Consider the following 71,919-nt stretch of genomic DNA (forward strand, 5'->3'; position numbering starts at 1 on the left):
TTTCTGGCCTGCAGAAGTGGTAGGGGTGGCCCCTCGTTTTCGACTCTGAAACAAAAGGAAAATAATCACAAAGATATATATATCGAATAAAGATCAAAGCTTCACAGGTTTTAGTATTACCTTAGGCATCTTGAGCTTATCAGCCAGAGCAACATCATCATCATCATCCTCAACTTCAATAGTAGAAGAAGTCACCCGATGAGAAGCTTGAGGGGTCGGTCGCGGAATCGGCTCAGCTACAAAAGAAAAACAAAGGAAAATTAAGCCATAAGTATCGCAAAGGTGCTAGGTCGAAATGAGTACCTTGACCAATAAGCGTTCTTATCGATATGTGGTTGAAGATTTCGACCGGCACATGGAGACGGAAATTCCATAGGTAACGCTTGGTCCAAGTCACCCGCTTCCGAGGGGGCAGTGCGCTATGGTAAAAGTTTTTGATACTTACATGATCAACCCACTTAGGAAGCACCACTGGAAAAGCCAAAGCATACTTACAAGTAGGCAGTGGTGGGAACCTAAAGCCTGTTTTTCGAGTAATGAAAGAAAGACCATCCTCATCAGAGGGAATGCTCAATCGAGTTTTCTTGGCTTTAGCTTCCCACATTCTCCTTAGAACTTGGGCTGCTTTGGCAACAGTTTCCTGAAGACGAGGACCCGAAAAGTATACTACACCGAAGAATTGTTGAAAAGAGTTGATCTCAGATGTATGCATACCTTTGGTCTTCTTTGGGGCCTGCTTCATTAAAAGAAAAATACTCGTTATGCGCTGGAAGCAATCTTCAATCGGCGTCGAAATATCATGCCAATAAGCAGACCACCACGCCTTAAACGCCTGGGTGACGTAAAAAGATGGGGTAAAATTGAAAGGACTAAGGCCAAGCAGCTCCTCCTCGTTGTAGTAGCTAATGGTAGTGTCGAAGGCACTACGTTTGGTGATGGTACCAGGATAGAGGACGAGGGATTTGTCGAACAAAGTATTGGGCAAATCTTGGCTCAGCCCAAATTGTCGAGACACGAGCTGAGGATTGTAACCACACAGAGTGAAGTCATTACTGGCAAAGTTGATAGTCAACACCCTAGGAGATAATATAGTCTGCCAAAGCTCGATTTGATGCTGAGAGAGGTTATCTGAGCCAGGAAGGTTAGGGAAAGAATTCCTTAGCCACCGAGGGCCATAGGAAGGTTTGTGATACAGCGCAAAGCCCGAGCGAAAACGTTTCAGCTCGAAAAACATGGTGAAATACTTCTTAAAGTCAACTTCAAAAGTGGAAGCGTCATAAGGAGGAGTAAGGGCTTCAAGCCTGAAAGCATCGACCCTTGTGTTAGACACCACAGGAGGAGAGTTCTTGGCTGGAAGAAATGATTCGAAGACCGCATTCATCCAAAGTTGAAGTAGCCAGAAAGGACCAGCTGCATTCAAAGACGCAACCTTAGGATCTCGAATGTCGGCTATCGCTTCATTGATCATTTGGTAAAGATTGTCAAGTACAAGCCTGGCCATAGCGATAATTCGACCCTCATGTAACAAATTGGCTAAAGGAAGAAGTTTAGCCGGAATCCACAAGGATTTGGTGCAGAACACATAGGCAGAAAGCCAATACAGCAGAAACGCGACATGCTCAGCGTCGGAGACTTCACCATTCTCGACATAGTGATCTTTAATAAATTTACTGAAAGAGATGTTATACGTCGGAATGGCGATGGGATTGGTGGGGGCAGCAGAGGAATGGTAATCATCACCCACCACCCAAAGGCCAGTAATGGCAGCAACATCAAGGAGAGTGGGAGAAAGCATCCCAAAGGGGACATGGAAGCTATTGGTAGACCGCTCCCAAAAGAAGAGAGAACTTAAAAGCATAGCAGGATTGTAAGAAATCGGCGACCTCGACAACTGAATGAGGTCGAAAATCCCAGTGACTCTCCAATGCCCAGACTTACTAGCCTCCACCCTGTCAAGCCATTTCAAATAGGCTCCCTCACCAGCAGTTGGGTTAGGCGGTGCAGACCTACAAGTCCTCTTGGGATCTTTCAGAAAGGGCAAGCGGTAAGAGGGTCGAAATGCAAGAACAAGCTCATCCCCACGAACACTGGGGTGAAACTGCTCGTAACCCTCAGGAAGAATGTTAGGCCTGCCCTTCTTCGCCTTCTTCAAAGGACCTAAAATGGCACGTAGATTGCCATTTACAGAAATAGGGATAAATACCTGGGATTTCCAGATAGCCCGTTTCTCCACTTCATATGGCGGGTCTGGAAGGGGAGTGCGTTTCGCCTCGTTCATCTCGCACGCAGCGGCCAGGGGAATGACGTCGTCAGTACTGGAAGCCATGAAAATATACAGAAGATGCACCAGAAAAGCAGAAATCAGACGATTGAAGATGATCACGAATGAAATCAGGCAAAGCTTGAATGTTTGAAAAAGCGTAAAGCTTGCAAAGGGCCAACAATGGCGTATTTATAGGCAAATGAAGAGTCGGACGTGAAGCTGCATTACAGGATGGAGCATGAAAAGTTTTGAAATCCAACGGTTATTTTATTATATAACCGCAAACCCTAGCATAAAGGCTAAAAAGGGGTCATGATTACCCTAGGGTAGAGACGGCAGATGACAGACGAAGTCAGACGCCAAAGACTCTGATTGGAGCAAAAGTCAAACGATAGGATCTCTGATGGGACTTGAAATCAGAAAGTTAAAAGTCGCGAACAGCCGACAAGCTCCATCGAAATTCACGAGCAAAAAATGCTTGATCCCTCCAAGATCTGGTAGTCGAGAATCAACATTTTTTGGGGGCATCTGTTGGCCCAATATTTTGGCCCAAGAAAGAAAAAACACATTCGGCCCAAAGCACACGAGGTAGTCGAATTTAGACTAAAGAAGGGAAAGGAAAAATGCACCAAGTTAAAGGAGCAGCCGAATTTGACAATAGGAGCTATTGCTACAAACGGGCACATTTAACATGTGCAGCATTGACCAAGTCAGATCCTCACCACGATGGTGAGACACGTGGCCAAGGAGCGGTTGAAGCAGTTGAGGCCCACGACCTCCACCACTGCACAAAGAACTCCCAGAACCAACTGCAGATCTTGGGAAGAAGGAATTAGACCCACTAACCCATCCAAGAAGAAGGAAAAACCGCCAAGGACATGCTCTATAAATGGGAGAATTCAAGTCAGAAAGGAGGTTCCGAACTCAACTCTGAAAGATTCACTAAAAGCTCTAATGTCCGCATCAATGAGACTCGAGGAGCAAGACGTGATGATGGAGGAGTATGTTGCAGAACCAAATGTTTATCTTTACTGCGTTTAAGCTTGTCGTGTTATTTGTTAATTTCCTGGGATTCACCAGTCCTGTTGTTTAATTTCTTGTCGAAATTTACATTCCTTGCAGTTTCCTTTTCACTTGGGTACACTTTGACCTTCATGTACTTGATCTTTATTCAATGAAATCCAGTTTCTTTTGAATCGATCCTTTGTTGTCGAAAACCATCAACTCACACACAACACTTTGGCAAGACGTTTTCCCAAAAGGACCCTGAATCTAAACTTCCTTTAGTCGAACTAAGAGGATATTTGTTTACCAAAAATCACCGTAAACACGGGGCGAAGAATATTCAAGGAGACGAGGCACCCGGTGTACAGAGGAGTGAGGAGGAGGAACAACGACAAGGGGGTTTGCGAGGCGTGTGTTCCCAACGAGAAGAACGGCAGGATTTGGCTCGGAACGTATCCGACCCCTGAGATGGCGGCGCGTGCTCATGACGTTGCGGCGCTCGCACTCCGTGGGAAGTCTGCTTGCCTCAACTTTGCGGACTCCGCGTGGCGGATTCCGCCTTTGCTGCCGGCGTCGAACTGTAAGAAGGAGATAAGGCGGGTGGCGGGGGAGGTTGCTGAGGCGTTTGCGGTTGAGGATAGTAATTGGCAGCAGGTAACTGATGGTGATGAGGTTTGTAGCAGCGACAGAATTAGTACTGACAGTGTCATGGAAGATGATGATAATGGAAAACCGTTGCAGTTGAAGGAATTGAGTTTGGAATTGGATGAAGCTCTTCCCGGTGGTGTGTCGTCGGAGTTGCAGGCGGAGCAGGAGCTGCATGATTGGCTTCGGAGAATGGCTGATGAGCCTTTACGATCTCCGCTGCATGAATTTGTAGGATCATATGGTTGGGATTGAAGTGATGTGGAGGGTGATGCTGAGGTTTCCTTGTGGAGTTTTGCTATTTAATGAAACATGAAGCACCCAATTTAGGCATTGACTAATTAGTAGTATTTGAATGATTTGACTTATTTTTGTCTTTGGTTTTCTTGTGATAGATCAACAAATGTGCAAACTGCAAAGGATTAAATGGATTATTTATGAATGCTGTTAATTTGGGTGACTTCAAAGGCTACAAGGTGGGTATGAGTGGTTCTTGTGTTGTTTCCCTCCTTCAGTTTGCTGATGACACTATTTTTATGGGGGAAGCAACGTTTCAGAATGTGGTGGTAATGAAGGGAATCCTTAGGTGCTTTGAACTGATTTCCGGTCTCAAAGTGAATTTCCACAAGAGTAAATTAGCTACTATTGCTCTTGATACAGGTCCTGCCCAATGCTTTGCTTCTTTTCTTCACTGCAAATTAATGAGCATCCCATTTGTGTATCTTGGGATCCCTATTGGTGCTAGAGCAGATCGTATTCGAACTTGGGAACCGGTTATTGCTAAATTCAGAAGTAGACTCTCAACATGGAGGCGTAAATCTGTATCTTTTGGTGGTCGCGTTTGCCTCATTCAGAGTGTCTTATCTGCTCTTCCATTATTTTATCTGTCATTTTTTAAAGTGTCTACCTGTGTGGTTAAAATCTGCAACAGGTTGATGAGAGACTTCCTTTGGGGTGGAAGTGAAGAAGAAAGGAAGATTGCTTGGGTTAGCTGGGCTACTATTTGTAAATCCAAAGATACGGGGGGTTTGGGGATCAAGGATTTAACACTTTTTAATAAAGCACTGCTCGGAAAATGGATGTGGAAGTGGCGCTCCGATCCCAGTTGCTTTTGGAGCCAGGTTCTTCAAGCAAAGTATTCAGTTGGTTCTTTCCCTCAGGAATCAGCATGGTGGCGGGATGTTCAAGGGGCATGTCTTGTTGATGAGGTGAGCTGGCTTGACGCAGGTACAAAAAAATCAGTACGGATGGGCAACAGTACAGATTTTTGGCATGAAGATTGGTCAGGATGTGGTTGCTTCCGTGCTAAATACTTCCGTTTATATCACTTGTCAAAATTAAAATGGGCTTCAATACACCAATGTGGAAACTGGATTAATGGTAAATGGCAGTGGGAGCTTTTGTGGAGAAGACCATTGGTGGGTCGAGAGCAAATCTGGGCAGCAAGCTTGATGTCTGATACCGCAGGAACTCGGTTGATAGAGGGGTCTCCTGACCACTGGACTTGGCTGGCCAGTGGTGATGGTCTTTATACAGTTAATTCTGCCTATCTTTTTTTGCAGGGATCTTTATCTTTGGAACCAGATCAGGCGCTTTCTGATGTGTGGCGGTCCTTGGCTCCTTCGAAGGTCAAAGCGTTCGCTTGGCGAGTCCTTCTCGATCGCATTGCCAGCAAGGAGAATCTAATTAAGAGGAAGGTACTGGATGATCAGGGGCAAGCACAATGTAGCCTCTGTAATGGTCATTTGGAGTCCACTTGGCACTTGTTATTTTCGTGCCCGGTTTCGACGCATCTCTGGCAGCGTGCGGCAGATTGGATTGGAGTGAACCTAGGCACGACATCTTCTCCAAGGGACCATCTCATGCAGTTTAAAATTGGTTGGAGCAACATCCAAAGGCGGGTTTCATTAACTGTGTGGCTGGCAATACTTTGGACACTTTGGTTAGGGAGGAATTCACTTGTGTTCAGAGGGAATCAATTTAATCACGAAGAGGCTCTAGATCAAATTAAAAGACATTCTTGGACTTGGATGAAAGCAAATGTCAAGGATTTCTGTTACTCTTTTTATGATTGGCACTCTATTCCACTATCATGCATTCAAGGCTTATGATGTGAGCTGGTTTGCTGGTCTGTTAATGGAATTGCATTATATGTTTTGTGGGGTGGTTGTCTACTTTCTTTGCTTGCACTCACGGGCTGTTTGGAAGGAACCTATTATGTCCTGTGACTTGTGCCTAGTGTGATGTTTTGGCTTGTGGAATGGCCTTTGGAACTGTGCGTGCTGTTTGGTGGTGATGCAGTATGATGGAATCTGGTTTTGTTAGCTGGAGAATAATACTTTAAGTGGGGTTGTGTTGGGTTTTTGTATTTCTCCTGGGAGTGCTGCTTAGTCTTTATAGTTAGTGTACTCTTTTTCCTTGCTAGGTTTTTCCCAAGGGGGTTTTCCTATCAAGGTTTTAATGAGGCATTCCTATAAAGACTTGCTCCCAGTGAGAGGGGGTTTTTTTGTTTTTGTTTTGAGCTGCTTTTCCGGTTAGTGTCTTTTCCTCTTTTGTTTCTATCTTTTCCTGTATTGGGTTGAAGTACCCCTTGTACTTCATTCAATAAATTTTAGCTTATCTAAAAAAAAAAAAAAGTTTACAAAAGCAGTTCTCATTTCAAATCACCAAATTATTGTGGTTTAAAGCATATTACTATATGATTGTTTATACTAAGGTGGAGGGAAAGGATAAATCACAATCTATTTTCTTTTTCTTTTGGAAGAATGAATTACAATGGTATAAATCAGAAAATTTGAGAAAACCCTTCTCAATTAGCCAATGCAATCGAGCCCTTATGCATCATCAATTACAGAACAAATTAAAGGACATCAGTCCTAGAAGATCTCTGTTTTGCAGCTACATCAGCGAAATTAAATGGTTTAATTCCCTATGTGTGAACCCCCTTCAAGTAAGTTTCTTCAAATCTTAAATAATCAATAGAGTTTAAGACATTGGGTAATTTTCATAGCCGATTGGAATTGTTGTTTACCCACCCCGCCGCTAATGAAAAATCAAGTATATTACTTCTTGGAGTTGAATTAATGACAGAATAATAGCGAATTAGCGATAATCGCTCTAATTTCTGCTTCAAATGCCCAAGCCTATATCAGCTTTGTTAATTCAATTCTGCTGACACCAGGATTCCCTTTAGAAGCTCCAAGCCTCCATTGTCACTAAATTTTAAAACAATCATAGGGGGTGGAGACCATTCTCCAAATTAAATCATTGAGATTTAGGTTCTGAATACATCTTAATTGAGCTGAAGTTATATATATAAAAGTCTATGAAGGTCTCATATTTGAGCATCAACAATGTTAATTTGTTTGAATATCAGGTCATTTCTACCGAGCCACATTGACCAGTATAAATAAAATGGAACCATGTCCCAGTAAAATGCAATCTGGGACTGCGCCATGTTCTCTCCTTCTAGACAGAAACCTGGATACACCCATTGAGTGCCTTCAGACTTAATCACCTCACACCATATTTTCCCCACTTAGTGAAGTGGAAATTAAAGAAGGTGCTCTGTCATTTCCGTTTCAGCACCACCAATTGAACACGTACACTCCATCTCCCTCAAGGACCACCCCTTTTGACCGTACATTCAGTTTGGAGGCTATCTTGTTGTGCCTAGCCATCCACAAGAATAAAGCTACCTTAATTTCGTGGAATAAGTAACTTTAGTAATTCTTTTTTGGATATGCCATCTCTTCCCTTTTCATAGTTGTTGTGCTTAAACTGGACCCGCAAATAAGAGCAAAATGCAAAATAAATACTTGGTTTCACATGATGAACTCATCGTTTAGACAATCAAAAGGTTGGTCGATATTTGTGATCATGTAAGAATTAAAGAAAGCAATGAAAATAAGGAAGAGTCTAAAGAGAAGAGAAGCTTCAAGGTTACGATAATAATAGAATTAGATTCCCAATTTATACCTTCTACTTATGATTCCTATAAAATTCAACTATACCTCTTAAAAAATTAACTCACCACCAAATTATTATTAATTGTCCTACCCAGATAAGTAACTTTCATGCATGCGCGACTAAACGGATAGGCATGAAGCACAAAGAGGCTACTTAAGATATGCTTGACAATCTAAGCATAGGTTTGTTGAATGCATACGAAACCAATCATTAAATCTCCATCACGAGCGAGTTATTATTAATGAAACACACTCGATTTCCTTCTCAGTTCAGTTGAAATAACCCTTCCTCCAATAGTGAATTAACCACTAAGATGTATACTGCGGTTGATCAAGTCGCAGTATAGTTAAAGCAAAGAAAAAATATCAATCATGTAGGGACACTTAGACAATAAAATATATAAACGGGATCACGTCATCAATTACATCGCAACATTCAAAAAGATGTATAACTAATCAAATTAACATAAAAACATAGAAATCATAATCATGGATATCATCCCAGATAAAAGAAGAAGAGATAAACCAATGAAGAGGGCTCTTAGTCTTCAACAGTCTGCCTGTGAAGTTTCTTTTCCTTGTTCTTGTGCCTCCACGGCACTCTAAGGTCTTCCTCCTTAGGTTTTAGAATGAAGTTCAATGTGTTAGAATGACATAGTAATTGCTCTTATACCCCTAAAACGCGTCTCGGCCTGCTTCTGACATTACAAGATTTTAACAAAGTCATGGTTGTGTGTCTAATGCCTCACGACCCTCCTCAATTAAATAACAGCAACATGAGTGTGCTAGAAATCCAACACGGTCATGCCCCTTGCTTGGGCACATTCTCTTAATGCATACATTTTCTTGACGGCTAGGCCGATCAAATTGAAGATATGTTTGTGGTGAACAAGATATTAAAATTTCAGTTCAATCCAATGGTGATTGAATCTACACGAGCCATTCTAGGAAAGAGCATACAACTTACTAAATTTACCAAGTGCTCCTTTTCCATGTTTTTCGTATCTTTTTCACTTTGAACATATCTATTGCGCATTTAGCATAAAATACTTGAGTTCTATAAACACATGAATCCATCTTAAATTTTGAGAGAGAAAATTTTTCGTCGTTTTATTAGCATGAAAGTCGCATATCAAATACTTATTTTAGTTAGTATTATAGACGTAATTTAAATTTTTTTTTGGACAGATAGAGACTAACTTTACATATTTCATTAATGTAGAGACTAAAAATTATAATGTTTTTTTAATTATAAAAATTCAATTTTCTCCTATTTTTATTTTAGTAGTATTAAAAAAGTATGTATGCCCATGAGGCCATGACAAAATCTAAAGACCAATTATAAATTAAGGGCCCAAAAGAAAAGCCCATGACAAAATCTTAATTGCATGGTGCTGAGGTGTAGTGAGCTTCCCCCGCCCCCTACATTGTACACAGTCCGCGCGTGCGCAAACCAACTGTTCCTAATTATTATCAACCTAAGATTCCGAATATACTTTCCTAAAGAGTTTCTCGGATCTAACTATTTTAAGCCACATTATATGTTTTTTGCTGAACCTAGTTTGGGATAATTATCCATAAATATCAAGTTATTTTAAGGAGAAAAAGATTACTCTATATAGTAGTAGCTAGAAAAGCACCAATAGCATGGTTTTGACTCCTATCTTGTGACGTGGGGCATCCTCATCTTCTTTGACGTCTTTTTCAATGGAGCTGTCCGATGAAAAAGTATCGCACTCTCTCCGCCAGGTGTCATTCTTTAGCGCCACAAGCTGAACTTGTGGAGGCAGTGAACGTTGGTCTCCTCATTCAACGACATCGTTTTTAAAAATTCTGTTCCTCCAATAGAAGCTCGCGTAAAGAACATCTCTCTCGTGGCACCTAAGCCTCCTTCTTCCTTCGCCGCAAATTTACTCCAGAAACTTCAGCTCAACAGCTTCCTCGAGCAAGAGGCTTCTATAGAAAGAACAACACCCACTTCATTAGAACTTAGAACTAGACTTCTTCACTTTCTCACTCTTTTAGCTATATGGAAGGGAAACAAATTTAAGGTTTATGAGAAATTCGATGTATATATTCAGAAAAAATTAAGAGAGTAATTGTACGTACAAGCTAACTAAAACCAAAATCCAAGAAAACAAGTGACAGACAATCATTCAAACACTGATTTATGACACTCTCAATCAAATTAAAAGCCTAATTAATCAGAAACCAAATTAAATGTGCGTATATCAGATTGTTCAGATGGAAAAACTCCACAAGGAAACCTCCACATCCACATCATCAATACTCAAGTTCTCCACACTGTAATTACCATATGATCCCTCAAATGGATGCTGTGGAGATCTTAAAGGCTCATCCTCCATGTTCCGAATCCAACCATGCAGGTCCTGTTCTTCCTCAATACCACCCTGAAGAAGTACTTCATCGAATTCAAAACACAACCTTTCCAAGTCATGCAATGTTTTATCACTATTATTACTGTTTTCCACAACTTCAACGCTGTCACCGGTGCTACAGAGCTGATCACCATTATAAGTTTGCTGCTGCTGCTGTTGCTGGCCATGGCAACGGTCCTCAGCCGCAAACGCATGTGCAACTTCCGTTGCCACTCTCCTAAGCTCCTTTGCACTGTTTGACGCCGGCAACAACGGCGGCACCCTCCACGCGGAGTCCGCGAAGTTGAGGCAAGCGGACTTCCCACGAAGCGCGAGCGCCGCAACGTCGTGCGCACGGGCCGCTATCTCAGGTGTCTGGTGGGTGCCGAGCCATATCCTGGTTGTTTTGTCATTGGGAACACGAACCTCGCACACCCACTTGTTGTTGTTCCTGCTCCTCACTCCTCGGTACACAGGGTGCCTTGTCTCCTTGAACACTCGACACCCTGCACACTTCTTTGGCCTAGCTGATGCTAGCATCATATCCGAGCAAGCTTCAGATGATGAACCTGCAGAGTACTGCTCTGTGTCAATCGAGTTCATTCGCTTCGTTGGTTAGTTGTAGGTAGTAGCTACTCTCTGCTTATGTGAAATGGTAAGTGTGCTGAAATTGAGTTGGTCTCTGAGTGAGTGAGTGAAGTGTGGGGTGCATATATAGCTTTTGGAAGTTTTGGATTACTTAGTGCACTTTATGGTGCAAGTGGGTATCCGATGTGGTCAAGGACACGGTAACAGCTGGCCCTATTTTCTAGATAGGGGAAACACACGTCGTGCTCTGATAGCTCTACAAAAAAGTGTTGATAAGTTTATTTATTTAAATAAAACGAAACGAAAACAAGATTTACGGTAGGGATTTATTTTTGAGTCTTTGCTTCGAAGCACTCTCCTGCAATGAATCATTGTATCCTTTGGAGATATTTCCTTCTTGAGTGGGCCAATGGACCCACAATTAACACCTGCTTTGCTCTTTCATTTTGTTGTCTACCCTACAATAGTAGTAGATAAGAATTGCTTGAAGGAGGACTAGAAAGTAAGCAATAATAGCTTTTAGAAATTTCTCCTCACTCACTCAAAATTGAAATGACACGCTTTTGGTATAGTTTTTTTTGGGTTATTTATGTTTTTAGTCCCTATAATTATGGTATTGTTAGGGTTTACTCCCCGTCAAAGTAAAGCTGCTCTTGGATCCCTACTATAGAAAAGTTCATATTTACTCCTTGCCTGATATAGGTTTAGGTGAAATTTGAGATTGTTATGTAAACTTAATGCTTTGGTTTTCCTTTTTCTCCTTTCCTACTTGTATTGGGTTGAAGTACCCCTTGTGCTTCATTTTAATATAATATATATAACTTATTAAAACAAAAAAAGCTAGGTGAAATATTTACGTGTCTGGTGAGTTCTTATTTAGTATCTTATGAGTACTTATTTTGTGTCCTTTGCGCCATTCAATTTAGCTTATTTGGATTCCACTACTATACGTATCTATTAATTACTTCTTTTGTTCCAAAACTATTATAGTTTTAGGTGTGTGCACAAAGTTTAAGAGCTCATTAATTGATGTTATAATTTGACTAAAAAACCCTTATTTAATATGAGTTATATGAAAGAGAGAGAATGAAAATCATTGGTCAACTAATTTGTGAGAATTGTGATTGGTGGAAATAAGAAGTGGTACTTGGGAGATACAATATTAAATGAGGGTATGAATGGAAGAGAATGATATAAAGTGCTTTGGATATGTAAAACTACAATGGTTTTGAAACAAAACAAAAAAACTAAAACTACAATAGTTTTGGAACGGAGGGAGTACACCTTAGCTAATTAATTTCATGATACCTAAATTAACCTAACAAATGTTATGGTTTCGGAATCAGCGGATACGTGTGGAGTTTGAAGGAATCCACGTGATCAGCGACCACTGTGGTTGTTATGGCCACCTATGCCGTAATTGTGAAGTGTCTCGTTTGCTGGACACGGTGAGAAAACCCCGCCCGAAAGAGCCGGAAACGGTGGCGGACGTGACTGGAAACCCTAGGGCTGGCAAGACGCAGGGGACCCATAAGAGTAATGATGACGGCTGGACAAAGGTTAAGAATAAAAAGTCAAGGGCAAATTTGATTTCAAAAATAAGCTACCAATCAGGGAAATCCACGTTGACAAGGGCGAGAAATAAGGAACAACATAAACCGCATGGGAGTGCGGGGCCTAAAGGCGAAAACGAAGGAATCTCCTTCCTTCATGGCGCGAGATTTGCACCTTCCTTTTTCGGCGGGGAATCACTCACTTGTCCTAACGCCTTCCAAGCGATGGCGCGGGAACACGGGTATCGTCTTCATGACCCCACCACCCAACCCGCCACCCTCTGGTGGAGGGGCAACTAGGAAACCACCTAAGAGTGCAGTGCCTCGCAAGCTCTTCCAAGCACAACCGACGTCAGGCATGGGACTAGCAGAGACAACCACAACTGCGTGCCTGCAGGAGACGCAACTAGCACAGGAAGGCCAGCATCTTGATGCCCCTCAGGCTGGTGTTTTGAATGGGGAGCCACCTGATGAAGATGCGAATATGGGAGGTCAATTGTAGTGCCTCTCCCCCTTTTTTTCCAGTGTTGTGATGATAGAACTCAACGATTTCTCCGTCCTAACATGGAATATAAGGGGAGTGTCGAATGCGTCTGCTAAGCGACACATTCAGGAGTTGGTAAGGGTCCATCACCCTACTGTTGTTTTTCTTTTTGAATATAAGGTTCAATTTTGTGCAGTGAAGAATTTTTGGAAGTCACATGGGTACGTTCCAGTGGCTGTGGAAGAAGCTAGAGGGCGTGCTGGAGGGATTTGGTGCCTAAAACAGGATGGCGCTCCCTTCAGCATCACTGTGGTGGAGACGATGTTGCATGCCATTACTATCAGGATAGACTCCCCCTCATCTTCTTGGTGTTGTACAAGGATCTATGTGAGCCCATCCACGACTGAGCGTGTTCGTGGCTGGGAGTATCTCAAGGTGCATCACTGTCGCATCATGCACCCCTGGATGATCGTGGGTGACTTTAATGAGACCTTATACCCTTATGATCAGAATCAGGGTGCGTTCATTGCGTCTAGAGATGAGAAATAGGCAAGCTTGGTGGAGGATTGCAACTTGCTTGACATCATGCCGAAAAGTTATCGCTTCACTTGGGCGCGGAAGAGGGAGGGGGAACCCCTTCTTCTTAAAAAACTTGATTGGTGTTTTGTTGATGTCCACTGGCATACAATGTTCCAGAAGGGGGGAGCAACTGCAATGTTGCCTCACCATTACTCTGATCATCATCCTCTGTTGGTTCGCTGTGCGGTTTTGCTTCGTGGTAGGGGCCCCAGACTTTTCTGATTCGAAGCTGCTTGGGTCTCACATCCTTCGTATAAGGTCGTTGTCTCCTCAGCCTGGGATCAGAGCCAACCGATTCACAACAATCTAGGTTATGTTCGTGATAATTCCTTGTTGTTTAATAAGTAAACATTTGGGAATATTTTTTAGAGGAAGCATTCTTTGGAGAACCGTTTGATGGGTGTGTTGCGTGAGCTTGAGCGGGTTGATTCTACTTCCCTTTTGCGGACCATGAATCAGATTCAACAGGAATTAGAGGAGACTTTGAAACAGGAGGAGATTCTTTGGTACCAGAAATCTAGAGAACGGGTTATCAAATTCGGCGATCGTAATACTTGCTTTTTCCACACCCAAACTGTTATCCGGCGGAAGAGGAACAAGGTGTATGCGCTCAACTTACCTTGTGGGGTTTGGTGTGAGGATGAGGAGATTCTTAAGAGGGAGGCCAGACTTTTCTTCCAGGCTCTGTTTTTCCCTCCTTCGGCGTCTCATGTGTCCCCTCTTGCTTCTTCTGTGGTGACGGGGCTTCCCCTTTCAGCTTCTCATGCGCTCTGTGCTCCGGTTACTAAGGAGGAGGTTTGGATGGCTTTATCTCGCATGGGGTCTTTCAAAGCGTCGGGTCCAGATGGTTTCCAGGCACTTTTCTTTAAGGAGTATTGACACATTGTTGGGGATGACGTTTGGCGCACCATCTGAGAGGCTTTTGTTGTGGGCTCTTTTGACCGAGCTCTATCCGACACCCTAGTTGTGTCCATCCCTAAAGTGGATGTGCCCACGACGTTCAAAGAGTTTCGCCCCATTAGCTTGTGTAACGTCACCTACAAGCTCATCACGAAGGTGTTAGTGAATAGGTTACGACCTTTTCTCAATGACCTTGTGGGTCCTTTGCAGAGCAGCTTCATTCCGGGGAAAGGGACCGTGGATAATGAGATTGTTTTACCGGAGATAGTCCATCATATATGCAAGAGCAAGAGTCGGAATCAGAATATTATTTTCAAACTTGACCTTGAGAAGGCTTATGATAGCATCAGTTGGGCTTTCCTTAGGGATACTCTTCACTTCTTTGCCTTCCCGGAAGTGATCATTGAGCTCATCATGTTCTGTGTGACTTCTTCCTCCCTCTCCCTTTTATGGAATGGGTTGAAGTTGGATCCTTTTGCCCCGTCTCGTGGTCTCTGTCAAGGTGACCCTTTGTCGCCGTATCTATTTGTTCTTTGCATGGAAAGACTTGCCATTATTATTCAGGATGCTGTGGATAGGGGGACTGGCTGTCGGTGCCTATCTCTAGGAATGGACCTGCCATATCTCATCTGTTCTTTGCGGACGACGTGCTCTTATTTGCCAAAGTAAAGGTCTCCCAGATGCACCTTTTGCATACCTTCTTAGTAGTTTCTGCCTTGCCTCAGGGTTAAGAATTAATGTGGCTAAATCCTGGGCTTTTGTTGGTGATGGGGTTAATCGTGCTCGACAAGCAAGGATTTTTAGTGTCACTTCCATCCCTTTCACCTCTCATCTTGATAAGTACTTGGGCTTCCCCATCCAGAGAGGGAGACAAAAAGTGAGGGATTTTGATTTTGTGATTGACAGGGTGAAACGCAGGTTAGCGTCTTGGAAGGGGAAACTCTTGAACAAAGCAGGTAGAGTTACCTTGGCGAAGGCGGTGTTGAATGGGATCCCCGTCTACCCTATGCAACTCTTGTGGTTTCCACAATCTGTGTAAGATTGGTTGGATAGCTTGACCCGCAATTTTATTTGGTCTCGGGGAGAGCGTCGTGGTATGCATATGGTCTCGTGGCGAACTGTTTCTATGGCCAAGCGGAAAGGTGGACTTGGGATGCGGCAAGCTAGGCTGACCAATGTCTCTATGCTTGGAAAACTTGTGTGGGAGCTTGCTCACAATAGCGATAAACTCTGGGCCCGTATTTCAATGAGTTATTATTGTCACGATGAGCCCTTCCTCCATTCCGCTTCGAGACGTGGCTCTCCCCTCGGGAATGCTTTGGTGAAGGCTAGGAATTTGATTCAGCCTGGTTTTGTTTGCCGGGTTGGAGAATGTGAGCTATCTTTCTGGTTTGATCATTGGTGTGAGGGGGGTCCTTTATGCAGTTTGGTTCCGTATGTTCATGTTTCCGACACCGCTCTCAGGATCAAGGATGTGTTTCGTGATGGAGAGTGTGATCTCTGTTGCCTCTCAACACCGCTTATACCGGACGTGCGTCAACGACTTCTTTCCATGTGCGTGCCCACGAGTACTGGTCAAACTGATTGTATGGCTTGGTCAAAGAGCCTGGATGGTGCTTATATAGTAGCTAGCTGTTATAACTGGCTATAGACGCATGATACGGTTTACCCGCTTGCTTCGTAGGCTTGGGTGTGGAGAGTTAAGATGCCTGAGAAGATGCGTGTGTTTTCTTGGCAAGCTCTTCATAATTCTCTCCCTGTGGCAGAAGTGCTTGGCCACCGTGGCATCCCCATCTCCTATACTTGTCGTCTTTCAGCGTACATGATGAAACCCAAATGCACTGTTTGCGTGATTGCTTGGCTGCTCGGAATGTTTGGAACAATTTAGCCTTGTTTGTTGCACCGGGGTTCTTTCCTGCGGATTCTATGGAGGCCTGGCTTGATTCGGTGTCTCGTTTGGATGTGGTAACGTTGCTGGTTCATGCATGGTATATCTGGTGTAGTCGTTGTGACTATGTGTTTAATCACGTTCAAATGCCTTGGTAGATTGTGCTACAACAAGCTGTTGTTGTTTTGTGTGTCCTACGCGGACCAAGCGAGTGCCCATCCTGCTGTTTAGCCTCGGTGGGTGGCTTGGCGAGCTCCGCCGGACGGATGGGTGGCGCTGAATGTGGATGGCTCGTCGCTAGAGAATCCGGGGAGGGCAGGATCGGGGGGCGTGGTGCGTGACTCTGCTGGGGTGTGGTGTTTCGGTTTCTCAGCGTATGTTGGGGTCTCGGAATTCCTTAAGGCAGAGCTCCCGACAATCTTGTATGGCCTCCGCCTATGTTGGGAACGTGGGTATAAGCAGATAGTTGTTTTCTCAGACTCCAAGCTTGCTTTGTCTTTGTTGGAGCATGGTTGTGGGACAGGGTCCTCTTTTCAATTGTGATTTCATGATGATCCAATGGTTTTCTTCGTAGTTTGGGCATTTTCTCCTCTCTTTCTGTCTTCTTTTGTGTCGCGACCACCGTAGACAAGCTAACCCTTGCCTTTCTTGTGTGTCGTTCATGATCGTGACCCTTGTTGGTGTGGAGAATGCAATGTTGTACGTTTATGGGACCCTTGTTGGTGTTGATCATTGTTTGTGTCTTGTGGTTCGAGATGCTCTTATTACATTAATCTTGGTCGACTTTATGCAATGTGGTTTATAATGTGATACCTTCAATCTAATTTTTTGGTTTTCTAGTTTTAGGGTTGCAGTTGCGGTTACGCTGGCCCACTCTCTAGTTTTTTAGAGTTATCGGTGTCATAGTTTACACAATTGTTTGTCTCAAACGCCGTGAATCGATCGACCTCAAGTGTTTTTTGTGTGAGGTTGTTGTTGGTTAGTTGTTGCTTCAGCCTTATTTTACTATGCAGTGTATTATTGTTGTTTTTTTGCCCTAGTTTATTGGCTCAACTGACCTTACAATAGTCCAGAAGAATTAGATTTTGAGTTGCATCAATCTCAGTCATATCAAGTATGAGAAGTTGTCTTTTTCCTTCACATGAATTAAGAAAAACTTTGAAATGTTGATCTATTCAATTCAGATATTCCTCAAGACCGTCATTATTAAGCGATAGATATTATGATATATCTTTTTGGGATACATTTATTACAAGTTTAAAGCTAAGTAAGCTTTTTCTTGAGGGAGAATGTTGAATATCTCTTATTAAGATTGAGTTTGTTATTAGTCTTATCTCATAGAAATTGAGATAAGGTTTGGATATAGTTTTCTCTATTATAGATTAGTATCTAGTTTCTCTATTTTAGATTGTTATCAATTAAGATAGAGATAGATTTAGATAAATTTAGTTCCACTAGCAGCATTTGCAACCGAATTTTTGCAGTGCAAATTGGGGGAGAAGGTAGTTGGGTTTCTTGTTGATTGGGTTTGCAATGGTATTTCATTACAAATGACACTGGTATATAATGGGTATATATGTTGATACGAGTTAGAATTTAGAAGTCTGCTTTTAGAATATACAAGTTTTATTGGCAAAATTTTGAAATACAAATAAGATGAAGGACTATTCTATAATTTAAAAGAAAATGGGTCCAATACTTACTTAATCTCAACCATGAAATAAAGTAATAGTATATGTATCCTATGGTGCGAAAGGTGGTATTGTGGTACGTACACCAATAATTAGGTGCTTTGATGCTAACACCACCCACTCTTTGTGGGTCAAAATTTAATTTGTTGTCTCTAGTATCTTTTAAGAAGTCTCCCTTCTCGGATCTGACTAGGTTAATTCACTTTTTGTGTTTCTTTCTGAAACTAATTTGGGAAAATACAATCCACAAAACCATGATGTTTTAAAGAGAAAAAAGATACTATAAGTAGAAATTTTGATACCTTGTACTATCAAGTGAGGTGGCGCATCCTATTTGACCTATCACTCTCAACACCAGCTGTGATTAATTATTCAATTATTAGCTAGGACCACAACCTGAACTCGTGGTGGTTATGATATACTTGGGCCAGAGAACGTACGTCGTTGTGATGGTCCCATTAACGACACCGTTTTATAGAAAATCCTGTTCCTCCAATAGGAGCTCGCAGAAAGGACATCTCCCTCGTGGCACCAAACCTTCCCTCTTTCCTACCTTGCCGCTTTACTCCAAAAGCTTCGATGTGCTCAATTCAGCAACACCCTTTTCAGCAGAACTCTAGCTTTCTTCACTTTCTCACTCTTTTGCTTCAACTACCTTGGAGCCATATGTGTGTTCTCCAACATGTGTGTTTACTGTTTAGTGTTTACTTTGGAAGGGAAGCAAATTTAATGTAACTCCGAATGAATTAATGAATTAATATATTGAGGAAAAATTTAGAGAGTAATACAAGCTAAGTAAAACCAAATCAAGACGAAAATAAGTGACAGAAAATCATTGAAACACTGATTTGTCACAGTCTCAAGCAGATTAAAAGCCTAACTGCCTAACTAAAACTAAATGTGCTTATATGCGCATGATCATTAGATTCTTCAGAGGGAAAAACTCCACAAGGACACCTCATGTTCCACATCCACATCATCAATACTCCAGCACTCCGTACCATATGATGGTCCCTCGAATGGGTGCTGCGGAGATCTTAAAGGCTCATCCTCCATGTTCCGAAGCCAATCCTGCAAGTCCTGCTCCTGAAACCCCGACGACACACCCTGAAGAACTTCATCGAATTCCAAACACAACCCTTCTAAGTGCAAAGGGTTTCCATTATTGTTATTATCATTATTATTATTATTATTGTTATTGTTATTATTATTATTATCTTCCATGACAAATTCCCCGACTCCAAAGTTGTCGCCGCTGCTACAAACATTATTATAAGTTTGCTGCTGCTGCTGGCCATGACAACGGTCCTCAGCCGCAAACGCATGAGCAACTTCTATTGCCACTCTCCTAAGCTCCTTCGCACTGTTTGACGCCGGCAACAACGGCGGCACCCTCCACGCGGAGTCCGCGAAGTTGAGGCAAGCGGACTTCCCACGAAGCGCCAGCGCCGCTACATCGTGCGCACGCGCCGCCATCTCTGGGGTAGGGTGTGTTCCGAGCCATATCCTGGTGGTCTTGTCATTCGGAACACGCACCTCGCACACCCATTTGTTGTTGTTCCTGCTCCTCACTCCTCGGTACACAGGGTGCCTCGTCTCCTTGAATACTCGACGCCCTGCACATTTCTTTGGTCTCCCTGATGCTAGCTCGTGTAGGTTAGAGGAACCTGCTTCCGATGATGAACCTCCAGAGTACTGCTCTGTGTCAATTGAGTTCATTTCCTTTGCGGTGCGTGTTGGTTTCTTGTGTGATGAAATGGTAAGTGTGCTGAAATTTAGTAAGTGCTTGAAGTGAGTGAGTGTGTGGTGTGCGTATATATAGCTTTTGGAACTTTAGGATTACTTAATGCACTTTATGGTTCAAGTGGGGATACGATGTGGTCACGCACACGCTAATAGCTGGCTATATTTTCTAGATGACGGGTCTACCACCATTGATTTGAGAGAGGAAACACACGTCGTGTTCTTGATACCTCTTCAAAAAGTGTTTGTAAGTTAAGAGATTTAAATAATACAAAACTGAAATAATATTTACGGTAGCGATTCATTCTTGTGTGTTTGCTTCGTAGCACTCTCCTGCAATGAATCATTCATTCCTTAGTAGACAATTCATTGTTGAGTGGGCCAATGGACCCTCTCGGTTAACACCTGCTTTGCTCTTTCATTTTGTTGTCTATCTTACTACAATAGTAGCTAAGAATTGGAATTGCTTGAAGGAGGACAAGCTAGTAAGTAACAATAGCTTTTGGAATTTTCTCCCCACTCACTCAAAATTCAAATGACACGCTTTTTGGTATTTAGTTTTAGGGTTAATTATCGTTGTAGTCCTCTAAATTTGGTAATGCTTGAGTTATGTCTCTCGTAAAAGTAATGATGCATTTAAACCCCTACAATTAAAGAAAAGTTTAGATTTGGTCCTTGCGATACTCCAAACTAACGTGAAACACATACGTGTCCGGTAAGTGCTTATGTGGCGTACTCCACATCACTTACTAAATCATAATATATGGCGTCTACTGTTTTTATCAATTTCACATCAACTAATTAAGTTTCTAAAGTTTTAATTAATTTGGCCAACCCTAATCTAACTTGATTTCCCCTAAGAAAACAACTCTTCCATCTCTTCAGTCTCCCCCTTCACATTCTCTCATTTAAAGCATTTAGTTTCGTTCATCTCTCCCTTCAATGTTTCATCGTCTAAACTCCATTACTCTCCACTTTCTCATTCGAAGCATTTGGTTGGACTTGAGGCACTGCTTCATTCGGTAGTGGTGTTATGGTAGCTTTTGTCATCACCATTCATTTGTTGTCATCAACAACAAATTAAAGATTTGAATTACATATGTCTAATCTCCAAAGTGAAAAGAATGTTGAGCCCAACACCACATGCAAAAGGTGTGAGCACGACAAGATTAGGGGGTGGATGATGAGCTGGACGTGCAACATGTTAGCACGCTTGAAAGTAGGTTGTTCTTCTACTGCAGAGCTTACTGCACTCACTACTACAAATTTGACATTTTACCACGCTTCTGTTACAACTGTTCAACACAGAATTGTAGTAAATGTATGTGTAGAGCTCAGTTACCACGGTTCCATCTCCAATTGTTGTGATTGAGCACAACTGTTAAATTAATATTTTTTTGTGAAAAATATATCCATTACTTAGATTGTAAAGTGGACCGTGGTATTAGAGTCCCTAAAAAAAAACCTTTTTCATTAGGCCCTCTAATTTTCCCAAATCCCAAACTCAAATTTTCATATTCGCGCTCTTATATATCCTCAGTTCCTCACGTTGTCGTCCTCACGTTGTCCTCTTCACGCTCTCATCCTCCATGGCCGAACTTGCTAGTGCTCTCGCACTCAACCAACTCCTTCTTCCCTAGTTTCTTCTTCTTCCCGCAGGACTTGCTCTCGCGCTCTCATCTTCGTCACGCTCGGGATATGCTGCTTGTTGCTCCTTTTGGACTCTCTCATGAAGAAGAATCCAAGTTGTTGAGTTGAAATGTCTGTCAAAGTCGTCATTCTCTGTCACACTGTTCTTTGTGGCTAGGGTTCTCTATCGCACCGCTCTCTTCTGTGTCGTTACTGTGCTGTATCGTTCAGTCATTTTAGGTATGCATCTTCGCACTCTATCTCTCACACACTTACCTCGTTGGAAGCTTGGTTGTGGCTAAGAGCAAAGAGTTTGTGTTGAAACTCCTCAGCAAAACTCAGTTGTCGAACGCAAACATCAGCACTTGTTAAATGTCACTACGTCTCTCCTATTTCAAGTCCATTTTCCCAAAGTTCTCATGTTGTGGCTCATGCCACTTTTCTCATTAACAGATTACCTACACCTTTTTTGAATAACAAAACTCCTTATGAACTTTTGTACACTAAACTTCCTGATTTTACTTTTCTTAAAACCTTTGGTTCTTTGTGCTATGCTTCTACTTTTTCACGCCATCGTACTAAACTTGATCCTCGAGCTCGTCGATGTGTGTTTATTGGTTATAGACATGGTACAAAGGGCTATTTGTTGTTTGACACCAAGTTTAGGGAAGTACTCCTTTCAAGGCATGTGGTGTTTCATGAGATAGAATTTCCTTTTAAATCCATGAACCACAATTTAGACCCCTGTGTAATTCCCTCGTTACCTACTTCTCTGGGAACCGAGGACTTTGATCTTACCCCTTTGACCCCAGGACCAAATGTTGAAGCTCCACCAGGATCCCCTGAGGAATTGCCAGTTTCACAGCCTGTTACACGCCACGCAACTCTTGTTCGTCGTGCTCCTGCTCACCTTAGTGATTATCAAGTGACAATTCCTCCTTCTCTAGCTGCAATCAATTCCTCCTCGCAGGCTTCAAGCACATGTATCATGCATCCCTTATACTCTGTTGTTTCTTATGCTTCTTTATCCCCCAAACATTGTGCTTTTACTGCTAACATCTCTAGTACCGTAGAGCCTAAAACTTATGCTCAAGCAGCTTAGCACAAAGAGTGGAAGGATGCCATGGATAAGGAGCTTGAGGCTATTGCTCGAAACAACACATGGACCATTGTCGATCTTCCACCCACAAAGAAACCAATTGGTTGCAAGTGGGTTTATCGCATCAAGCACAAACAGGATGGTACCATTGATCGCTACAAAGCGAGACTGGTAGCCAAAGGCTACACTCAGGTGGAGGGTCTTGATTACCTTGACACTTTCTCCCAGGTTGCCAAGATGACCACTCTTCGCTTGTTGTTGGCCCTCGCTGCATCTCAGAATTGGTTTCTTCATCAGCTTGACTTTGACAACGCCTTTCTAGCTCCATGGTTCTCTTGATGATGAGATTTAAATGCGCTTACCTCCTGGTGTTTCCTCAACTCGTCCAAATCAAGTTTGTTATCTCCAGAAATCCCTCTATGGGCTCAAGCAAGCGAGTTCGCAGTGGTATCATACCTTGGTCACTGCTCTAAAATCCTTGGGCTATGAGCAGTGTCGTCATGATCATACGTTGCTTCTTAAGCGCACTTCTACTTCAGTAACGACTTTGCTGTTATATGTTGATGATGTTTTACTTATTGGCAATAGTTTGGAGGACATTCAAGCAGTCAAGTCATTTCTTCATAGCCAGTTTCGTATCAAGGATCTTGGTGAACTCAAGTTCTTCCTTGGCTTAGAAGTGGCTCACTCAACTAAGGGAATTTGCCTTACAAAACGCAAATATGCTCTTGAACTCCTCCCAGATGCAGGTTTTCTTGGTTGTAAGCCGGTTAAGACTCCTATGGATTCCACACTTCATCTTTCCCAAAATGGTGGTACACCACTTGGTGATCCCACAAGTTATCGCTGCCTCGTGGGCCGATTATTTTACCTCACAACCACAAGGCCTGACTTGAGCTATGTTATTCAACAACTCAGTCAATACCTTTCCTCTCCTACAGATCTTCATCAGCAAGCAGCTAGTCGTATTCTTCGATATGTCAAAGGAGCTCCAGGACAAGGTCTCTTTTTCTCATCAACTGCTTCGATGAAACTCCAAGCTTATAGTGATTCCGATTGGGCTGTTTGCCCTGATACTCGATGCTTCATCACTGGTTATTCCATTTTTCTTGGTACATAACTGATTTCTTGGCGCATGAAGAAGCAAACCACGATGTCCCGTTCTTCATCAGAGGAAGAGTATCGAGCACTGGCTGCGACTGTGTGTGAAGTCCAGTGGCTCTCATATTTATTCCAATTCCTGGGCATTGATGTTCCTTTACCAATGCCTCTGTTTTGCGACAATCAATCTGCCATTCACACTGCTCAAAACCCGACATTTCATGAGCGGACCAAGCACATCGAATTGGATTGTCATGTCGTGCGCACGAAGCTTCAGGATGGGTTGATTCGTCTTTTACCTGTTTCCACACACAATCAATTAGCTGATATCTTTACGAAGCCCCTTCCTCCATCTTTGTTTCCTGGTTTTGTTCTCAGGCTGGGCCTGTACAATCTCCATGCTCCAGCTTGGGGAGGGGGTAATATAGAGTAACACCTAGTTTGTTAGGCGGTTAGTTCAGTAACATCTAGTTTGTTAGTTTGTTAGACTAGTCAGCTAGAGTAGTTAGACTAATTAGATTAGTATTTAAGCTCAAAGCTAAGATTGATGTAATCACCAATTAATTTTTCACTTTATTGAATAACAAATCATCAATTCTCTCAATTCTCAATATTCAGTTTGAACCCTTTGTCTTGGAGGGGAGTTGGCTTTTATTGATTTTTTGGATCTGGTTCGAATCATCATTTTTGTTGATTGAGACTCTCAATTTAAAAAGCAGTGTCTAAAATCTAATCTCACTTAGTTTATGTGCTAAATTTGTTCACTTTTATACAGTGTTCTAAAAGGATTTTGTTTCATGTGGCTCCCTTTGCTACACTATTTTTCTTTTCCTTTCTCTTGTGTGGGTCCAATAGGTATTCTTTGTGTGCTCACATCTTCCTCTTTAAACCAGAATATATTGCATAAAAATAAAATTAGAATAATGATTATGTCACTACATTACAATTTACAAGTAGGTTCCATTGAAGCTGTACCCAATTATGCAGGGTTTCATATTATCTTGACTTAAGGGCCCGTTTGGTGACCAGGACAGGATATGATAGGACAGGATAATAATCATATCCTGTTGTTATCTGTTGTTTGTTGCGCCAGCAGGATATGATAACACTATCCTGTCTCCTATCCTATCCTGTCAATCATGTGTAAAAGTTATCCTGAGGGGGGAGCTAGGATAGAGCAGGATAGGATACCAGTTATATATTTCCTTTCAGTATCTTAACTCCAAATTAATTTATTTTAATATTATATAATTTATAATTTATAATTTATAATTTATAATTTATAATAATATTAATTAATAAATATAAAAATATTAATTTAACTAAAATAAAAAATAAATAAAATTATTATTCATAAATAGTAAAATAGACTACTCACTTACAAATATTGATTTATTAATAATAATAGACTAATTCAATATTTTCATCTCCTATTATTTAAAAATTATTTATCTACTTATATAATAATTTAAATATAAAGTATTTTTGAAATAATAATATTTTTAATTTAGTTAATTTTTATTGTTTATCACGTGTCACAACTAAGTGAAAAACATTGATTACAAATATTGATTTTTTTAATAGTAATAGATTAATTTTTTATTTTCATCTCCTATTATTTAAAACTACTTATCTACTTATATAATAATTTATAATTCAAATATAAAGTACTTTTGAAATAATAATATTCTTAATTTAGTTAACTTTTATTGTTAATTATCACGTGTCACAACTAAGTGAAAACCAATCGGTTAACTGCATAGTTTTATTTAAAATATAGGGCATCTTCAAAACAATAAAATAGACTAATTAATAAAATTTAAATTAATTTATTTATTTTAAAATATAGACTCATTCATGAAAATGTAAAGAAATTAAATTTAAAAGAATGATCAATTTTAAATGTATTTTTTATTCAAATATAAATCTGATACATTTTTCCTTATCATATCCTGTCCTTATCATGTGCACCTCAAACACAGGATATGATAAGAGTCTATCCTGCTCTTATCATATCCTGTTGATATCATGTTCACATATCATATCCTATCCTGACCACCAAACGAGCCCTAAATAACAAAATATAACAAACATGAGCAATAAAAGACCAACTATAACTTCTTCTAAGAAACAAAGTACAAAAGCAATTCTAGTTGAGACCTAGTTTGTCTGAGAGCCTGCAACATAATGTCTACCTTCAAGTTTGGAGCTGCAAAAGTAGCACTACAAAAAATTCGTTATTTAGCGGGGGTTAGTTTTAATAACCCCCGCAAATTTCATTAAATTTATATTAATTAGGGATCTTTTAATAACCCCGCAGATTTAGTTAAGTGACTCCTGGTTTTCAGTGTTTGAATCTCACTCACTTTTTCTCTCACTCACGTTAATTTCGTTTTCAATCTCTCGCTCTCTCGTTTCACACTCTCCAGATCCATACTATTGATTCCTTTTCCTTCTCACCATCAAGAACTCTCACTCTCAACTCTAAACCCTTGATTTTCATCTCTGAACCCTCGATCTCAATCTCTCTCAGCCATGGATTCTCGATCCTCATCTCTCTGAAATCTCACTCTCCATTCTCGTTGTTGAAGGTCTCAATCTCAGTTTCTCTGGATTCAACGATTCCTCAAGCTTCACTGATCGGATTGCACAAGCTCCACTTTAACCAAAGGTCTCAATCTCTCTGGATTCGGCGATTCCTCAAGCTTCGACCATGGATTGAAAGACTCAATCTCTCTCAGCCACGGATTGAAGGTAACCAACTCCCTCTCATTATGCGATCTCCTTCTCAGCCATGGATTGAAGTTAGGAACTCTCTCCATCTGTAAATCCATATGATTGTCAATCCTAATCTCATCTCTAGTTCAATTTCAAAATGTATATGATTGTCAATGTGTTCTGTTCATGTTTCAGATTTTCATGAACATAATTTAAATGTGTTCTGTTTATGTTTCTGATTTTCCTGAACTTGGGTATTTCCAGCCATTGATTTTCTATACTTTGCTTATGATATCTGTGAAGTGTTGAAATATAATTAGGAAAATTGTGTGAAATAGAAAACCTGGGTTTTTCATGTGCTCTATAGCCTTGCCTTTCTATTTGATGAAGTTAGAAGAAACCTATCCTGAGACTTGAACTAGCTAATTTTTTTACTCCATTTTGTTCTCCTTTATTGGTATGACTAGTTGATTGGGTGCATTAAGTTAATATAATATAAAATTGTATGACTGAGGTTGAGTAAAATGGTGGAGTGGTTTTACTAATGTTGTCTGTTGTATGTCAGGAATTTCTATGTGAAGAAAAAAAGAGAAAGATGTTGATGGTCTTATTATGTAGAGACCTTTGTCAATTCAATTGTATTCAACTCTGTAACAAGATCAACATAGATACCCTGAATATTGAACAATGATTCTGTTTTTTGTGTGTGGTTGAATCCCAACACTGATGTTGGTGCATGTGTGTCCTACTTTGGTGATGAATGTGTGTTGCATAGCAGGTGGTGTGCTTAAATCAAGTTATATTCTACATGGTTGGAAAGTTAGTCCATATGGCCAATTGCTTCTTTTTATTCATGAAATTAAGATAATATAAACCAGTTGCTTCTGCAATATGTAATTCAAGGAGGATTGAGTAGGGAATGCTACAACTTATCTGATATATCTGTTTGTATGAATCTTCAGATTTAGCTCCAGCTTCACCTTCGCATAGTCTTTCATCTGGTTACAACTTATTGTCCTTCATCGCCAATGTCTCGTTGCTTCTCGTTGTGATTTTGTTCTTACTTGCCAAAACTGCTAACATTCTCAACAAGTATCTCTACTTACCTGATTATGATTATGCATTCATTTACTTAGTTTTATCTTGTATTTTTTTCTTTCTGTTTTTACTATTGGGTTACTCCATAACACTTTGTTAGTGTTATTTTAGATACTAAGTTGTGTATGAATTCATGATTTCATAAGCTGGAGTTTTTGTTATTTTGGATGGTTGTCCCATTAATGGATATGGCAAAGACATGTTATTTAAGTAGATTAGTATTTCAAGTAAAATATAGTATCTTATAGGAAACCCGGTAGGTGTGGACTTTGCTCTATCTCTTTGTGCTTTTTGGATCTTAACTCCACAGCAGAAAAGTTTTTCAATGAATTAATGTTTCCTTCAGAAGTTTGCATATAATCCTTGGAGATTATTCATTATATTGTGAGAAAAAATGTTGCTTAAAATTTTAATTCTTTGATCTGTTTGAGGTAATTGTAAGAAAGTTGTTTGATATGTGTTTTTCAAACAAAAAAACAATTTGTGGTCGTTTGAAAATCCTGCTAAAAAACCGCCGCTAAATAATTCCATGTTCGAGGGGTTGTATAAAACTGCCGCGGTATGAGCGTGGCGAGTCTATTAGGAGGGGTTTTCAAAACCCCTTCTAAATGACCCGTCGGGGTCATAAACCGCCGCTAAATGTGGAAAAAAAACCTGCTAATAAACAACGATTTTTTTGTAGTGTAGCCTCATTTATTATGCTTTAGTTAAATGATTGAAGAAATTCCAAAATATTTTTACTTCAGCATCTCATCCTTATATATACAACAAATAATTCATTCATAACCCTCTTAGCTTTTTAAATTATCTTAGGTATATCTTATAATGCAGATTTTTACTTCAAATCTTGAGCAGTACACACACCTGATTTGAATTTGATCATCTTCTGTACTAGTTAGTCATATATAGTTGTAATTTTGTGACTTTTTTTGTTTCATGAAAATTAAAATTTTCAAAATGGAAAGAATGGGTGATCCTTTTGCAAAACTAAAATTTATATTTTTTCTTGTTTATTGTGCAAGTCTGTTTTGCCTCTAAGCTTTGGTTCCTTTCTTGTATTTCCTCTTCTCTTGTTCTATTCTATTCTGTTGTTACTTTTGGTTGTCTGCATTTTTTCAAAAACAACCTGATGTCGAAGCAGATGTTGTAACACCGTGCTGTGACATTTGTCCCTGCGGATCTACTGTGTGTTTGACTGGTTTTTCTAAAAGCTTTGGATTGATTTCGTGATAATCAAGTTAGGGTTATTGAAGAAGCTTATATTTGTTATCTGGAATATAATATAGTGGAATCAAATCTGCTGAAGAGGATTTGATTTGGTTTAAATTGTGAAAGTTGTTATCTTTTGTTCAAATCTTATTTGATAAGATTTGTTACTGGTTTAAAAGATTTGTTCCAGATCTGTTTTATAGACTCTATTTTCGTGCAAGCCCATTGAAGATCAAGACCAGAAGAACGACTATTTAAGGAGGCTTAACCCTAGTTGCAAAGTGTGCCTTGGGCACCCAAGGATTGGGTTTTAGGATTGTATTTTGTGAGTCCTTGTTCTGTTATTTTGTACACCACTCTACTGCCTCCATTGATCTTCATATGACATAGAGTTGGTTTGTTTTAGTTGAGTTGTAATCTCTTCAAACATGTGTTGATTGTTGTTACCAATCACTGTGGCAGTGATTGAGAGAAAGTGAGAGGGGCTCTCATACTTAGGTCGATATACTAAGTAGAAAAACACTGGGTAGATTAGGAAACGAACTATGAACTGAGGTGTTCATGAGTGTCTGTAGTTCCTAAATCTTGATATAGTGGATTTCCTTTCTTTGGGCGAAGCCCTCCAGATGTAGGTGATGTTGCACCGAATTGGGTTAACAATTCTCTGTGTTCTTTATTGTTTTTGTTGATTTAATATTGTGCTGCACATCAGTTGTTACTGTTAGTCAGTTGTCGAACCGGTTATCATAGCATCGCGTTCGACATCTGTCCTGTGCGAGAACCAGAATTTCATATTCCATCCTTCAAAGTAGACAACTCAGTTTGAATTAGGAACAATTAATTATATTTTGATGGAGCTAATGTTTAGACTAAACATTCTCATGTGGTCATGTAAGTCAAGGACTCATCACCTTCCTTTTCGCCCCCTCTCTTGGACTTTGCTACCTATGTCGTTTGCTGCTCCTTGGTTTGCTTTTGTTGTGCTTGTTTTGGTTTGTTGTGTAATCCTTGGGCTGCTCTAAATGTTTTAGCTAGGCATTTGATTGAAATTAATGTTCTCATAAAGGAGCTTTATCTTCCTCTTTTTTAGAAATTTATATCAATTATTTTGGATTGTAACTGATTTCCTAAATATTATACTATATGATTAACAGTGTGATCGTATTGAGACTAAGGATTTTTACAACTTGTGTGTTTGGTTCATCAATTACCTCTAGCTCTTTATTTTAGGTATATCTCTTGTCCTCAATTGATTTGTATTTTCTTATTTTACAATATTTGATAAAGTATGACCTTCTCCCTCTATAAGATGGTTTTTTACTTTAAGCATATGTTAATTGCATGTAGTCATTAACCTCTAATTTTCAGGCAAGTACGAATCAGAAATTGATGTCTACTAACCTCTTATCTGATGAATATGTGAATGGAGTGAAAGAGTTGTTACTTTTGCGGTTAAGCATGCAAGGAACCAAAATAGTATCTTATGCCCTTGATTAGATTGTTGTCATGGAATTCGAGTTAATCCAGTTGAATTAGAAGAACATCTAATTTGTAATGGAATCAACGTATATACGGTGAAAAAATCATTGTGGATAAAGAATTGTTTCCAGCGAAGCAGGGGCTAGTGTGAGATTTCCCTCATCGTTCATGGAGACAGATACATTCGAGGTTGACCATGTTGATGAAATTGTAGAGGCGGTTGAAGAGGATCTTCGGGTTTTTCCTGAAATGTTTGACAGGTTGAAAAGTGATGTAGAGAAACCTCTTTATGATGGATGCTCTAAATTCACAAAATTGTTTGCAGTTTTAAAATTGTACAACTTGAAAGCTGGCAATGGATAGACTGTTAAGAGCCTCACCGACCTACTTATTCTATTGAAAGATATGGTTTCAGAGGAGGAAAATGTTCTTCCGGGTCAAACATATGAGGCTAAACAAATGCTATGCTCTATTGGAATGAGTTATGAGAAGTTACATGCGTCCCCCAACGGTTGCATTTTATTTCAAAATGAATATGCATCGCTTAAAACGTGTCTTAAATGTAAAGCTTGACGATAAAAGAAGGAAGAATCAAGTCCTTAAAGAGTACTATGGTATTTTCTCAATATCCCCAGGTTTTGACGCATGTACCGCAGTGCAGAAGTTGTGAAACTATTGATATGACATGATACATGGTAGAAGACAGATGAAAAGCACCGGCAACCAGCAAATTCTCCTCAATGGATCAAAATTAATGATAACTATCCTAAATTTGGCGAAGAGGTGAGAAACCTACGACTTGCTTTGTCTAGTGATGGAATAAATCCTCATAACCATCAAAGTAGCACCTACAATACATGGCAAGTGATACTTGTGATCTACAACCTACCTCCATTGTTGTGTATGAAGCGCAAGTATATGAAGTTATCTATGTTAATTTATGGACTTCAACGACCCATAAATGATCTGACATATACTTGGCTCCTTTAATTGGGATATAGATTCGAAGGTGTATGATGGGTCAAGGGAAGAGACTTTCAAATTGAGGGAAAATGTTTCGGTACCAATAATGATTTTCCGATATATGGTAATTTGTTGGGATATAGTGTAAAATGACAACTTGCATGCCCTACATGTGAAGATGGTACAACTTCAATGCGATTAAAGCATTATAAAAAAATGTTTTCCTCAGACATCGTAGATTTTTGTATACAAAACATCGTTATCGAGGGTGGTAACAGACGTTCAATGGAAATATAGAAGAAGGTAAAGCTCCAAAGCCATTAAGTGGTATTGTTCTATTCAAGAAGGAAAAGAACTTAAATTATAAATTTGGCAAGCCTTTTACCAAAGAGATTCCTACAGGTGAATTGAAGAAAAAGTCAATTTTCTTTTATTTTCCATATTGGGTGTGTCACTATATGTGAGACATTTTCTTGATGTGATGTATATTGAGAAGAATGTTTTTTGAAGTGTTATTGATACTTTACTAAATGTGCTAGGAACGACTAAAGATAGCATCAATGCAAGATTTAATATAGTTAGCCTGGCATAAGAAAATAATTAAGACCAGTGAAGAAGGGAAAACATATGTTTCTACCTCCGACGACATATACTTTATGTCGAAAGAAAAATTGCTTTATGCAAGTTTCTTAGTGGTGTTAAAGTTCCACAAGGGTACTCATTAAACATTAAGAACTTTGTATCAATGAAAGACCTCAAGTTAAAGGAACTAAAGTCATGATTGTCATGTTTTTATGGAGAATTCGCTACCAGTGGCTATACGCTATATTTTGCTCGAAAAGGTTAGAGGATGCTTAACAAGATTGTGTTTCTTTTTCAATGCAATTTGCAGCAAGGTGATTGACCCTTCTAAGCTGCCAGCATTGCAACTACTTTTTGTGAGCTTGAGATGTACTTTCCACCTTCATTTTTTGATATAATGGTTCATGTAACCATTCACTTGGTGAGAGAAACACAAATGTGCGGGCCAGCTTATATGTGATGGATGTACCCTTTTGAACGTTACATGAATATTTTAAAAGGTTATGTAAAAAACCGAAGACCAGAGGGTTGTATTGTTGAGCGGTACATAAGAAGCTATTGAATTATGTACTGAATACCTATTCACTGTTGAATTCCATAGGGCTTCCAAAGTCTCGTCACACGGGAAGAATGGAAGGGGAAGTTAGATAGTAATCATACAATCCAAAGAATGGGAGAAAGCACACATGTATGTTTTGAACAATGTCGTTGAAGTTGTGTCATATGTTGACAAGCGAAAGGGCGAATTGAAGAGGTTGAACCCTAGTCGGTCTGAAAAATGGATAACAAGAGAACACAACTGGACTATTATAAAATGGTTAAAGGATTACATTTATGAGCAATGGAAAGAAAATCTTACCTCTGTTTCAGAAATATTGAAATGGTTGTCGAAGGGTCCATGTATACACGTCTTTTCTTACATCGACTATGTAATTAATGGTTAAACATTTTATACGAAAGCACAAGATGATCGAAGCACAATGCAAAACAGTGGCGTGACTCTTGTTGCTCGATCTATGCATGTCTCTAGTGCCAAAGACAGAAACCCCATATATGCAGATATGTCATATTCCACGGTAATTCAACACATGTGAGTTGGACTACGCTACATTTCAGGTTCCCGTGTTAGGTTGTACATGAGTTGGACTGCGAAAAACTTGAATTGGCCTTTCATATTTCCACCCAAAACACAATGGAAGTCAGGTATTAAGTTTCACTAAATGACGTGGATGACGCCACACAAACACACTGAACACGTAAACATTTCACCCGAGTTTATATTCAGTGAGGACCAAATCCAAAATTTTCTATAATCATAGGGATTCATAAACAAAATTACTCTAATGAAGGACTAACTCAAATTTTACCATATTTACAGGGTCCATAAACATAATTAACACAAAATAACTAGACCAAAAGCGTGTCATTTGAATTTTGAGTGAGCGAGAAGATATTTCCGAAAGCTACTATTACTTACTTACTAAAGTCCTCCTTCTTGCAATTCTTATCTACTGATAGTAGCTAGATGACAAAATGAAAGGGCAAAGCAGGTGTTAACCAAGGGTCCACTACTGGCCCACTCAACATGGAAATATCTACAAAGGATACCATGATTCCTTGCAGGAGAGTGCTTCGTAGGAAACACACATAAATGAATCGCAACCGTAAATGTTATCTTCGTTTTATTTTAGTTAAATCAATAAACTTATCTACACTTTTTGTTGAGCAATCACAGCACGACGTGTGTTTCCACTCTCAAATCAATGGTAGTTTTAATCGTCATTTAGAAAATAGGGCCAGCTGTTACCGTGTCCATGACCACATCGTATTCCCACTTGCACAATAAAGTACACTAAGCCAAAGCTTTATATACGCAGTCCACACATTCACTAACTTGAAGCACTCACTCAATTTCAGCACACTTACCATTTCATCACACAAGAAACAAGAGCAGCTACTACATACATACAACTTACTCACACCGCAAAGGAATGAACTCAATTTACACTGAGCAGTACTCTCCAGGTTCATCATCATCAGAAGCAAGTTCCTCTAACTGTCACGAGCTAGCATCAGCGAGACCAAAGAAGAGTGCAGGGCGTAGAGTTTTCAAGGAGACGAGGCACCCTGTGTACCGAGGAGTAAGGAGCAGGAACAACAACAAATGGGTCTGCGAGGTGCGTGTTCCCAATGACAAGACCACAAGGATATGGCTCGGAACACACACGACGCCTGAGATGGCGGCGCGTGCACACGACGTTGCGGCGCTCGCTCTTCGTGGGAAGTCCGCTTGCCTTAACTTCGCGGACTCCGCGTGGAGGGTTCCGCCGTTGTTGCCAGCATCAAACAGTGCGAAGGAGCTTAGGAGAGTGGCAATAGAAGTTGCTCATGCGTTTGCGGCTGAGGACCGTTGTCATGATCAGGTCTGTAGCAGCGGCGACAGCGTATCGGAAGGTTTGTTTTTGGAATTCGATGAAGTTGTGTCTTCGGAGTTTCAGGAGCAGGATTTGCAAGATTGGCTTCGGAGCATGGAGGATGAGCCTTTGAGATCACCGGCGCACCCGTTTGAGGGATCATCATACGGTACGGAGAATTGGACTATTGAAGATGTGGATGTGGAACATGAGGTTTCCTTGTGGAGTTTTTCCATCTGAACAATCTCATCATCATGCCCATATATATACGCACAATATTTAGTTTTAGTTAGGCTTTAGATTTGCTTGAGACTGTGACAAATCAGTGTTTCAATGATTTTCTGTCACTTGTTTAGCTTGTATTACTCTCTCAATATTTTCTCAATCTATACATTTGGATTTCTCAATTCTAATTCCATTAAATTTTTTTCCCTTCCAATACAAACATACATGTATATATATATGGCTCCAAGGTAGTTGAAGCAAAAAGGTGAGAAGCAAGTGAAGAAAGCTAGTTATTTATGCTGAAAAGGGTGTTCCTAGCTCTTTCTAGAAGCCTCTGAAGTAAAGCGGTGAGTAAGGAAGAGGGAAGCGAAGGTGCCAAGAGGCAAGAGGGAGATGTTCTTTCTCCGAGCTCCTATTGGAGGAACAAGATTTTCATAAAACGATGCGTTGAATGACCACGAGTTCAGGTTGTACGTGGAAGTAACTAAGACATCCCGTGGGGAGAGCGATAGGTCAAATAGAATATTACAATTTCTACTTATAGTATATTTTTCTCTTTAAACCATATGATTATTTTGTGGACTTTTTTCCCAAATACAGAAACGGAAAATAATGCAAAAGAGGTCACGTCAGAAATACAAGGTATCACAAACGTTTAATTTCTACTAATAGTATATTTTCCTCTTTAAAATAAAAAATCTTGATTTTATGGACTTTTTTGTCCCAAACTTGGCTTCATCAACCCAGTCAGTTCCGAGAAACTATTTACAAAAGGGAGACATCTTAAGGCACTAAAGGACAAACAAGCAAAGTAGCTAGTATTTCTCCTTTTCTTTCCACTTGAGGGAACCAATTTTCAGAGTGGGACATCCAATACTTTCATTCATTTAGGGTCGTATTTAGGGAGGGGCTGACCGGGCCAGGATTCCTGCAAAAAAATTTATATTTTTCACCGAGTGTAGGTATTTTTATGTAGTTTTGTTTGTGGTCCTATTACGACCGTACCCGTGCAAAGTTTTGTGATTGTAGAATTTTAGTCTCATCCCTCAAATATCACAAATTGATACTTTACAATGTATAATTACTGAAACTATGGAGTTCTCATTTTAAATTAATAACAAGTTTGATAAACTTATTTGGTGAAATTGCTAAGGTTCTTGAAAATATAAATGAGAATGTATTTAATTCTTCTCAACGAAGAGATACGAGTGCAACTCTAGAAAAATTTTGAATTTTGAATTTGCTTTTATGTTAAATGTGATGAATGAAATATTGGGAGTCAATGATACCCTTTATCAGTCCTTACAACTATGAAATAATTTTATCATTTCAGCTAAGACATTATCATTCAGATGTTTCCCGAGATCTTAATTTATGAAAAATGTCTACTTCATAACGATCTTTTTGTCTTTCAGCTAGATTGATATGTCTTGTTTTGGAACTTCCTCTTTTCAATAGTATTTATATAACGATCTTTATCTGCAACGAAATTTATTAAGACTCGAGTTCGCAACAAGATTGAAGATGATCTTCTCATAAATGTATTAGTTGTATATATTAAGCGAGAAATTGCTGAAAAATCATAGTTGATACAATATTAAATAAATTTAGATGAGGTTGAATTGATTGAGGCCAGAAACAAGGCAATAAGAGGTGGAGGTGAGGCACCTGAAAACATATTCGAGAGGGCTTCAAGAGTTTGGCGAATGAATAAGTCTTTCAGTTCGGCCCCCGCAACGAATAAATCCTGGATACACTCCTGCATTCATTGCCCTTTTGTGGGGTTGCTAAAGGAGAGAAGAGATTTTGGTAATTGTATTTTTTTAATCGCCAGTGCAATGAGAAGGCATAAAAAGGGAGCGGCTCCTAGAAATATTTCTGGACGAAGGGACACATGAATGAACCAATCTTGCATCTAAATGAGGTATTCCATAAGAATGAGACTTTACATGTGATGAGGGTATAAAAGATTTGATTGACACTACTCATAACAACAAGTGCATGTATCTTCTTTTCGGGAGCACAACTCATAAAAACACCAAGGTTAAGTGTGCTTGCCTAGAAATATTAGGAAATGTGACCTCTTGGGAAAGAAGTTTACCCATAAAACGCGTGAGTGAGAACAAAGCGTGCCGAAAAGACTCATGTTAGGCGCGTCATTAGATTTTGATGTAACAAATACCACAAAGAGAAAATACCATCTCAAGCTGCCACTTGAACCCATGTTTAAGCATATTCCAAACTTTAACAATAATTTTTAGCTTGTTTTGAATCTTGCTGTATTTTGTTGAAGTACCCCCTTATACTTCCTATTCAATGCATTGTTGCTTATAAAAAAATGAACTATTTTGATCCACCATAAAGAGATTGGGGCCTTGGTTCCTCATATGCTTAACTCTCATAATATTAGTCCAAAAGCAATTATGAAATTAATTTCCAATTTAACTTGTCAATAATAGATATATTTTGCAGACTTGGGTCCTTAATGCTAAGACCTCCTGAAGCTCTAGGAAAAGTAAGGACTTTCCCAATTAACCATATGTAAACCACAAGAGACTCCATCTTTAGACCATACAAAAGAACTAATAGTGCGGTCGATCTCAGCACAAAATTCTGAGGAAGCTAAAAATCTGCATAGGACAATGGAATTGAAAAGAGCACCGATTTTGCCAAGCACACACAACTTGCCTTATTTAGAAGACTTGCCTTCCCTGAAATCAATCGTCGTTGGATAGATTCTACCACGGAACTCAGTCTCTTTAGTAACCCTCCTTGGATGATAAGAGGGAACCCCAAGTATTTATGAAGGCCATTGACAAAAGGAATAGCTTAAATATCTTAGAATCACACCTCAACTATCTACGTATCCCCTTAGAACAAAAACAATAGATTTCTACAAATTAACAGTCACGTTAGAGGACACACAGAAAAATTAATAGTCTTCTAAGCACTTGTACATGCGAAGTCTTTCCCTTGTAAAATAAAAGCACATCATTTGCAAGATGATATAAATTATGTTTTCTTTTCACATGTACTCTTTCTTTTATTTTTCTGCGCCATCAAACAAAGCCGAAGTGTAGGTAGAGTAAAGTAAAACAAGAAATGATAATCAAAATTTAGTAGGGTAAAATAAAGAAACTCTCCTCTTTAAAATACTAAGCTTCATTTTTTTAAAATATACACTTCACTTGAAAAAATTGGCTAGTTTCATAATCGGTATGAAACGGTCAAGAATTGATTAATAAGATCCAGAAAATGTCAAAATCGATCTAGGACCGGTGCTGGAAACCGGGTTAAACCATCTAGTATTTATTTTTTATTTAAAAAATATTTTTCAACCTTTCGTTATTTACTTTTTATCATATTAATTATATATATCAATAATTTATAATAAAGTGAAATCTAATTACGCTAAAATTTTCAATATCTTACTAACATATTACATATTATAGTAAATAATATTAAAAATATTATTTAATTACTATAGGTTCAATCCTAATTAGACCTTTAATTTGAACCTTAAACCGATGAATAGACCGATTCAGTGACCAGTTCGATATTTTAAACTTTGATATTTAGTCATTATTGGTGCTTCATTACAAGTTTATTTGAGGTATGTACCGCATGCACACTTGAAAAAAAAAGGAAATAAAGTATTAGAAAAAGTAAGAGCATGGAGGATTGGAAGTATTTACAACACCATTATGATTCGCAATTGCTTCATGCACTGGGTGAGCTTTCCATACAAAGGATGGTCACCCATCCTGGCCTGGTGAGGAGTTAGAGCAAGTAGTTTGGATCAAAACAAGGCAACATCATCAACACTTATTGAGTCCTAGCCTTGGAGGACTATGGAGTGATAGTGTGAGCAGAATGACTTACTCAAGATAACGAAGCCCATGAACACTTACCCATCAACGCGTTGACCAAGCAGTTGACTTATACATAGTGTTGGGCTGGATTACCTACTTTCGACAACGAAGCCCACAAAAGCTTACTCATCAACCTGTTGACCAAGTCGTTCCTGACGAACCAGACCAGGTGCCTCCAGGATATTCTACCGACAATATTAATGTGGTTTTCCTTATTTTCCTCCCATTTATGATTGATTGAGTAATCCCCTCGCCTTGGATAAGTGTGGTTGATTGGTCTTCCTTCCCACATTCCTGTGATTAATTGATTTTAATTGACTAGACTCGTTATTTTTATTTGAGGCTTTTGGTGATATAAAGGAGTCCTCCCCTCATGTACTTGCATGTTCATTTGACAAGAGAATCCTAATACATTTTTGTTGACTTACTTATTTGTGTGCCAGGTTTTTCGTGCAAACTTCGGTACATGCCTTGTCTACCAAATGTATGAAAAGAGAGAATGGTCCTAAATTAAAGACAAATAATACAACGAATTGCTTAGGTTTGAATAAAAAATAGTTTAGGATGACATATCCAGGAATTCAACTTTTTAGTCTTTTGTGCCCCATTCTTTCATACTCCTCCCTTGCATTATGTAACACCCCATTTTCTGTTATTAGGTTATTTATTATTTTATTTTAATTAGTATTATGGTATATGGTAATTAAGTGATTTTATTAGATAATTAAGTGATTATGTGATATAGATATATAAGGTTTTAGGGTTTAGTGTGAGTAATTGAGAGTGGGGCCCATTGTATGGCTATTTAAGGGTTAGGAGTGAAATAGAAAGAAAGAAAAGAAAAAAAAATAAGGATTAGAAGAGAAGCAGAACAAGAAACACGTGAAAACAGAGAAGGAGAAAGCGTGAAAACAGAGAAGAAGGAGACGAGAAAAGAGCAGAAAACTTAGAATTGATCTACAAGAGGTAAGGGTTTGAATTCATGTTTTATGGATTGGTATGATAGTGGATAATGATAGAAAGCATGATTTAGGAACCCTAGGTTGCAAAAATTCCCAAATTGAAATAGTTAGGGTTTGGCTTTTAGATGATTTTGGGGGTAGATGATAGGCTTGCATGATGCGCAGAAATTTACGTTCTCTTGTACCCTTTTTCGTGCTATGTTAATGGCCGAATTTGAAGAAGTAGTCTTCATAAAAGTTGTAGGTTTTTCTGTTACGAAACTTTTGCCACTGGTTTCACGTCATTCCGACGTCTGTAGCTCGAGTTATGTGTATTTTAGTGAGTATAGGTTAAGCTGTCCAGTTTCTTACGAACTGCGGTTAGTGTACGATTTTCCTGATTTTTGTACTTCGAATTGTGACTTGAAAATTTATAGAGGTTTACAAAACGTGTATACGGAACCATGATAAAAATATTAGATTTTTCTGAGTATATTTGATAATTTACATCTGTTTAATAGTTCATTAGATGTGTGGTGCGCGCACATGGCGAGTTGTGCAGGAAGATGTCGCAAGATGTCGCAACATGGCGAGTTGCGTAGGGAGATGTCGTGAGATGTCGCGACATGGCGAGTTATTCAGCGACATGACGAGTTGCGTAGGGAGATGTCGTGAGATGTCGCGACATGGCGAGTTGTGCAGTGAGATGTCGCGAGATGGCGAGCATGAGCATGTCGCGAGTTTTTGGGAAAATTTAGAGAGAAATCCAGTCTTTAGGAAATAGTTGCAGAACCTGTTATATATGAATTATATTTAATTTACATCTATTTTTAATAATCATTATATGATGTTGTTTCTGAATTGATGTTATGTTTGAGATGCTAAGTTGTTGTGATTGCAAGTTGTATAATTGATAACATGTAATATGTGTTTTGTGCAACTGGTGATGAATATGCTAAAATAATTAGGACTTGGAGATGGTCTGAATATGCATATGTTAGTTGAGTTTTGCACAGTACACTGCATAGTTGTCAAGAGGCAATGTTTGCTAGTTCTCGTGGAGGCTAGTGACTTGTCCCAAAACTGGAGTGGTTTTGAAGCCTAGAGCGAGGGCTTTATTGGTGGTTATCTGTCTGGAGTGGACACGGTGATACCGCTAAGGATAACAACTTTGGTACCAAAGGCATTTGCACGGGTCTCACTTGAGTCATATGTGTTATGGTGATATTTTTGGAGAGATTTGATGTGGTGGTAATTAGAGACTATTATATATGTTCTAATTGAGCTATAATTTATGGAGTATTTGCCATAACTGTGAACTTGATTAATTATGTTAAAATTACATAATTTATTATTTGTTAGTGAATGTGAGTAATTTATGTGGAGCATAGATAAGCTTTTACATTATTTATTATTATGCTTATCCATATGATATGAGTTCTCACCCTTCTGTTGGAATGATGTTCTATGCGACATCGCTCAGGTACCGAAGATAGTGGAGCTTCTCGCGAGGGTTAGTTGGAGGAGCTAGTCTTTCATTTACGGTTTAGTTAGTGGAGTCATGCTCTGTTATGTAACACCGGGAAACGTTTAGTTTTGTACCTTGATGTTAAGAGTTACCTATGAACTCTCTTTATGTTAAATTTTGGAGTTGAAATAAATCCACTGTGCTATGCATATGATGTTGCGACATTAAAGTTGGAAAATTTATATATTTATTATGAGCATGACAGGTGTTTTGATTTATGTTTCTGGAGAATAAGTGTGACACCCTCTGTGTTATGCATTTTACTCTGATTTATGATATATTATTATGCGGGGTTTAGAGGGTGTTACACATTACACCATAAACCACATGCATTACAACCTTTATGGTCTCTTTTTTTTGTGTGGTGTTGATTCACTTGATTTTGAGTTGATTGATACACATGCCTAAGGTAATGCATTTTCATGGATTGAGTGAATCTTTTCTTTGCACTTATAAGTGAAAGAGAGGTGTATGACCAGAGTTAAAGGGAATGGAATCTTGAGGAGGTTAATTAAGGCAAGCACGACTGTGGTAGAATTTGGCATGGCCATGGTTATGAATGAAGAGGAACACACCCATCACTGAAGGAAGCATGACCACTTAAGAAAGACAGTGGTGCTTGTTATCCATGGGCGTGTGACGTTGCAGCCCGCTTAAATATTCAATAAGAAGTTACAAAAGGATACGTGAACTAGAAAATAAGTGGAGGACTTGGACACACATAAACCAGGAATAGTGAAAAGTCAGACGGAAGGAAATCTTTATACGGGCATTTGATTTTTCAATTAAAGCACGTTAGCGGGATTGAAGATACCAAACTATTTTTGGATTTCACCAGCATTCAACTTTTCTGCACATTTAGAAATGGCTACCTACTCCTTTATATCGGCAGCCCGCTGGTTCCTACCACTTCAAATTGAGCGGCAAGCACAATCTTTTCACTTTGGAGATTAGACAGTCGTTTCAAATGATTGTTATTGCACTCTTTTTGTTTGATGCTTGACTTCAAGTACAATGAAAACGACGAAGGAATGTTGAGGACGAAAGCTACACTAACACCACCAACCAGCAAACGAACCAGTGCCTGGAGACCAACCAAATGCTTTGAATGAGAAAGTGGGGAGCAATGGAGTATGACACGATCAAACAGTGAAAGGAGAGAAGGATAAAATTAATGGTTAAAATGAGAGAATGTGAAGGGGAGGAAAGGGACAAGATGGAAGAGAGTTGGTTTTTTAGTTTGGGGGAAAATTAGGTCAGATTAGCATTTGCTAGGCGTTAATTTAGGTATTAAGAAATTAATTAGTTGGTGTGTAATCGATCAAAAAGAATGAAAGTCATATATTAAGATTCATTAAGTGACGTGGAAGACGCCACATAATCACTCACTTGATACGTATGCGTTTCATGTTAGTTTGGAGTCACATAGGGACGAGATGCAACATTACTTTGAGGAGGGACTAAACTCAAATATTACCATTTTTGTAGGGACTAAAAACATAATTAACCCAAAAAAAAATACCAAAAGCGTGTAATTTGAATTTTGAGTGAGTGAGGAGAAATATCTAAAACGTACTATTACTTACTTACTATAGTCCTCCTTCTAGCAATTCTTATCTACTGAGAGTAGCTAGATGACAAAATGAAAGAGCATAAGCAGGTGTTAGCCGAGGGTCCATTGGCCACCTCAACAATGAAATATCTACAAAGGACATAATTATTCATTGTAGGAGAGTGCTTCGAAGGAAACACACAAAATTAAATCGCTACCGTGAATATTATTTTATTGAAATTTTTTTACACATCTGTACGTTTTGCTAAACTATCGGAGCACGACGTGTGTTTCCTCTCTCAAATCAATGGTGGTAGCACCTGTCCCCTAGAAAATAGAGCTAGCTGTTAGCGTGTCCTTGACCACATCGTATACCCACTTGCACAATAAACAGCATTAAGTAATCATAAACTTCCAAAAGCTATATATATGCAGTCCACACATTCACTCACATCAGGCACTCACTTATTTCAGCACACTTACCATTTCACAACTAACTAACTAAGCTTAAAGAAAACCAACACACACCGCAAAGGACATGAACTCATTTGACACAGAGCAGTACTCTCCAGGTTCATCATCGGAAGCAGGTTCCTCTAGCTGTCACGAGCTAGCATCAGGGACACCAAAGAAGTGTGCAGGGCGTAGAGTATTCAAGGAGACAAGGCACCCTGTGTACCGAGGAGTGAGGAGCAGGAACAACAACAAGTGGGTGTGCGAGGTGCGTGTTCCGAATGACAAGACAACCAGGATATGGCTCGGCACCCACCAGACACCTGAGATAGCAGCGCGTGCACACGACGTTGCGGCGCTTGCGCTTCGGGGCAAGTCTGCTTGCCTCAACTTCGCTGACTCCGCATGGCGTGTGCCGCCGTTGTTGCCTTCGTCGAACAGTGCGAAGGAGCTTAGGAGAGTGGCAACGGAAGTTGCACATGCGTTTGCGGCTGAGGACCGTTGCCATGGCCAGCAGCAGCAGCAGCAGCAGCAAACTTATAATGGTGATGAGCTCTGTAGCACCGGTGACAGCGTTGAAGTTGTGGAAAACAGTAATAATAGTGATAAAACATTGCATGAGTTGGAAAGGTTGTGTTTTGAATTCGATGAAGTACTTCTTCAGGGTGGTATTGAGGAAGAACAGGACCTGCATGGTTGGCTTCGGAACATGGAGGATGAGCCTTTAAGATCTCCGCAGCATCCATTTGAGGGATCATCATATGATAATTATGGTACGGATAACTGGAGTGTTGATGATGTGGATGTGGAAAATGAGGTTTCCTTGTGGAGTTTTTCCATCTGAACAATCTCAATTCTCATCATCATACGCAGTACCCATCTCAATTTTTGTTGGGCTTTTAATTTGCACTTGAGAGTGTTACAAATCAGTGTGATAGCATCGGGCCTCTGAAGCCAATCAGCCCACGACCAAAGAGGGCCAAAGCTAGGCCCAAGTGGGCAAATGATTTCATCTTGGGAGATTTTTAATGTTCATGATTAGAGTAATTGCTAGCTTTTATTATTAAGTAATTGTTGCTATTTATTTCATTTCCCTAAAGGCCACTGGCCCATGCCATGAGGCCCAATTAGGAGCTAGGTCTTTCACCCAGCTACAGTATTTAAGCTTTATTGACTGTACTCAGCAGCTATCTGAAAATTGAATGAACATTCATTTCCTTTATTGTTCTCACTAATTGCTCCTAACATTCTCTAACCCCAGATCTGACACTTGGTGGGAAATTGAGCCCATCAATTGGTGCTTTCACTGTTCCTTCTCATGCCTTCCGATGAGATTTCCCTTTCCACCAACATGCTCCACTCGTTGGTGGAGGAGCTAGCGTCACTGTCCCGCAAGCAGGAGCAAATGCAGCTGAACATGGACTCTTCTCAGACATCCCTCGCCGCTGCTCTCTCCGGGCTGGTTGAGAAGGTAAACTCGATTTCCCTTCAACCCAGCTCAACTCCCACACCCTTTCATGCTGCATCCTCTTCTTCACGTCCTCCTGGTCAACCTGTTCCTCCTGGGTTTCACCATTCCCGCAACCCCCCTCACCAATACCCTCACCACCATCAACACCCACACCACCCAACTACCCCCAAACCACCAAAATTGACCTTGCAAAGCTTCGAAGGTCCTGAACCTCTCGATTGGTTGTTCACAGCAGAGCAATTTTTCCAATTTTACCAAACTCCTGCAGAACAAAAGCTTGATTATGTGTCTTTTTACATGAAGGGTGAGGCACTGAGTTGGTTTAAATGGATGTATAACAACAACCAACTCACCTCCTGGGAAGCATTCACAAGGGCCCTCACTATCAGATTCGGTCCTTCCTCTTATGAAAACCACAACCAAGAGCTTTTCAAGTTGAAGCAACTCACCACGGTTGCAGAGTTCCAGGGACGATTCGAAAAACTCTCGAATCAAGTTGTGGGTCTCTCTCCTGAGGTCATGCTCGATTGTTTCCTCTCCGGCTTGAAACCTGAAATCAACAAAGAGCTCAAGATCTGGAAACCCAATACCGTGTCTCAAGCTATTTGGCTGGCCAAAATGATCGAGGACAAACTCCGGGATACCCGTATTACACCTTTCAGACCCTCCAAACCCGGCGGAACACCTTACTCAGGCCCTTCACCGGCGCCCCCTAAACCCACCGCTGCCACGACTGCTCAGTCACCGTCAACGCCGCCTCCGACACACGCTCAAGGCCTTCCCGTTCGCAAATTAACCTCCGCTCAGATGCAGGAACGCCGCACCCAGGGTTTATGCTACAATTGCGACGAGAAGTACGTTTTCGGACACAAGTGCCAATCCAAGCAATTCTTGTTACTCTTAATTGAGGATTCCGATGCCCCTTCACCAGAAACACCAGAACTCCCCACCATCCCACCCGTCGTAGCTGAGGAACCGGCAATAGAACACATCCATTTCCAGCTCTCTACACAAGCGTTTAAGGGCACGCCTTCCCCCAAAACCTTCAAATTTCCGGGTTCCATCTACGGAAATTCCGTCATCATTCTCATCGACACCGGAAGCACTCACAATGTGCTACCCCCTCGCATGGCTCACTTCTTACGGGTTACTGTTCAGCCCGTCCCCAGCTTTCATGTCATGGTCGGAAATGGAGCTCGAATTTACTGCTCTGGTTTTTGCCCTTCGGTTCCAGTCCAACTAGCCAACCACACATTTTCGGTGCCTTTCTATATCATGGATATTCAGGGAGCTGATGTCGTTCTAGGTCTCGATTGGTTGCAGACACTTGGTTCAGTGGTCTCCGATTACTCTGTTCCCTTCATGTCCTTCGTGCACCAAGGCGTGCCGTGCACACTCATCGCCGAGCAACAACACCCACCCACACCTGCCACGTTTAACTCCCTCAAGCGCTGCCTTCACATGCACTCTATTGCTAATGCTCTTATGGTCACCTGGGTGACTGCGGCGGGCACATTAGCGGGACCTGCCACTTCTCTTCAGCTGGAAACTGTGGCTGACTCCTTTCCTACATTGGACCCCCAGGTTCAGGACGTGCTGCAGAAATTTGCCCACGTTTTCTCTACACCTAAGGGTCTTCCTCCATCGCGACCCCACGACCACCATATTCCCCTACTTCCGCAGGCTGCCCCGGTCAACGTCAAACCATATCGCTACCCGCATTCCCAGAAGGAAGCCATGGCAACGATACTCGCGGACATGCTCCAGGATGGTATTGTGGCCCCAAGCACCAGCCCCTTCTCTTCGCCGGTCTTGCTAATCCGCAAGAAAGACGGGACTTGGCGCTTTTGCGTCGACTACCGTGGTCTCAACTCGATCACCATCAAAGACCGCTTTCCAATACCCACCATCGATGAGCTTATCGACGAATTGGGTGGTTCAACTGTCTTCACTAAGATAGACCTGTGCTCGGGTTTCCATCAGATTCGAGTAGCAGCCTCGGATACACACAAAACCGCCTTCCGCACCGTTGACGGGCATTACGAATTTCTCGTGATGCCATTCGGGTTGTCTAACGCCCCGTCCACCTTTCAATCTGCAATGAACGACCTCCTTCGGCCCCATCTCCGCCGCTTTGTGCTGGTGTTCTTCGACGACATCCTGATTTACAGCAAAGACTTACAGGCTCATTTGGAACACTTGCACCAGGTTCTGTCCTTGCTGCTAGAACACGAGTTTTACGCCAAACTCTCAAAGTGTGAGTTTTGCGTCCCTGCGGTGCAATACCTGGGCCATGTCATTGATTCTTCTGGAGTGCAACCCGATCCCTCTAAGACTCAAGCCATCATTGACTGGCCTGAGCCTCGTTCGCAGAGTCAGCTTCGCGGTTTCCTGGGACTTACGGGTTTTTATCGCCGGTTTGTCAGGCAATACGCAACCATTGCTGCACCTCTCACTGAGCTCCTGAAAAGCACAAGTAAGAAATTTGAGTTAGATGCGGAGGCTAAAAACGCTTTTGCAAAACTCAAACACAGCGTCACCACCGCCCCAGTGTTACACTTACCTGACTTCAGCAAGAAGCTTGCCCTCCGTTGGCAAGCGCAGTCAGCCTACGTCAGGGAGCTATTGGCCGTCACTGAAGCCGTTAAAAAATGGCGCCAATATTTAATTGGACGCTATTTCCGCATCTTCACGGATCAACAGAGCTTGAAGCACCTTATGAGCCAATCCTACCAGACCCCAGAACAACAAAAATGGGCTACCAAGTTGCTCGGGTTCGAGTATGACATCTTCTATCGTCCAGGAAGGACAAACCGCGTCGCAGACGCGTTATCCAGGTGCTCTGAAGGAGGTTCCAGCCTCCTTTTGTCCATCTCCACTCCGGTTTCCTCCCTACTCGCTCAGCTAAAGCAATATGCTACCTCTTCGGCAGGAGCGACTTTCCTGCAACAAAACCCCCAACACGCTCAGTTGAACACCCAGCAAGGGCTCATCATATATAAGGGACGCATCTTCATACCTGACTTACCAGGCATGCGATCTCTCATCCTAGCTGAGCACCACGCTGCACCCCTGGCTGGCCATTCCGGGTATAGACCCACGCTCTCCCGCATTGCCGCGACATTTTCCTGGAAAGGCATGTCCACAGAAACCAAGAATTACATCAGAAATTGTTCCTCCTGTCAATATAACAAGTATTTACCAGTTAAGAAGGCAGGGCTGCTGCAGCCATTACCATGTCCCTCACAAGTTTGGGAAGACCTGACCATGGACTTTATCACCGGGCTTCCCAACTCCCATGGCCATACTGTGATTTGGGTTATCCTGGATCGGCTCACCAAATATGGGCACTTCCTTGGATTGCCTACTCACTTCACGGCAGAATCCTTGGCCCACAGATTTGCTGTCGAGATATGCCGACTCCACGGGGTACCTAAATCCATTGTCTCTGATAGGGACAAGGTTTTTGTTAGCCATTTCTGGAAAGAAATCTTTAGGGTGCAGGGCACCAAGCTCAAGTTCAGCACCGCATACCATCCTGAGACGGACGGGCAAACTGAGGTGGTCAATCGAGGTCTGAAGACATACCTGCGCTGTTTCGCCGGTGACAACCCTAAAACCTGGTTCAAATTCCTCCATCTGGCGGAGTATTGGTATAATTCTTCATGGCATTCTACGATCCAAATGACCCCGTTCCAGGCCTTGTACGGCAGACCCCCCCCTTCGCTGCTTGACCATGTCACTGGGAGCACCAGAGTCCAAGGGGTTGAGGAAACCCTCCTCCAACGCACCCAAATGCTTCACTCCTTGAAAGCCAACATGGCTCGAGCCCAGCAGTTGATGAAGGAGCAACATGATAAGAAGCGCAGGGACGTTGTGTTCGAGCCCAATGATTGGGTTCTCCTGAAGCTCCAACCTTACCGCCAAGGATCTGTAGCACTCCGCCGCTCTCAGAAGCTCTCCAAGCGCTACTACGGTCCCTTCCGAGTGATCCGCCGGATCGGCGAAGTAGCGTACGAGCTGCGCCTCCCAGCCACAAGCAAAATCCACCCCACCTTCCACGTCTCCCAACTCCGACCATTCAAAGGGGACCCGCTGCTCCTGTTCAAGCCTCTACCCGACGATCTTCCCCTGCCTGAAGAGGAAGATCCCCAAGAACCACCTTCCGGCGACCCCATCGTCCTTGTTGCTCCATCCAAGACGACCGCGACACCAATTCCTGCCACCAGCCTTCCCGCACCGGTTAACGCTTCCATCGTGCCTCCTACCGGAGCTCCTTCCCACGACACACCTGATTCCTCCAGCGCTTCCTTGACCTCTCCTGGCTTGGGTGAAGAAACCAACTCGGAAGAGGTGGTACTTCCTTCAAGGAAGTCAGTGGATAGCACTTCAAACACAAGTGGGGTAATAGTTCCACCCACACCTGCTACCTCGGGCCCACCCTTAGCTGACCAACCACGTGCAGCTACTTGGGAAGCGGACGCATCGACTCTAGTGGAGAAAAAATTGGAGTCCGCGAGGCTCTCCCCAACGGCTCCAAACCTCTCCAACCCTATCTCTCCTAGCAGGCCTCGACCCGACTCCCTGTCCTCCCCACCTGGGCCAACCTCGCTGCCTCGGCCCACTAAAGCGCTTCAACAAACTTCCAGCCTTGAGGACAAGGCTGTTTTCAAAGACTGGGGTATTGATAGCATCGGGCCTCTGAAGCCAATCAGCCCACGACCAAAGAGGGCCAAAGCTAGGCCCAAGTGGGCAAATGATTTCATCTTGGGAGATTTTTAATGTTCATGATTAGAGTAATTGCTAGCTTTTATTATTAAGTAATTGTTGCTATTTATTTCATTTCCCTAAAAGCCACTGGCCCATGCCATGAGGCCCAATTAGGAGCTAGGTCTTTCACCCAGCTACAGTATTTAAGCTTTATTGACTTTACTCAGCAGCTATCTGAAAATTGAATGAACATTCATTTCCTTTATTGTTCTCACTAATTGCTCTTAACATTCTCTAATCCCAGATCTGAAACTTGGTGGGAAATTGAGCCCATCACAGTGTTTGAATGATTTTGTTTCACTTGTTTTGGTCTGAATTTGGTTTTACTTGTATAGCTCTCTTTTTTTTTTTGGTGCTTGTATAGCTCTCTTTTTGTTTTCTCAATGATGAATACATATTTGTCTTTCTCATTACCTTAAATTTGTTTTTCTTCCCTTCCAAAGCAAACACACATGTCTTCTTTTCTGCCGCTGGAAAGGGTGTTCCTAGCTCTTTCTAGAAGCCTCTCGAGTAAAGCGGCGACGAAGGAAGAAGGAAACGAAGGTGCCAAGAGGGAGATGTTCATTTCTGTGAGCTCCTATTGGAGGAACGGGATTTTCTTAAAACGGCGTCGTTGGATAAGGAGACTAGCGTTCACTGCCTCCACTAGTTCAGGTTGTGGCACTAATAATGACATCTGGCTTAATTTACAGCGACTTTGTTTTTTCTTTTCCCGACAGCTCCACGTAAATAATGCCAAAGAGGTCACATCACAAATACAAGGTATGACAAACGTTTCTAATAATGGTATCCTTTTCTCTTCAAAATATCTAGATTTTATGGACCTTTTTGTCCCAGACTAGCTTCAGAATGAAACGCAAAGTAAATTAACCTAGTCAGATCCGAGGAACTGTTTACAGAAAGGACAAGTTTTGACCTACGACCTGAAGTGTAGGTTGTGTTAATTAAAACAACCTGGAGTGCATCAGATCGGCATCTTAACAAAATTGGAGTGGAGGTTTCGAGTGGGTTGAGGGATTTTTTACCTCTGGATGATAGGCAGGTGATGTGGTGGCTAACTTGCCTTGGCTGTGCGTCTCTTTTCTACTTGCTTTGGCTGCCTCTGTTTCTCTCTTCTTTTTCCCCTGTATTTTTTTGGCTTTGGGGCCTCTAGTTTTCCTTGTGTTTTTCTTTTGGTCCTGTTTTCCATTCCTTGCCTAATCACTGTACTGTTACTTGTTGACTGGCACATCTTGTGCAGTTATATTTTAATATATTCATGGCTTGTAAAAAAGAATCAAGAAACATTGAGATAGGATAAAATAAACCAACTCTCATTTAGAGTTATAATTTATTCATCTTCATTTTATATTTCATCTTAATGTGACATTGTCACCAATTTCATCTTTCTAATTTTTTTATTACATTAATTATTATATCTCTCATTTTTCTCTATTCTCTCTAGAGTAAAGGTGTTTTTAGAGTGGGTATAAAACTTTATTCTATCATCTTTGGCAAAACAATATCAAAGTACTTTTTGAGAGTTTTTTTCCATAAAATATAAGTCACATTATATTATTATAATACCAATGAAACATTTGATATTTTTTCCAAAAATTACCGGTATATTCAATATGAAAAAGATTGTGTCATTTTGAAGAAAATTAATTTGGAGAAAGAAATTTATGGACAAGTTAAAAATGTTGATAAAAAAATCAATTTATTGCAAAAAAAACTAATTTTCTTAATATTAGAGAATTAGATAAAAATAAATTATAAATAGAATCGAAAAAGTAATACACACTTTACCCTACTTTTACTAACAGAAGCCCAAGTGGCTCTAACTAATTATTAGTCCCCGGAAAATAATGCCAAAGAGGTCACGTCACAAATACAAGGTATCACAAACATTTCTACTAAGAAATCGTTGCTGACCCAAAAAACAAACGTTTCTACTAATAGTATCTTTTTCTCTTCAAAATATCTTTTAATTTATTGTAAGAAATAAAAATATCTTTTAATTTTATGGACTTTTTTGTCCCAAACCAGCTTCAGAAAGAAACGCAGAAAGTAATTAACCTATTCAGATCCGAGAATCTGTTTACACAAGGGAGACTTCTTACGCCACTAAAGGACAACAAGTTTTACCTACAACCTGAAGAGTAGGTAGCGTAGAGTAAAACAAGAACTAATTAACATTTATAAGGTAAAAGAGTAATGATATATACACACCTCATCTTTTAAACACTTCATTTCCACCTATTTTTATTTTTACCTCTCTCCTCTTATCATCTATCACATCTCATACTTTCTCTCTCATACTTTTTCTTTTCTTCCTATCTCTCTCATCTTCCACCTCCTTCCACCTCAAAATGAGGTGTGAAGAAATCATAATTCAAGGTTAAAATAAACGAATAATTTTATGTTGACATCTATTTAGTTCACCTCTACCTTTAGAGGAAGATAGGAAAAGAATTGAGAGAAGTAGAAATATAATAGGTGATGTGATTAGTGTTAGGAAATAACACAGCTGAAGAAGTAAAATAAACCAGAAGCACAATCAACAACACAAGAATATAACGTGGAAACTCCAAAACCGGAGAAAAAACCACGACCGTTGTCAAAACCGACAACCAGAGAATAAACACTATGTGAAAATTGTTACAACACATAGACTTCACTCTCAACCACTCCATGACCCCAGTACACCCACACTCTCCAAAGTAAATATTTGAACTACATCTCACAATGCTCTAAAACAAGAGCATAAGAGAAAAAGAAAACACAAATATAAACTTAAAGTGTTTTTAGGTGCTACATCTTTGGTGTGTTTTGGTGTGTTGAAACAAGGAGCTTGAGATCCCTATATATAGTCTTGGACCCTCCCACCCCTCACTAATCTAAGCGATGTGAGACTTCTCCAAGATGCATAACTTGATCTTTTTTCTCCTTCATTAGCAATGTGAGACTTACATTGCAATCAACCCCAACAATCTCCACCTTGATTGTAATGGTCTTCAGTCTTCATTGTCTATACTGACAATCATTGTCTTCACCGACAATCATTGTCTTCACCGACAAACATAATTCTCATTGTCTATATACCGACAAATTAAATTATCATACTCCACCATAAAAGAGTACACTACACTTGGAACTAAACCATCCCAAGAATTTTCTTCACTTGGAACTAAACCATTCCAAGAATTTTCACATGCCGAAACCTTGCTGAAAATTTATGGTGCAACTTCCATGTTGGCTTTCTCCGGAAGTTCATCAGCCATCGACATAATAACGTCCCTTGCATCAATGTCAACCAATGCCCGCACGCTATCACCACACACCTTGCTTCTATATCAACCAATGCCTGTGTGCCGCCTGGACAATCTCATGCCCAGAACACCTTGTGTAATCATGATTGCATCAACTCCTCCATCACAGTATCATCACAACTGCAGACCGAATGTAAACTGTGCACCAGGTTGGTTCCCAGAAAAGAGAGGTGTCTTTCTAGAACCTCCCAAAACAGCACTTCATAATGTCACACTTCTTCAGCACCTTCGCAATACCACACAAAGTGATATCCATCGAACCGGAAGCTCTGATACCACTGTTAGGAAATAACACAGCTGAAGAAGTAAAATAAACCAGGAGCACAATCAACAACACGAGAATATAACGTGTAAACTTCAAAACCGGAGAAAAAACCACGACCGTTGTCAAAACCGACAACCAGAGAATAAACACTATGTGAAAATTGTTACAACACATAGACTTCACTCTCAACCACTCCATGACCCTAGTACACCCACACTCTCCAAAGTAAATATTTGAACTACATCTCACAATGCTCTAAAACAAGAGCATAAGAGAAAAAGAAAACACAAATATAAACTTAAAGTATTTTCAGGTGCTACATCTTTGGTGTTTTGGTGTGTTGAAACTAGGAGCTTGAGATCCCTATATATAGTCTTGGACCCTCCCACCCCTCACTAATCTAAGCGATGTGCGACTTCTTCAAGATGCATAACTTGATCTTTTTTCTCCTTCATTAGCAATGTGGGACTGACATTGCAATCAACCCCAACAATGAGAAAAGAAGACAAATATAAAAAAAACAGAAGTGTGAGTATATCAAAACAGAAGTGTGAGTCAATCAAAACTGAAAATAAGCTAACTCTCATCTTGAGTTATTATTATTCACATTTCACTTTTTCATATATCTCATTTTCACTATGTGCAGGCCTTTTCCTCTGGCATCGTTGTGAAACATTCTGGGGTTATGTTGGATAGTATATTAGGTGGTTTTTTCCATTAGCTTCTTCCCTTTACTGTTAGCTTTTGTACTTTTTTATTTATTTATCTAGCTCTTCCTTGGTTTAGCCCTTAGCTATTGTATTGTAACTGATTTTTGCTCTGTTACTATCTTGTAATTGGGTTTGGAGTACTTCTGGTACTCCATTTTATATTATTCATTAGCTTATCAAAAAAAAAAAAGGGTGAATGGTCACTTTCGTCCCTAAAGTTACAGGCGTCGGGCATTTTAGTCCCTATTCTATTGAAATGTCGCCCGTGGTCCCTAAAGTTGCAAAACGTCAATCACTTTAGTCCCTAGCTCGGATTCCGTTAGTGAACGTTAACGGGAAGGGTGATTTGGCACGTTAAGTGCCCTAATAGACTCGCCACGTGGATTTAAATATTGGAATTTTTTTTGGGAAAACTTAAAAAACTTCAATTTAGTCCCCAACCAAAATCGTCATATCAGAAATGCTTCAACCTCTCTATCATCTTCTTCCTCCCCATCTTCTTCCCAGGCTTAGATAACAATCACAACACAAAATTGTCATCCCAGCAAGCAAAATGTACTGTATATGTTTATGATTTCACAAAAGAACATTGGCACCAAAACAAAAAAGAATTATAAGACACACAATAGATAGATCTAACAGGAAAAAGCTTTTAACTCCAAAATATACTGTCCAAACAACAATCCCAATCAGATAGGCGCTGAATAAATCTTTCAAAGTAAAAGAGTAGAATTCAATCAACCACAAGTAAATGAAATTGATGGGTATGGGTGTTAAAATTCAAAACCCACAATGTTTATATATGTCTTCTCCTTATTTCTCCAATTATTTTCAAAAGACCCAAAACTTGGCAGACCCATTTTTATTATTCGTTCAATTTGAAGTCAAATTGAAAAAATTGATCAGAAAGTTTCATTAGTAAAGTGAAAATAACACCAAAAAACAAATCAAATCAAAGATGAAAACTTTGCATAAAAAAAATCCGAAATAAAAGCTTCATCATCAACTCATTTGACCTCACTACTTTCATTTTCACATCAAAAACCCTAAAACCAAAACCCATAAACAAAATAACTCTAAAAACACTTTCTTTCCCAAATCCTCTACACTTTTGATGATGTTCGCGAATCTGGGTTTTGGGGTCAGATCCGGAATCCACCCTAAACCCAGAAACCCCATAAGACTATTTTTCTTTTTCGTTCTTATCCTCCAGAAATGGAAATGGTGGTAGCTATGGGGTTTCACAGAGTCTATAACTCAGATCAAACCAGATCTACTTTTGCAGGGTCTCAAACCTGGATCGAGAGGGAGAAGGTGATGGTTATGGTGGATGTTGAAGAAGGGAAATTAGGTATGGTGGTGGCTATGGAGTTTCACGGTGGGGTTACATGGTGATTTCTTAAAAATTGTTTTGATGATCTGGTTCATGAATGAGATGATGAAGAAAAAATAGAGTTTTTATGGTTATGTTAATTTCCTGGATTTTGAAGAAGAGTAATGATGAGGAGGAAGAAGATGATGAAGAGGTTGAAGCATTTCTGATATGGGGATTTTGGTTGGGGACTAAATTGAAGTTTTTTAAGTTTTCCCAAAAAAATTTCCAATATTTAAATCCATGTGGCGAGTCTATTAGGGCACTTAACGTGCCAAATCACCCTTCCCGTTAACGTTCACTAACGAAATCCGAGCTAGGGACTAAAGTGATTGACGTTTTGCAACTTTAGGGACCATGAGCGACATTTCAATAGAATAGAGACTAAAATGCCCGACGCCTGTAACTTTAGGGACGAAAGTGACCATTCACCCTATAAAAATTCACTTTTACCTCTCTTTTTTCTTTTCAATCACATCACTCATCATATTTCTTACTTTTATCTTTTCTCGTCTTATCTTCACAAGATGAATGTGTTTTTAGAGGGGGATGAAACTTTATTCTCTCATCTTTGACAAAACAATATACCGAGGTTATTCTTTTATCAAATATACACTTTAATTTACCTGACTTTTATTGGCAGAAGTCCAAGTGGAACGAAATACAAGTGCAATTAATAAGTGGGAATTCAAACACAATACTAAACCTAAGTTTTCCATATACAAACTCAACTCAAAGTACCATCAAAGTACAAAAACCAAGAAGTTAGTGAAAATAGGGAAAATACTAGGTATACAAGTTATGATGGAAGTCAAGTCTTTATTCATAGTTGGCATACTTGCCTTTCACACCTATGATAGTGCATCCAAACGACTTGATGCTCCTAACTACTGTACTAGAGGTTCTTGGTATGCTAATTAGTATGTTTTCATTTAGGGTTTTGTTTAGTTGTTTTGAGCTTGTATTACGACTCACATAGGTTAAGGAGGAGTGAGTAGTTTTGAGTGTGAATAGATTTTGATCATGGGCTAGGCCCATTTGGGGATGTATTTATGGTCGTGGCTTTTCTATCAATTTCACCTTGAACTCAACATAAAAAATATTAATAGTATATAAGCAATGTGTATGAGAAAATATGCTTTTAGTGAGTTTAAGGTGAAATTGAACCCATTTGTGAAAATGCGTGTTTGGGGTAAGAATATCCACGTTGGGGTTCAAGGTTTTCTCCATAAATAAGTTTCAAGCTTGAAACTTTATTTAAAGATAATTAAGTAGGGGTGTGCACGTGTTGGACTAGGTCGAGTTAAGGTGGTCTTTGGACCCCAATCGACCTTATAAACGTGGATTAGGTCGGTTCAAGTTTTGAAAAAAATGGTTTCATACTTGAAACGGGCAAGCCTGATTGTTAACGAGTCAGCTTTTGGTCAATTTAAAAATAAATATAATAAAGACAGAAGGTTATATAGTATTATTATGTTGTACTTGGGCTATAAGTCCATACAGAAAAAGAAACCTTAGATTATCTTGGGTCTTTCCTCTAAGCCTCTTTGCATCTCCCAAGTCACATCGACCTTTGATTGTTGCAGAGATGAACTCCTTCGAATCTGGACTCCTTTTCCACTCTCTAAGATCACCACCCTTTCTAAAAAACCATAGTACTTCCCTCTATATCAATTTTGGCTTACCTAAAAAAAACCACCCTTTATAAAAATCTTGCTCTTCAACATGTTCCACTTCACAACATCTTGAGAGTTCAACTTCTTTCCTGATAGATCTTCAAATCAACACTTATTGCGTCGTCAAATATGTTGACATCTCCCATGTCGGCATTGTCAGCCTTGACACCATCAAACTCATAGGAGATTGAAGGGGATATTTCAGCACAATATTGATGGTGATGGCTGTTACACCATCATGGAGATAAACAAGGGATTGAGATGACAGGTAGGAAATGAAAAAGTGTGAAGAACTAATGTCTAAATAAATAAATGTGGTGGGTGTAAGACCAAGATTTGGTCACGTAGTACAACTCTATGTTGATTACATGATAACTATTGTGTATGAACAATTGTGGTACTCTAACATTGTTTTCTGAGTGTTTAAATGACAGACTCTGACTCTGGTCAATACTCACAATTATCATAAGCATTTAGCCAAAGAGTAACCAACGCAACGCTTTCGCACTCACTATGTTCTGATTGAACAGTAGTATATGCTTCAGAAGTTCTGAAGATGATAAGCTCTGATGTGGATTCAGATCACTTCAAGTTCTGAAGACCAGAAGCTCTGAAGGTCCAGAGGCTCTGAAGGTCCAAAAGCTCTGAAGGTCCAGAAGCTAAGTAGTGAAGATTCTGAAGTCCAAGAGTAAGCTGGCTCTGAAGACCAAGTACTTCCAACTCTGATAACCAGAAGCAGAAGATACAAAGGTCAGAGGATCCAAGCTTCCCTCTGACTCTGATCACCAAGCTTCACAAGTTCCTACATGAAGCGTCGTCTGATCAGAAGTCAACTAGGATAAGGCTCACGTCGCTGTCCAAGTACGTCGCTGTCCAAGTACAAAAGCAATTGTACTATCCTGACGACCTTACCTAAGATGTTCAGCCACAGCAGAATCTGGAAGTTCCGGATTTGCCCTCCAACGGTAGCATTTTGAACAACGAATACAACCCTAATCCTTGGAGTATAAATAGAGGCTGAAGATTGAAGAAGCGGCTAAGAAACTTTGTACAAGCTTAAGCAACCATTCAATATTCTCTTAGCAATCTTTCTTCAATTGTTCTTACTGTGTTTACCTTAGCTTTCTCAGAAGCACTCATTGTAAACTCAAAACCCTTAAACAATTAGTTTGATTTCCTTAAGGGACCAAGGTTGGTCAGCTCCTTGAGAAGACTAAGAGAGTGAATCTTAGTGTTTGCTAGTTCATTGTATTGTTAGTCACTGAGCAGGTTGCTAGTGCAGTTGTAACAAACATTGAATAGTGGATTGCCTTCATTCTAAGAAGGAAGAAATCACCTTAATGGGTGGACTGGATTAGCTTGACGAATTTATCAAGTGAACCAGGATAAAATACTTGTGTGCTTCTCTTCATCTCTTATCTTTGCACCTTGTGTTGTTTGTTCGAGAGATTTGTCTAAATCTTAAGAGGGAAAAGTTTTTGTTGAAAACGCTATTCAAACCCACCCCCTTCTATCGTTTTTCATACCTTCAATTGGTATCAGAGCGCAAGTTCTGATTTCCACACCTAACAGTGTTCAGTGATCTGGGCCGGTGTGAAAAACTGAGATGGCTACCACCAGTGATGCGCAAAAGGATGTCTACAGTGCAAAGCCTCCTATCTTTGATGGACAGAAGTTCGAGTACTGGAAAGATAGAATCGAAAGCTTCTTTCTTGGCTTCGATGCTGATCTTTGGGATATTATTGTGGATGACTATACGCGTCCAGTTGATGCTGATGGCAAAAACTTTCAAGTGAAAATATGATGCCTGAGCAAAGGAAGAAGTTCTCCGAGCACCACAAAGCTAGAACCATTCTTCTCAATGCTATCTCCTTTGAAGAATATCAAAAGATAGCAGATCGTGAGTATGCTAAGTCTATCTTTGATTCCTTAAAGATGACTCATGAAGGAAACAAAGAAGTGAAAGAGACAAAGGCATTTTCTTTGATCAGGTAGTACGAATCCTTCCAGATGGAACCTGGCGAATCCATTGAAGATATGTTTTCCAGATTCCAGTTGATTATTGCTGGAATGAGACCCCTCAACAAAAGTTATACCACTACTGATCATGTCAAGAGGATTCTTAGAGGCCTTCCTGAAAACTGGGTACCCTTGATAACTTCATTGAAGTTTTCAAGAGATCTTGATGAGTTGAGTTTGGGAGAACTCATAAGCATGTTGAAGAGTCATGAGTTAGATCGTGCAGAGCATCAGACTCACATGAAGAAGTCCATAGCCTTGAAATCCAAATCTGAAATGGCAAAAGCTCTCCAAGCAGCTGAAGAGTCTGAAGAAACCTCTGAAGATTCTGATGAAGATGAGCTGACCCTGATCTCCAGAAAGTTCAACCGCATATGGAAGCACATGCAGAGCAAGTACAGAGGCTCATCAAAGGGCAAAGGAAAGCAGGAATCTTCATCCAGTCAGAAGAAGTCCTCATCAAAAGAAGTCACCTGCTTCGAATGCAAAGAATTAGGACACTACAAAAGTGACTGTCCAAAGCTGAAGAAGGACAAGAAGCCAAAGAAGCATTTCAAAGCAAAGAAAGGTCTTATGGTGACTTTTCATGACTCAGAGTCAGAAGAAGTTGACTCTGATGGAGAAATCGTTGAAGGACTCATGGCAATTGTCAAGAACAAAGATGTAGAGTCTAAGGATGCACCTAATGCTGAATCTGCATCAGAGGAAGAGCCAGACTCTGACGATGAAAATGAGGTATTTGCTTATTTCTCAACTTCTGAACTTAAAGCTGCCTTGTATGATATTATGGATAAATATAACTCTCTTTTGACAAAGCATAAAAAGTTGAAAAAGAATTTCTCTGCTGCCTCTGAAACTTTTGTTGAACATGAGAAAAAGATTTCTGAATTAAATGTGAGTAATCATGCTTTAGTTAACTCTAACTCTGTGCTCAAAAATCAAATTGTTAAATTAGAAGAAGTTGTTGCTTGTGATGCCTCTGATGTTAAGAATGAATCTAAATATGAAAAGTTTTTTCAAAGATTCCTAGCTAAGAGCATAGATAGAAGCTTAATGACTTCAATGATCTATGGCGTAAGCAGAAATGGAATGTATGGCATTGACTATTCTAAACCCAGTAGAAATGAGCCTCCTATGCCTAAGGCAAAATCTTTATATGAACATTTTGTACCCTCTGGTACTATATTGCCTAAACCATTGCCTGTTAAAGTTGCTAACCCCCTTCTAAAAAAGGGAACCTTCTCTATGTCTAAATATCATGCTCAAATTCCTTTGAAGTATCATGTTGAGAAACCTACGGTTGTCAGAACCTCTGGGGTAACTAACAAGAAAGGACCCAGAAAATGGGTACCTAAGGAAAAGATTATCTATGTTGCAGATATCCTTGATCGCTCCACTGAAACATCAATCATGGTATCTGGACAGTGGATGCTCGCGACACATGACGGGAGAAAGGCGTATGTTCCAAGACCTGAAACTTAAGCCTGGTGGCGAAGTTGGTTTTGGTGGCAACGAGAAGGGTAAAATTGTTGGTTCTGGTACTATTGACATTGATAATAGTCCATGCATTGATAATGTTCTGTTGGTAGATGGTTTAACTCACAACTTACTGTCAATAAGTCAATTAGCTGACAAGGGTTATGATGCTATTTTCAATCAAAAGTCTTGCAGGGCTGTAAGTCAGATCGATGGCTCTATTCTGTTTAACAGCAAGAGGCGGAACAACACTTATAAGATCAGATTATCTGAGTTGGAATCTCAGAAAGTAAAGTGCCTTCTTTCTGTTAATGAAGAGCAATGGGTATGACATAGACGGTTAGGGCATGCCAGTATGAGAAAGATTTCTCAGCCGAGTAAGCTTGACCTTGTCTGGGGCTTACCCACTCTGAAGTTCTCTTCAGACGCTCTTTGTGAAGCATTTCAGAAAGGCCAATTTACAAAAGTCCAGTTCAAGGGAAAGAATGTTGTTTCCACCTCAAGGTCGTTGGAACTTCTGCATATCGACCTATTTAGACCAGTGAAAACTGAGTCTATAGGTGGCAAGAGATATGGGATGGTCATCGTTGACGACTATAGCCGCTGGACATGGGTAAAATTCTTAAACCGCAAGGATGAGTCTCATTCTGTGTTCTCTACCTTTGTTGCCCAAGTGAAAAACGAGAAGGGTTGCAGGATTGTGCGTGTCAGAAGTGATCATGGTGGAGAGTTTGAGAATTACAAGTTTGAGAGTCTGTTTGATACCTATGGGATATCACATGATTTCTCTTGTCCTAAAACTCCTCAACAAAATGGTGTTGTTGAAAGGAAAAATAGAACTCTCCAAGAGATGGCTAGAAGCATGCTCCAAGAAACTGACATGGCAAAGCACTTCTGGGCAGAGGCAGTAAACACAACATGTTACATTCAGAACAGAATCTCTATCAGACCAATTCTGAATAAGACTCCCTATGAATTGTGGAAGAATATAAAGCCCAACATTTCTTATTTCCATCCTTTTGGTTGTGTATGCTATGTTTTGAATACTAAGGATAAATTGCATACATTTGATTCTAAATCTTCTAAATGTTTATTACTTGGCTACTCTGATCGCTCTAAAGGTTTTAGATTTTTTAATACTGAAGCTAAAACTATTGAGGAATCTATACATGTTAGATTTGATGATAAGCTTGACTCTGACCAGTCAAAGCTAGCTGATAAGTTTGCAAATATGAGCATAACTGTTTCTGATAAAGGCAAAGCTCCAGAACAAGCTGAGCCAGAGGCAGATTCTCTAGAAGAAGTTGATCCCTCTGATCCACTACTTCAGAAGAAGAGCAGAATAATTGTCTCTCACCCTAAAGAACTGATTCTGGGAAACAAAGACGAACCAGTCAGAACCAGATCAGCATTCAGACCCTCTGAAGAGACTCTACTAAGTCTGAAGGGATTGGTGTCACTAATTGAACCAAAGTCAGTTGATGAGGCTCTTCAAGAAAAGGACTGGATTCTGGCCATGGAAGAAGAGTTGAATCAATTCTCCAAGAATGATGTCTGGAATCTTGTCCAGAAACCCAAAGGTGTTCACATTATTGGAACCAAATGGGTTTACAGAAACAAGCTCAATGAGAAAGGAGAAGAAGTCAGAAACAAAGCAAGGCTAGTTGCTCAAGGCTACAGTCAGCAAGAAGGGATAGATTATACTGAAACGTTTGCTCCAGTAGCAAGATTAGAAGCTTTCAGACTGTTGATCTCATTCTCTGTGAATCACAACATAGTTCTTCATCAAATGGATGTTAAGAGTGTCTTCTTGAATGGATACTTCTCTGAAGAAGTGTATGTACACCAACCTCCTGGTTTTGAAGATGAGAAGAACCCTGACCATGTCTTCAAGTTGAAGAAATTTCTCTATGGTCTGAAGCAAGCTCCCAGAGCATGGTATGAGAGATTAAGCTCATTCCTTCTGGAAAATGAGTTTGTAAGGGGTAAAGTAAATACAACTCTCTTTTGCAAAACTTACAAAGATGATATCTTAATTGTGTAAATTTATGTTGATGATATTATATTTGGATCTGCAAATCCATCTCTTTGCAAGGAATTTTTCTGAGATGATGCAGGCTGAATTTGAAATGAGTATGATGGGAGAACTTAAGTATTTTCTGGGAATACAAGTTGATCAAAAACCAGAAGCAACATATATCCATCAGAGAAAGTACACAAAGGAACTTCTGAAGAAGTTCAACATGACAGAGTCTACAATAGCCAAGACTCCAATGCATCCTACATGCATTATGGAGAAAGAAGATGCCAGTGGTAAAGTATGCCAAAAGCTCTATCATTGTATGATAGGCTCTCTTCTATACTTAACTGCATCTAGGCCAGATATTCTCTTTAGTGTACATTTATGTGCTCGATTCCAATCAGATCCGAGAGAAACTCACTTAACTACTGTTAAGAGGATTCTCAGATATCTGAAAGGTACCACTAACCTCGGCTTGATGTATAAGAAAACATCAGAGTATAAGCTTTCAGGTTATTGTGACGCTGATTATGCTGGAGATAGAACAGAAAGAAAATGTACTTCTGGAAATTGTCAATTTCTAGGAAGTAACTTAGTCTCATGGGCAAGCAAGAGGCAGTCAACCATTGCACTATCCACTGCAGAGGCAGAATATATCTCAGCAGCTATTTCCAGCACTCAGATGCTCTGGATGAAACATCAGCTAGAGGATTATCAAATCCTTGAGAGCAATATTCCAATTTACTGCGACAATGCTGCTGCTATCTCACTCAGTAAGAATCCTATCTTACATTCAAGGGCAAAGCACATTGAGGTAAAGTATCATTTTATTAGAGATTATGTTCAGAAGGGCGTACTTCTTTTGAAGTTTGTTGATACTGACCATCAATGGGCAGATATCTTTACAAAGCCCTTAGTAGATGATAGATTTAATTTTATACTGAAAAATCTGAATATGGACTTTTGTCCAGTATGAAGATAGATTAGAACCTCTGACTACGATGCTTCCTTATCAGAAGATGTCTAGTTCAGAAGGTAACTTTGTCAGATGATGAGTACCCATTGGTACCCACTCTGAGACAAGACAACAAACATGTTTCAGTCTTTTCTGATGCCTCGTTCCTTGTGCCTCTTGGGATAATCTGTTGTAATGATGTTGATCTGCTTATTCTCCACCGTGTGCTATGTGTATTTACTGTTTAACTTTATATCATTAATTTCTAGCCGTTGATTTTACTTTTGGTTTTACAACCGCCAACGGTTACCTTAAACCCACTTATGCACACACGTTTTCCACCTCTCTCTCTCTTATTTCAAAAGCTTTAGGTTTTCTCCTTCAAAAACTCTCTCTTCTCTCTCCTGCTCATTCTCTCTTTCTACCCAAACCCTCATCCGCCATGGAAAGATCCGAGAAAGCTGATTCTGCAGATGGCAAAGTGTTTCCAAAGATGGTTGTGGGTCTTGCAACTGGTCAAGTTGGTCCAAGCCTTCGATCAAGGTCCAATGAATCCACTCAGGCTGAGACTCAAGGGTCAGAGAAAGTCACTCCGATTACTGAAAGAGGTTGTGCAGTCACTTGCAATTTTTCTCCCAAAGATCTTCAAGTTCTTTGCGAATTGCGAGTTGATTTCAAGAATTTAGCAGAAAATGGGTTGGGAAAGATACTTCAACAGGCTCACAGGACCCATCTACTACAAGTTGGTAAAAGAATTCTGGAAACATGCCGAGTGTGACGATCTTCAAGTTGTTTCCTATGTGCTGGGCAAGAAGATCATCATTACTGAAAGATCAATTGCTCTGCTTCTGGGTCCAGACACTATCAGGGGTTACAGATTTCAGGCCAATGATTCCAAGTTGAAGAAAGTGAAAGACACAATCAATTCAGAGCTGTATGCAAATTGGCAATCTGGGAAATCCGACTACAAGACCAGAGAGCTTAATCCTGATTTAAGGATCTGGCACAAGATCATTTTGAATTGCTTCAATCCCAGACCCACTGGAAGCTCTCCTGACTACATCAACTTCAATCAGAAGGTGATGCTTTACTTCATCAAGACCGGGCAGAAGATATGTCTTCCTTACTTCTTATTCACTTATCTGAAAGATTGCATAAGGAGATCAAGAACAACTGCTGCTGCGACCAAGAACACAATCAGATACATTCCTTTTGGAAGGTTGTTATCTGACATCTATGTTGAGAGCAATTTGGTCAAAGATTTGATCAATGCTGGATGCACCGAAGACCTTTCCACTCTGGCTGGAGAAGCCTTCACCTCTACATCTCTGAAGAGGATGTGCCTAATTGAAAAGAAAATTGAGGTTGAATCTGTCATCACACCAGAAGAGGTTAAGGGAAGAAGAATTCCTCTCAATGATTATCCCCTCTAGTCTAAGGCTGATGATCCAGAGGCTATCCCATACTACATTGAGGATCTGAGGAGTCTTGGATTTGAGATTGATATCGATGAGTTCTTCAGAGCTCTTCCAGAAGCTCCTGATTATGAATCTCCTAAGAAGAAGAAGACAAACAGGAAGAAAGATGTAACACCCCGATTTCGGTGGCGTCACTTTAGTAACCAAAAGAAATACTTAAGCGGAAAAACGTGAATTATTTTTTTTTTGACAATATAACTAAAGACAGAAAGCAATAAACTCCCCAACAAAAGATAAAAGAAACTACTATACAACTATATATACATGCCTCGCTAAATACAACCACGTCACGAGTAACCTCCAGTGACGGGTGACAGAAAGAGAGTAACGCCCGAAGGCAATATGTACAGTCCAAGGTAAAAATACTGTGTCCGCAACACTAAACCTCAAAATCTGAGAACAAGTTGGCCCAGCGGCCTAAGAAAAGACCCCCTAAATCCAACCAGCTCTCTGTGATCTCCATAGGAAACCACACAAAAAGCTACCGGTAGGAAACTACCCTGTCCCCAAAACTGAAGCATGACGGTCAGAGCATCGACACTACTCCTACACTAATCCCTACCCGAGGAGCCCACACTAGCACTCGATCCTACATGCTAGCGCGGTCGTCATCCGAATCTGCATCCAGGACGACTAAGTCGACATACTCAACACTGCCCTCTCTGTCCACCCTAATGCGCTCCTGCACTGGCCTCTCGGGCTCGGGGCCCGGAACGAGATCCGCGACGACAGCAGCAGCAGTAGACGGACTAGACTCCGTCGAAGCCCCACCTACTGGCACCTCCTCAGAGGGGTCCTCATCATCCGAAGGGGATGGTGGCGGTGGAGGTCCTCCCAAGCCGGGTCCACAGTGTACACCTGGAGGCAGGTTGAAGCTCACTATGTGCCTCCTCATCACCCCCTCCGTCAAGCGTCCGAATCGGTCGACACGGTCCTCCATGACCCGACCGGTGTAGGTCGCACGGTGGCCCTCGGGATCGACCACCCATGCACCTGGGTCGTCTTGATCAAGCATCTCGTACCTGGTCCCCCCCGAGGGGCTGACCATGGTAAACCAATCCCCCATACTCATCTGACAAATGGCGTAGTCCGCCCAAACACACACAGCAGACGCGAGGGTCAACTCCAAAGAATTATATAATTAATAAAACCAGACATAATTATAGGATAATAAATACTTGCCTCTCAGGCTTATAAGTTTTGGGATAGCTTCCTAGGGTTGCATGTATCACAATGAATATAAAGAACCATAATAACAAGTAGCATGCCTCAAAAATAGGATAAACAGTTACCAATCACACTCAGCAACTAAGTCAGCATGTATGTTGCATGAAATGCAATGCTGGGTAACAAAATGCATTCCGGAAGAAGGATGGACACCAACGAGTCAGCCCTAACACCGGCCATAGTGGGACCATTCCGCTCGGGCGTCTCTTACACCACACAAAAGTAGTCAGATCAGCAGTGAACCCGTAGGTCTGCCATTCCGTCTGCTACTGAGGACCACCGTAGTGTCCTAAATATGGAAATCCGGGTCTTATGACCATTTTGGAATCCACCGAGGTCCGGTATCACGCCGTGTATTAACCTCAAAATGAGTGCATGAATGCAAGTGATTAGCCAAACAACGTCTTCGACCTCACTCGACACGTCGCCACGTGTTCTAACTAACTTAATGTCTCTAAAAAGAATACCCTAAGGCAAATGTCGATTCTGCGACAAAATGAATTAATCAAAAGATGAAGAATGTACTTTGGAACTCATGGTTCCCGACTAAACTTTAGATAGCCAATCAATAAACTGCTCATCGAGCGAAAAGGTACCGAAGTACTTGGAACTTAAAGTTCCCGGCTAAACTTTAGATAGCCAAACAATAAACTGCTCATCGAGCGAAAGAGTACGATTGTACTTGGAAACTCATAGTTTCCGGCTAAACTTTAGATAGCCAAACATTAACCTGCTCATCGAGCAAAAGAGTATCAACATACTCGAAAACTTGTAAGTTCCTCAAAACTTGGACTCGACGACACTTCTCATATCTTCAAGACTAATATTCAGGCTCTAAGCTCTTATCTAAAGTTGTTATCATTGTTCAAGGGGTTTAGAGATTGATTAATGTCTTATGAATTTTCTTTGAGAAAATAGATTTCGTTTAGTCTTATGATACTTCCTATGAGTTTCAGGGATCCCATAATCCCAATTAATTTCTGAGAAGGTCTCGATCCATTAAAATATAACAAGGTCCGAACTTCGTTCGTCCTTTCAAACTCTCTCAAAATCTCATAAAAATTCGGCATGACTTGCCCGTAATCCTCACTTTCCAGAAACATAGGCACGAGTGGAATAGCATCAATGAAACAGCTCAACCAATAGGCATAAATAGCATATTCCAACACATCCTAAGTTAACCATGTAGCACATAGCATGTGAATCATTTAGCACACAATATCATGGCATCAAGTACTCAACAAGTTCGGCCGAAGCCTCAGAAATCATTTCAGACATTTAGCAATTAGGTGCATAACACATAAATCAAGTCGAATTCGTCGACACCTAAAGCATTAGCTAGTAATTCAGAGAGTAGCCCTCACCGGTGGGTCTTCCAGCTTCTTCCTCAAAATGTTCTTCAAGCTCTTCTCCTTGATCTCTGGGAATCTCCTCAAACGAACCTTAAGCAAAAATCACAGAAATCAACACCAAGAGTCAGAAACTCAGCAATCAAAGAGTCCTAGGGTTACACGGTACACTACTACCTCCGTGGTACGACAATCTAACGCGTTAAGACAAGTTTTCGAAAAATCGGATTCTCCCCCCCCTTGATATAGCTCTCGGCCACTTCCTTTAATTGGGAGGGTCGATTTTTCTTCGATCAAACTTGGTTCCTAGGTTAACATAAGCCGTAACTAAGACGGTTCTAGGCTCGGAAAAATTTTCGGATCGAAAACTGATATAGGGGTAGTTTGGTCATTATATTTAGCTCAAAATTTCAAAACTGGATTTTTGAAAAACAAATTGGATGGGGACGTCCACAACGACGTTTATGACGACAAATCCTACTAGCACTAAGCCAAGTCGATAGATTAGAGCGTAAAGGTTGCGACTTTACCGAAAAATGGGTATTTAAGGTAGAAATTGATCCCGGCGGCATTTCGTCGACATTCGACAAAATCTAATCCGCAGAACACGCTCAGGAGCATGCAGGGAAGAAGTTTAGACACTGAAATCAGCGTATTTGAACAGTTTTTCAAAAACCTCAAAATTTTGAACTCAGAAAGTCGTAGGAGAAGTGGACAGAAACGACGATTCGAAGGAGAGTATAGTTTACCTACCTCGAGGTCTTCGATTAGTGACGATCGGTGAAGCAAACGGGCAAGAAACGACGAAGATCCGGATCTCTCTCTCTCTCTAGGTGCTCGCGGGTTTGGGGAGGGGAAATGGGTATTTTTTTGCAAAAAAAATCTAATTTTCAAGCTATTTATAGGTTTTGGAAAAAGCGGAAAAATGATTTTTTTGCGATTCCGATTTTTCCTGCGCGTTCCTCTGCGCATTCTAAGATAGGTTATGGCGACAGAATTCCAGAACTCAAAACAGGATTCTTGGAATTAAACCAAAAGATCCAAGATCGGCATAAGTCGGTGTAAGTCGGTTTATCCCGAAAAACTACTTTTTGCAGTGATCGTCGGATGAGAAAACTTCCTTCTGAAGAAAGATTAGGAATGACGAGAGAAATAGGAGATCGCGGGTGGAATCTTCTTTTGCAGCTCCGAATAGAAAAGTCTTCATCGTCTGTCGATCTTAGGTTTTCTCGAACTATCAGGGATTCCGTTTCGGCAAACTTCCGAGAATTGGAATTTGACGTTCGTACTTTCCAGGATTTCGCATCGAAATGATTGTTTAAGGACGGAAAAGAGAAGTTCTAACATTTCTCTGAGGATTTTTGGAATTAGTTTCCATCGTGTCCTAAAGCGTAAATTAACTATTCACTAATACCTTTGACCTAGGATTAAGCGTATGTTAGTCGTGCTATAACTCTTATCGGTTTTTCGATAAATTCTTGGACTTTTCCTGAACCTTTTTCCTTCCCAAATTTATCTTAATCAAATAACTCTTTTATTTTATTCACTTATCCAAAGCGTTAAAACTTGGGCCTTACAAAAGAGGATACTACTACGGCTGCAAAGGATGACTCTGAGGATGGCGATGATGATGAGCAACCACCTCAGAAGAAGAAGAAGGTCAGAATTGCTACAAGGGTTATCCAGCAGGAAACTACTCAAGCACCAAGAACTACCAGAGTCACAAGATCTTCTGTCAGGAACTCAAGTAAGTTCATAATTCTTACGGACGATGATGAATCTGATGCATGTTTAGCTGAGTCTAACCCCACTTCTAGCTTAGCCTTACCTTCTCCTCCTACCCAACAAACCTCTGTCATCCAACCAATCACCACAATCATCACTACCATCTCTCCACCACCAAAGACTTCATTAATTTAACCTTCCATTGAAGATTAACCTCTTTGGTAAAGAATCCACACTCCTCAACCCTCTGAACCTACTTCCACCATTCTACTTCCATATCCCTCACAAGCCTCTGAATCTCAACAAGCCTCTGAACAGCAAGCCTTTGAACAACAAGCTCCTGAACAACAAGACTCTGAACCACAACCCTCTAACCATTCTGAAAAAGAAACTCCATCTCCCACTCCATCCATACCTTTTGTCACCAATACTGTTGACTCCTCCCCATCCAACAACTCTGAATCACAGCGCAAATTCTTCCAAGCTGCTAGTGATAGGATCTCAGAGCTTCCTGAGAATATCCTAAGTGCTCCAATTCCAAACCGGTATCCAGGACTAAGACCAGAATCTCTTGATCCTGCACCTCTGGATGTGGTCCCTCTGAACTTGGCCTTCCCTCCTCCAAAGGGAAGAAAATATTCTAAGGTGTCTCTCTCCAATTACTCATCGGTCAACTCTGAAGATTTTGAGTTCCCCAACACTGAAGCTGGCACCTCTCATCCATCTCCAGACCCTGAAGCTGGCACCTCTAACCCAACTCCAGACCCAAAGACCTCTAATCTCATGGCTCTAGAAGTTGCCTCTCCTCAAGCTACCTCTGAAGCTACGAGCTGCAATCATCCTCCTCCACCTGAAGCCAACCTTCCTATCATTCCCTACACCTATCCTGAACCAGACACACTGCTGAAATGCATCAATTTGTTCAGTGATCAAGCAGCAACTCGGGTACGCAACCTATATGGTCGCACTGATCATAATGAGAAACCACATATAGCTGCTGAGGTTTGGGGACGTCTATGCAACTGGCTGCATAACAGGATTGATACGATGTTGGAATTTTATACCGCGGAAGGAGAGGAACGAGTTGATGCTGCCAGACAAAGGCTAGAAGCAAGAAACAGAAGGAGAGAAGCTCTGCATGAGATGCGTCTAAGGGAAAAGCTCTGGAATGAAATAGAAGAAGCTAGAAGGAAGCACGAGCGAGAGGAAGCTGCAAGAATCGAAGCCGTTCTACGTGAGTCTGCTCGCTTACAGGCTCTGGAACAGGCTGCTAAGTTAGAAGCTGAGGCTGCTGCTCTAAAGGCTCAAGTGCTTATGGTTGTTCCTGTTACTAATATTGCCTCAACCTCTGCTCAAGCTCCTCAGACCACACTAGGCTCTGATAGACCGTCCTCTGACCAAGCTGTGCCATCTGCTCCAGATCAATCTGCTCCGAATCAGGCCAGACTTGACTCTATTGAAAGGCGACTTGATTCTCACTCCACACTGATTCAAGATCTTACAAAGATGTGTGCTGAAATTCTCAGCAGGCTCCCTAAACCTTAGTTTTAGGAACTCTCTTCTCTTTCTCCTTCATTTTCCTTATTTTTATTATGTTATGCTTTTTAACTTTGCTTTTAATCAATTTATCCTGTTGATTTTCTTCTTGTGTGCTTTACGTTTTAATTTTACTTAGCATACGCGTTAACAAACCAAATATCCTTTTTGCTCAAAAACCTCATTCATTCATTCATATTTGGCATTACACTTAAAAAGGAGGATTTTTCCTCAAAGATCTACATTGCCTTCGCTTCTCCGCCTTCTCAAGCTCCAGACCATGTTGCTTGAACTCCAGTTGAACCAAGCTTTGGCAAACTTCCTGCTTCTCAGGACCCTCTGCCATGGCTTCAAGTGCAGACTCCACCGCACGGATCTCAGCATAGTTGTCCAGCTCCCGCTGGAAAAGGCCTTGAAGTTCCTCGACAAACCCAAGGAATCCTCTTAGAGTAGCATCCATCTCTGGACTCAAACCCAATCCTAACAACTGATTTGTCAGTTGGTAGATGCTTGGATCATCTGGGTGCCTGACAATGAAGAACAGATCCTCTTCAAATGCCTTCCTCCTAAGCTCATTGATGCAATTTTTAACGGAAGCCATTGTCGTATTTGTTACAAGATGAAGATGTTTTTGTGAAGACTGCTATGGTTTAGATTGCTATTTATACACTAAGTTCAGTCTATAGAAGTTAATGCTGCTGCAGTTTCTCGAGGTGTTTACGTTGGTAACTGATGCACGTCTTAAACCTCCTAGCCGATGGTAAACGTTCTCGTCATTTAATTTTCTTCATCTGCATTAATCAATTATTTTCTTAATTAACCTTATTATTTATTTATCTTTTCTCCATTCTTCTTATCTTAGACCTTCTCTAAGGGGGCGTACCTTGTACTTCAAGCTAAGTTTTTCACGCCCCATTCTTTTTGCTTATGACAAAAAGGGAGTACAACCAGTTTTGATGTGTAAGCTATGTTAGTGTGATTTATTTTCTTTTGGAGAATTAAGTGATCTATCTTTATGACCATAGATCTGTCAGTGGGGCACTAGCAAGGAATACATTTTCACTTCTTCTGAAGTGATCGTATGCTTAAATCGGTTGACTCTGATACTTCTTCATTGCTTTTAACTCTGAATATTCATGCGCTCTAATATTCAAATATTATTTATGTCATATAATATCACTCTGATCACTATCAACTTTTAGCTCAGAATCTAGACGCTACTAATGTTTTATTAAGTCTTAGATTCAGGGGGAGCTAAGCTCAGAATCTAGCTGTGACTTGGATTCAGAATGAGCAACATAAGCCATTCAACTCAGGATAAGTTTATTTCTATTCTCTAAACTCTGAGTGAATTCAGTTTATTGTTTAAGAATTGTTCATCAAAATACTTTGTTTTGTCATCATCAAAAAGGGGGAGATTGTAAGACCAAGATTTGGTCACGTAGTACAACTCTATGTTTTGATGATTACATGATAACTATTGTGTATGAACAATTGTGGTACTCTAACATTGTTTTCTGAGTGTTTAAATGACAGGCTCTGACTCTGGTCAATACTCACAATTATCAGAAGCATTTAGCCAAAGAGTAACCAACGCAACGCTTTCGCACTCACTATGTTCTGATTGAACAGTAGTATATGCTTCAGGAGTTCTGAAGATGATAAGCTCTGATGTGCATTCAGATCACTTCAAGTGCTGAAGACTAGAAGCTCTGAAGGTCCAGAGGCTCTGAAGGTCTAGAAGCTCTGAAGGTCCAGAAGCTAAGTAGTGAAGATTCTGAAGTCCAAGAGTAAGCTGACTCTGAAGACCAAGTACTTCCAACTCTAATAACCAGAAGCAGAAGATACGAAGGTCAAAGGATCAAGCTTCCCTCTGACTCTGATCACCAAGCTTCACAAGTTCCAACATGAAGCGTCGTCTGATCAGAAGTCAACTAGGATAAGGCTCACGTCGCTGTCCAAGTACAAAAGCAATTGTACTATCCTGACGACCTTACCTAAGATGTTCAGC

General features: G+C 40.5%; 4 protein-coding genes, 1 long non-coding RNA gene and 1 pseudogene across 6 annotated transcripts; 4 read left to right on the plus strand and 2 right to left on the minus strand.

The window, feature by feature from the left end:
• The first annotated feature begins 2,886 nt into the window (after window positions 1-2,886).
• On the plus strand, window positions 2,887-4,219 carry LOC130712916 (dehydration-responsive element-binding protein 1D-like; annotated as a pseudogene).
• A 5,070-nt stretch (window positions 4,220-9,289) lies between these two features.
• Window positions 9,290-10,956, minus strand: LOC130716039 (dehydration-responsive element-binding protein 1F-like). Of its 2 annotated transcripts, none has more exons than XM_057566215.1 (2): window positions 10,196-10,956; window positions 9,290-9,906 (listed from the first exon to the last, which is right to left on the minus strand). In XM_057566215.1, the coding sequence occupies exons 1-2, from the start codon at window positions 10,860-10,862 to the stop codon at window positions 9,887-9,889; spliced, it is 687 nt and encodes a 228-aa protein (XP_057422198.1). In that variant the 5' UTR covers window positions 10,863-10,956; the 3' UTR covers window positions 9,290-9,886. The 2 variants fall into 2 exon arrangements, with proteins under 2 accessions (XP_057422198.1, XP_057422197.1); XM_057566214.1 differs by having other exon boundaries at window positions 9,291-9,837.
• A 7,670-nt stretch (window positions 10,957-18,626) lies between these two features.
• LOC130716038 (dehydration-responsive element-binding protein 1F-like) lies at window positions 18,627-19,714 on the minus strand. Its single transcript, XM_057566213.1, has one exon. It carries the CDS (start codon window positions 19,659-19,661, stop codon window positions 18,873-18,875), a length of 789 nt encoding a protein of 262 aa, XP_057422196.1. The 5' UTR covers window positions 19,662-19,714; the 3' UTR covers window positions 18,627-18,872.
• A 6,026-nt stretch (window positions 19,715-25,740) lies between these two features.
• LOC130715844 (uncharacterized) lies at window positions 25,741-30,288 on the plus strand. The gene is made up of 3 exons (XR_009011793.1): window positions 25,741-26,268; window positions 29,694-29,769; window positions 29,908-30,288. It is a non-coding gene; the product is annotated as an uncharacterized LOC130715844 (long non-coding RNA).
• Window positions 30,289-33,438: 3,150 nt separating this feature from the next.
• Window positions 33,439-34,384, plus strand: LOC130713975 (dehydration-responsive element-binding protein 1E-like). Its single transcript, XM_057563799.1, has one exon. The coding sequence runs from the start codon at window positions 33,555-33,557 to the stop codon at window positions 34,215-34,217; it is 663 nt and encodes a 220-aa protein (XP_057419782.1). The 5' UTR covers window positions 33,439-33,554; the 3' UTR covers window positions 34,218-34,384.
• An 8,190-nt stretch (window positions 34,385-42,574) lies between these two features.
• Window positions 42,575-50,063, plus strand: LOC130713690 (dehydration-responsive element-binding protein 1A-like). Its single transcript, XM_057563485.1, has 2 exons — window positions 42,575-43,321; window positions 49,233-50,063. The coding sequence occupies exons 1-2, from the start codon at window positions 42,634-42,636 to the stop codon at window positions 49,286-49,288; spliced, it is 744 nt and encodes a 247-aa protein (XP_057419468.1). The 5' UTR covers window positions 42,575-42,633; the 3' UTR covers window positions 49,289-50,063.
• Window positions 50,064-71,919: the final 21,856 nt, after the last annotated feature.

This window comes from Lotus japonicus, chromosome 4, assembly GCF_012489685.1.
Source record: "Lotus japonicus ecotype B-129 chromosome 4, LjGifu_v1.2".
Lineage (NCBI taxonomy): Eukaryota > Viridiplantae > Streptophyta > Magnoliopsida > Fabales > Fabaceae > Lotus > Lotus japonicus.

What these genes read in the sequence shown, in the direction of transcription:
- LOC130716038 (XM_057566213.1), bottom strand. Translation starts at nt 19,661, where the DNA reads ATGAACTCAATTGACACAGAGCAGTACTCTGGAGGTTCATCATCGGAA.
- LOC130713690 (XM_057563485.1), top strand. Translation starts at nt 42,634, where the DNA reads ATGAACTCATTTGACACAGAGCAGTACTCTCCAGGTTCATCATCGGAA. An exon ending in ATCATCATATGATAATTATG is followed by an intron (nt 43,322 to 49,232) that starts GTACGGATAACT and finishes TCCCTTCCAAAG; the next exon opens with CAAACACACATGTCTTCTTT.
- LOC130713975 (XM_057563799.1), top strand. Translation starts at nt 33,555, where the DNA reads ATGAACTCAATTTACACTGAGCAGTACTCTCCAGGTTCATCATCATCA.
- LOC130716039 (XM_057566214.1), bottom strand. Translation starts at nt 10,862, where the DNA reads ATGAACTCGATTGACACAGAGCAGTACTCTGCAGGTTCATCATCTGAA. An exon ending in TCCATTTGAGGGATCATATG is followed by an intron (nt 9,838 to 10,195) that starts GTAATTACAGTG and finishes TTCTTTCTATAG; the next exon opens with AAGCCTCTTGCTCGAGGAAG.